Source organism: Polypterus senegalus, chromosome 15, assembly GCF_016835505.1.
Source record: "Polypterus senegalus isolate Bchr_013 chromosome 15, ASM1683550v1, whole genome shotgun sequence".
Classification (NCBI taxonomy): domain Eukaryota; kingdom Metazoa; phylum Chordata; class Cladistia; order Polypteriformes; family Polypteridae; genus Polypterus; species Polypterus senegalus.
The window spans coordinates 134,744,672-134,816,760 of record NC_053168.1 but is presented as its reverse complement, the minus strand read 5'-3'; the positions used below and the strand labels follow the sequence as shown (position 1 = coordinate 134,816,760).

The following is a 72,089-nucleotide window of genomic DNA, read 5'->3' as shown; positions in this document are numbered from 1 at the left end:
GTTTTAGAGTGGAAATAATAGATTGCTATTTGGAACACACGCATTTCATGTCTGTTCCATTTCTACAGTAATCTGTGTAAACACATTTTTAAAACAGAAATGTTTTTATTTTCTAGTAGTAAATGACAAAATGTAGGCATAAACTATATAATGTATGAAGCCTGAATTCCAAATATCAAAGAAACACTTTCACAAAAGGTACAAATATAACAGAACAAGTGCACTTTTATTCAAAAATATAAATGCAGAAAAACAACCTGCGTTTATCTCCGACATTGACATGCATTTGATATCACAGCTTTGGTGGCAAAACAGTATCAGCCATTGAATGGAAATCAAAACTTCATGGGTTCGATCCTGGGCGAGTCCATTTTGAGAACTGAGCTGCTTGTATTCTTACTATTTTAGAATAAAAAGTTAAATTTGATTCCAGTCTGTAACAGCCGGTGTAATTTATGATACTTGTAAAGGTTAGCTTTGTTTTTTTTATTCTGTTATTTTCTCAGCCACGTTCACGATCCCAACTCCCCATACCCATCACCCCCCCCACATTTGACACTGCTGTTTTCACAGACACGCTATAACAGAGGTAAGCTCAAATCATGATGACGGTTCTACATCGGATCAAAAATGCACTTTTGCCATCGCTGTACTTTGTATATGTACATAGGAAGCTCTGCACTCATGACTTTATGCTGTAGATCTGGCTCTTACATACAAAGGACGGTGCATGTGCCCAAATCATTAACATTTATATGATACTTACACAAAAGCCAGATCTAATGTTATTTACCTTTGTGGGGTGGGGGGATGTGATAGTAGGCTGTTTGCTGCTTATCAACACATTTAAGGACAAAAGACGCTGACGGAGAGATGAGAAGAGTTTTAAGGTGGGACAGATCTATGAGTTCTTTCGTAGTCTCTGGTAATTCTAGTGTAATTAAATGATGTCTCTAATTTCTAGAACACTCGAACATTTTTTTGTTTATTTTTATTTTAAAGTTTTGCATTCACAATAGCATCATCAGATCAGTTTCGAAAAGTCTGTCATTCACACTGTTAATTTTTCTTTTGTTCTTGTTTTCTTGTGTATTATTCTTTTTCGGGTCTTTATGTATTTTCTTTTAGGTTTGCTTATTATTTGTCAGTGTGCTGTGTCTTTAAATGTCCTGCCCCATTCTGTGTGACTTGTGGGTTGATCCCCTGAAAGGCAGGGCCATGTTTATATCACTGTCTGCTGGCCCCTCCCCTTTGCCTTTATATTCAGATCAGAGAGATGGGTCATTGATGGTTGATGGCAGGTTATGGAAAGTATTGTTTTCTTTTGATACTTCTGTTTTTGTGAATTATTTCTTGTGTTCTCCTTTTTGGATTGCATTTTGGGATTAAAGCCTATGTCACATTAGATAATTTTTCTAGTGATTTTCAGTCATAGCTTTAATTTACATAATCTTAGAGAGTCAGAGGCAGACAGTGGCACACTCCCATGAAGCTTTGATATGCCCAACAACTAACATCAACCAGTCTATGACTCACTTCAATAAAATCAAACAGGTCTGAGGGCACATTGTATGTGTAGGCGAGCTGACAACCAATGAAAGCACATCTGGAAGTACAATGCATCGAATTGTCCCTACACCACAAGATAAAGTCCTCCAAAACCCTTTTCTGTACTATGACTCATCTCCATTATTGGTGCAGTCTATGATGGACGAGTCACTTGAAAATTTCTGTAAATGGCAAGCACTGGTATTGTACTGTAAGTCTGTTGTGTAGACAGAGAACGGGAAGGGTGACAGGACAAATCCGTGAGGTGCTCCAGTATTACATACCACCATTTCTGACACACAGTCCCTCAGCCTCACAAAGTTTAGTTTAGGTACTGCAAAATGCATTTATTACTCATTATGTCTTATGTAACAAGACCGTAACAAAGGCTTCTTTTGGCGCTGATGACACATATAAAGCATCAGTAAAGTGGTGTGAACCACCGGGCGTGTACAGCCTCTCTAACCCATCACAGAGAGGCAGAGACGCGAGCTCCAGCACAGCACTCACTTTATTTCTGTAAGGAAACGCTTTTGTCTCGTTTCCTCAACAGCAACACCGTATAAACACAGCACCCAAGTACAAAGCACAGTCGTTTTGTTCTCTTCTTCTTTCTCTCAATCTTTCCTTCCGCCTCCACTCTTCTCCCAGCAAGCTCTGTCCACATCCAGCCAACTTTGGCTCCTCAAATGGAGTGAGGTGGCTCCTTTTATTCACCTCCTGGGAGCGCGCCAGGTCATTCATCAGCGTTACCTGGAATCTCTCCCAGGTGTGATGGAAATCTACTATAGGGTTCTGCACAGAACTCAAAAGGGCTGTACCAAACTCTAACTCCCAGCATGCCCTGCGGGAATCTGTGGTGCCACAGCCGCCCAGGAATGGCTGCCCTCTAGCATCCCAGGATTAGGTAATGCCTCACCAATGCTCTCTCCCCATGGCCGCTCATCACAGTGGCAATTGACCAGCGCCAATCTGACATACTAAAACAACTTCACTTTGGAATGTTCAGAGGTAGCTTGAGTGAGACATGTTTCTCTTGATATTGTATAGTTAAGTACATATTCATAAGTAATTTTACCAGCATATCAAATGGCATACTGCACAGAAGTGAATGTTTAACCAAAATTACCGTATATACTCGCACTCGCGTTTAAGTTCTCCCACAGATAAGTCAGGACTTGACTTTACCATATAATTTCCGGTATTTCATAATGCCGGTTGTATAAGTTGAATGCCGAAAACTCATGCTATTAGTCCAAGAGATTATGATATGCTAACGCCCACCTGAGAGAGTAACCATGGAGCACACAACCTTTTTTTTCTATGTATTGTGCCAACATGATCACATGGTAATACCTGAACTGTTCCGAAGCGACATTTGCACTGTTTTTATGTTTTTGTATCTCACATCCTCATACACCTTTATCGTAAGAGCATTTGTTTTCATCTTTCTATGCTTTGTTTTAATGCCTAGAGTAATTGAAGTAACAAGGTAGATTTGAGCACCTGGTGCAGCTGTAGGTTTGCGCATTACCTCTGTGCTGTGAGGTTTATTAAGGCTGAGGGTGAGAGCTCCACCCAATAGTAGGGAACAAGTAGGTAAAGTAAGGCATTCTTGGCTGATAAATGGTCTATAGTCAAGGATGCTGGGCCTTTGTATGTTTAAATGTATTCTTGGATACCAAAAGTAATATTAAGGTCTGAAATATCTTTAAAACATTGTATGTTGTTCGTGCCAATAATAAGTAAGTCTTTTGAAGTACTGAGAGAGTGACAGGCTGTGTTATTCCTAAAGCACTTGTGTGGTTTAAAGTGCTAGAAGTTAACCAGTGGTGTATGAGTCATTCGTAGGGCACTGTTATGGTTAGGGTCAGAGTGTGTGTGTGTATCTATGTATGTGTGTGCCTTATTTAGGGTGCATGAGTAGACCAATCCAATAACAATCTTGACAAGTGTAAGGGGTAAACACACGATTACACAGACGCCGTTCCTCTTTGGTACAATCTATACGTTTGGCAGCCATCTTCACCGCAGGGCTTAATTCTAAACTGCAAGAGAAAGTCGAGGGGAGACCACTGCCGATTTTTCTGTTTTGTAATTTATATATGTTTCATAGTTAAGACGAGGGAGGTTGGGTCCGTTTTTTTTTTTTGTTTTTATCTGTCACAGTAAATGTTTGCATTTACAATGTGAAATTCAGGGTATGGTTGTTAGATTTTATCCTCTTCTTATATACTCATTTTACACCTGCTGAACCTTTCTCTTTGACTAATTTATCTGGAGAGCTTGAGTGCAGGGCGGGTAAGATACTGAAGGCTAATAACAGTTTGGTGTGGCCGAGTCTGTACTTCGCTCCAGCAGAGACGCCATCTGAGCGTGCGTGTAGTTGTTACAAGGTTGACCTCTGGGATCCCTCTTACTTTCCTTTGGTTAATTAAACTAAATGCTTTGCAGGTCCTTTCTCTTACTTCAGTTGTGGGTGGCGATGAGCTTCTAATAAGGAACTGGACTGTTACTGATAGTAACCCACAGCCCAATTGCATTTCACTGATGAAGCAGCGCTAAAATGCCAATGAAAGTGTTGTCTTGACTTCTCATCTTCCGAACAAAAAAGGTTGACGCCATTCTTTCTTTGCTGTTTTCCTTTCCCTGAAAATGTAAACCCTTAAAAAATGATATGTTCCTTTCTTTGGTAATGCCTGGGTAAGTACATTACCCCACTATAACCCTAAATTAAGCAGGTCTGAGAATTCAATACAAGGGACCTCAAAAAGTTTCCACACTTTTATATTTTCGTTGGAAACTTTGAAGGCAGGAGGAGTAGAGATTGGTCGTGTCTGAGACTGCCATGTGACTAGTTCTGTCTGGCATAGCCAGTTGCCCTCCCAGTTTAGTGTAAGAGTTGTCACCCTGTGGTGAAGATGGCTGTGAATTTTATAAATTGCACCAAAAAAGGAACATCATTCTGTTGTACGCTTCTTGTGGGCAAAAAGTGTGCCAGGAGCAGAAATTAATCTCCGCATGTGTTGGGATGAAGTTCTCTCTCTCGTAGAGTCGTCTATGAGTGCATTGAAATGTTCGAAAATGGCCATATTAGTGTGACAGATGCAGAGTACTCTGGAAGGGAAGAAGATTTTCATGAGATGATGATGTGAAAGCAGTGGTGATCAGTGGCTACCTGCTCAACCAAAAATGTTTTTTGCTGATGACATTAAAAAGTTGGTACGACGCTGGGAAAATTGCATTGCAAAGGAAGGTGACTATGTGGAAAAGTGATGTCATTTGTTTGTGAAACTCTTAATAAATAGAGTTTAAAAAGTGCAGAAACTTGAATGTCCCTCGTATGTCATTTTTTGCTTAATTTGGCCCAGAGTTGGCCCAGAGCCATGCCACATGCATTTCAGAAGTTGTCGTCCACCTGAAGCTAAGGCTGCTTCTTGGATGGGAGACCATCTAGGACAAAGCTGAGATTGGTGAGGCCAGCGGTTGGTGCTTAACCCAGTGGTCTGAATGTGGATGCCAATGCTCCAGTGCAGTGATGCGGGACACTTGTGCTGTAAGAATGGCTCCGTCCTTCCGATCAGATGTAAAACTAAGGTCCTGACTCTTCTGAGGTCATATAAGATCCCTGGGCACCCTTCATAAAGTGTAGGGTGTTTCCCAATGTCCAGGCTAAACTGCCCACCTTGACCTAGTCATTCTGGCCCTCTAATCATCCCCCATCTCTAATTGGCTAGCTGTCTTTCACCACTTCGCCACCTAACAGCTCATATGTGGTGAGCATACTGACACAAAAATGGCTGCCGTCACATCATTCAGGTGGTTGAACTGGCTTCCCACTCACCATGTAAAGTGCTATGAGTAGTAAGAAAAGTGCTATATAAAGAATTATTATTAAAACAGAAACATATTCCTTACTACACATGCTGTAAATGTATACATGGCATCAACAATGCAGCCGTAATTTCAAGCAGAAAAATCGTTTTATCACCCACAAAAGTGCCGTTTTCGGCATCACAAGTCTGTTTTCTATGCAATGCACAAGTTTTAAATTGCCAACTCAAAAATAATGAAATACAAACGAGTTACGGAATCAATTTCAAGGCCTCCTTCAGTCAGTCCTACAGTGAATGAGTCCGTGTCTCATTTTCTCAGTTACACAACCTTTTGTTACCTTGAAGATTGCTGCCATTATAATATATCACAATTACCATTATTATTACATCAGATAAATTCTGCTATTGCTGTTAAGTAGTAATTACATCAGAGAGGGTATTAAATATTGCAAGCAATTGAGATGCCTTATCCAGTATTTTACTTAATTGCTTTTGACTTATAACAATAGAAAAGTAGTGGGCTGTGCAAGAGCAGCGCTGGCATGAACAACAGACAATGTTTCTATTATCTTGGTTCCATGAAGGTCATCGACCTATGACAGTTGGTGGAGCAGAAACATTAGAAATCATGTGCAATTTAATCTTTACACAAATAAAGGAAAAGCTTCACAATGCCTGTATAACGAAGAGTCTCTTAGAGAGAAAGCAGTATCTGTCCCCGAGGATCGTCTTCATTTTCTTTTCTGAACTGTTCCAATACATTCATACCCCGAGATTCACTCACTCTGCTGACACACGTATTAATAGTATTTTGGCGGAGAGAGTGTAGATGTCTCCTAAAGTGATTGCAAAGTGCAGCTGCGACTCACTTCTTCTTTCATTCATTCATTACTGCTCGGTGTCAGCACATGAAAACTATTGTAGTCACCCAGAAGTGTCATAGCAACTGAAATGAACTTCTTTTTTCACCCCATTGATTGCCCAGGGCCCTCTTTTTTATTATACAGTGCACCACGAAATTTTACTATCATAACCCACATTAAATATCTGCAACGGAAAAGCTTATTAGAGAACCATATATGTGGCCTATCTGCTTCAGGGAAATGGAGATTTTAAAAGTCAAATTATGAAGCCATTCCTTCTTGCATTGTTCAGCACAAAATAAATCAATTTTCTGCATTTTTCATCTTGAAGGTGCCTATTAAGGGAGTCCTGATTAATTGATAATAGTTTTTTTTATTAGCTTTGCTGACTGCCAGATCAAGTGTTCTGCACTATTATTGATTATCTCTGTATGGCTGGAATCTGTAGCAAGCAGTCACCCTTCTCGTGAGCAAAAGCCGCAGCACACCCTGACTTATTTATTTATTTTTATCCTTAATTTGGGCTAACATGACCAAGGAGTTCTAAAATTCACTGAGGTGACACTTATTCCTAAATTAAAAGAAAAAAATGTATTTCTGCGTTCTATTTTTTTTTTTTAATGACAGTTGTTGTTTAGATTTACTGATTTGATCTTATGCAATGTTTGATCTGAGAGTGTTGATGGAGAAGTATAGAGAAGGCCAGAAGGAGTTGCATTGCGTCTTTGTGGACCTGGAGAAAGCAACTGACAGGGTGCCTCGAGAGGAGTTGAGGTATTGTATGAGGAAGTCGGGAGTGGCAGAGAAGTATGTAACAGTTGTACAGGATATGTAGATAGATAGATAGATAGATAGATAGATAGAAGGCACTATATAATAGATAGATTGATAGATAAGGCACTATATAATAGATAGATAGATAGATAGATAGATAGATAGATAGATAGATAGATGTGAAAGGGACCGTATGATAGATAGATAGATAGATAGATAGATAGATAGATAGATAAGGCACTATATAATAGATAGATAGATAAGGCACTATATAATAGATAGATAGATAGATAGATAGATAGATAGATAAGGCACTATATAATAGATAGATAGATAGATAAGGCACTATATAATAGATAGATAGATAGATAGATAGATAGATAGATATGGCACTATATAATAGATAGATAGATAGATAGATAGATAGATAGATAGATAGATAGATAGATAGATAGATAGATAGATAAGGCACTATATAATAGATAAATAGATAGATAGATAGATAGATAAGGCACTATATAATAGATAGATAGATACTTTATTAATCCCAAGGGGAAATTCACAATTTTTGAGTTCACATTTCCCAGGATCACAGAAGGCACCGACGGTTTATAACGCCATTTTCTCTCAAGCTGCTTGGCTTTTATTTTATCTTTTATCTTTGCCGGCTCGGCTGCCCCGATATCGTCTTCTTACCTCATCAGGTAAATAGGGAACCACACCGGCGTGGGCATTTCTTCTCAGTGCTTTAAGTTGACTATTTGAATAGGCGACTCTCGGCGTGTAAAAATCCATGTCAAGTAGTAAAAATAGTAAAAAGTGTCCAGGGAGCGATTCCACATAAAAGAAAGTGGTAGAAGTGATCAGTGAAATAGAGAAAAATAGAAAAAAAAAAGGTAAAAAGATAAGGTCATACACGGAGCTGCTGGAATGGCTGCCACTCGCTGCGGCGCCGGAAATACGAGGGAAGTGTGACAGGGGTGAGTTGATTCGGTGGAGGTGGAATTACATCAGGGACTGGGTCTGAGCCCTTTCTTATTTGCAATGGTGATGGACAGGTTGATAGATGAGATTAGACAGGAGTCCCCGTGGACTGTGATGTTTGCAGATGACGTTGTGATCTGTAGCGATAGTAGGGAGCAGGTTGAGGAGAACCTGGAGAGGTGGAGATAAGCTCTAGAGGGGAAGGGAATGATGGTCATTAGGACCACCAAGACAGAATACATGTGTGTAAATGAGAGGGAGGTCAGTGGAAAGGTGAGGATGAGGGAGTAGAGTTGGCAAAGGTGGATGAGTTTAAATACCTGGGATCAAAAGTTCAGAGTAATGGGGATTGTGGAAGAGAGGTGAAGAAGATAGTGCAGGCAGGGTGGAATGGGTGGAGAAGAGTTTCAGGAGTGATTTGTGACAGACGGGTCTCAGCAAGAGTGAAAGGGAAGGTCTTCAGGACGGTAGCGAGACCAGCTATGTTATATGGGTTGGAGACGCTGGCACTGACCAGAAAGCAGGAGGCAAAGCTAGAGGTGGCAGAGTTGAAGATGATAAGATTTGCATTGGAAGTGACGAGGATGGACAGGATTAGAAATGAGGATGTTAGAGGGTCAGCTCAGGTTGGACGGTTGGGAGGCAAAGTCAGAGAGGCGAGATTGCGTTGGTTTGGACATGTGCAGTTAAGTTAAGTTAAGTCTACAGGTGGAAGTGTGTGTGGTGTCTGTCTTTCCGGCCCGAAAGCACGAGGCTACAGCATGAAGCTCAAAGAAAGCGACTCTGTCTCCAAAGTGAAATCGCCAAGAAAAGCAAAACTCGCTTAGCCGCTAATCCACAAGCAAGGCGAGCACATCAGCAAAATGAAACCTCAGAGGAGAGAGAAACTGGCTTAGGCGCTGATAGACAACGAAGGAGAGCACATCGGCAAAGCAAAACCTCTGAGGTGAGAGAAACTCGCTTAGCCACTGATAGACAATGGAGGAGAGCATATCAGTAAAATGAAACCTCCTAGGAGATAGGGAACTGGCTTAGCTGCTGATAGACGACAGAGGTGAGTACGTCAGCAAAACGAAACCTCTGAGGAGAGAGAAACTAACTTAGCCGCTGATAGACAATGGAGGAGAGCACATTGGCAAAACAAAACCTCTGAGGAGAGAGAAACTCGCTTAGCCACTGACAGACAACGAAGGAGAGCACATCGGTAAAACGAAACCTCTGAGGAGAGAAAAATTCACTTAGCCGCTGATAGACAATGAAGGAGAGCACATCGGTAAAACGAAACCTCCGAGTAGAGAGAAACTCGCTTAGCCGCTGATAGACAACAGAGGTGAGCACGTCAGCAAAACGAAACCGCAGAGAAAAGCGAACCTTGATTAGCCGCTAATGCACAACCTGTGTGACTGATTGATTGAAGTGCCAGAATCCATGGTTTCTAGGACCCCAGGCTTTTTACAGCACAAGCTTACACAGCTAGTTACTTATATTCCTATCCAAATTATTTATTTGTATTAAATAAATTGTGATAGTGACCACTGTGGAACACCAGTCTTAACATCAGCCAGGAATTCTCCTGTTCTAAAAGATACAGGACACTGCACAGCTGATAAGCTGCACTTGAAGATGTTGTCCTGTGAGGCGTCCATCACGAAGGTCATGGATTCTCAGGAGTTCCCCTTTTGATTTTGTTGTGGCTTTGCGTCTGTTCCTGTCGGAGATTCCTCCACTTTCCCAGTTTGTTTTGATGCTGTAAGATGCTGCACTCACTGACGCCTTGGCTTTCTATAGAATTTGCCTCAAGGAAAGTCATGCACGTTTGATAGGTTATCATGGTCAGCTGGATAACCCTTTTTTAGTAGCCTTTTCCTCACCATTACGATGGTAATCTCCAGTGCCGTCTGGTTCTAATCATACTTCTGAGGGTGTGGAATCACATTTTGTTCCCATATTGCTTTTTTTTAACAGACAAAGGGTTTGTAAGTAATCAACAAAAGTTGGGACACCAGTAGGAATTGTCTGCATCAGCTTTTAAGGCTGAATTAACCTTCACTGCTGCAGAAAAACTGCAAGTTGTGTGGGAAGCAGCCCTGACACAGACAGACGGACGGACATCATTTCTAGTCCAACACACGTTTATTTATACAATAAAGTAGTGCACAAACCCAGTGCCGCGGCACCAATCACCTCAACAGTCCAGGCCTCTGTCCACAATGCCTTTCCTTCAGACCGCCTCCTTCTCTCTCTATCCAGACCTCGTCCTCTTCCACCCGACTCCAGCCCTAAATGAAGGGAGGCGGCCCCTTTTATGTCCCCCCGGATGTGCTCCAGGTGTGTCCTGGCAATCTTCCACCGACATGCCCCAGTGTGGCAGAAGTGCCGGCTGTATCCCCGGAAGCACTCCGGGTGTCCCTGCTCCTCTTCCCCCCAGCACTTCCTGGTGTGGCGGAAGTGCTGAGGTCCAAGGCTTTCCTGGCATTGGGGCGTCCCCTGGCGGTGACCACGGGCCCCTAAAGGGTTGAGCTTTAAAGCTCTGCAACCATGGCCCCCAAAGCAACCAGGGCTGTCAACACCTCATGGTCTGGAGGAGGCGCAAGCCCTCCTCTGGTCCTTATTGGCGTCCCAGCTGGATACCACCCCCAGCCACATGCCACAGTTGTTAACCCATTACTTGTTCCCTGAAAAACTAACCTTATATTTCATTTTTTGTGCAACCTAAACTTTTTAACTTCAAGCAGCTTACCACCTGCCATTGTAACATTTCAGGTTATTGGCTACACTTGAACTCCTTAAATTTCAATTAAAATCTGAAAAATAGGGGTGTTCTAAAACTTCTGACCAGTTGTGTATATCTGTAAGAACTAAATGCAGGGTCATACAACCAAGTTCTTATCACAATATGGCTTCTGGTCCAGGTCTTCAGCCACAAGAACACACACACACAACTTGTACAGAAATATTACAGAAACAGTTGGTCATTCTTAATATTTGAAGGACTCTCATTACGCTTAGTACAGTGCAGCTGAGGGCAAAGCGTCAATTAAGTGCTACGCATCGCAAATAAAAATGAATGCAACTCGTGATTTGGGAAGATCAATTATACATTTAGGCTATTTAAACTGAAAAACCGCACAAGTTATTGGCTTTTATTTATTGATGTATTTTAATGAATGAATGAATTGATTAATTGATTGATTGTGGTTCATTATTAACTATATGGTCAATTAAAATGACCCATTGGTGTTGATAGTGCATTCGTTGTAATGTTAATTACGTTCAAAAGCAATTCATTTTTTTTTTTTTTGGTATTTATTTCATTTTACCTCCAAAACCATAAAACTTTAATCTATACTGAGGATTTGTAAAGGATAAACCAAAGTATATTTACAGTAGAAAAAATTACACCTCAGACAAGACGAACGCAGCCATCTGCCTGTTTTTTGTTCATTCAAAGCAGCAGTTTAAAATGCGAGGGGCTCTACAGTATGACAATTAAACTGATAAATTATCTTGCAAAGTACAGAATGATGATTTCCTAACGGGTCACTGCAAGTTGAAGAAAGCTGTTTAGATATAATTTACCTGCAAAGATTACAAAATGAAGTTTTATTAGGTGGGTCCAGTAGCTCAAATGATCATTTCTCATTTTGTTATTATGCTTCAATTTAGTTTTATTTTTTAAAAAAAGCCCTTTTGAGCAGATCATAGTGATGCAGAAAGAAGATAATACATACTATAAAAATCTGAGAAATCGGTGTGAAAGGCACTATATAACAGATAGATTGATAGATATGACAGTTACTATGCAACAGTAGATAGACAGACTTGAAGACAGCTAAACATGACGGGACAAAGCAGTCGATAGATAACTTTAATCCAATAGAGAGATAGTATAAGAAAATAAGCAGGGACTGAATAAAAGTGTGGAGGACCACGCAGACTGTCAGAAACCTATGAGTCAAGTTAATGTGTCTCAGATTTGTCTGCTAGGGGAGCTCAGTCCTCTTCAGGTGCGAGTTTCAAGACTGACTGCCGACCTCCAGTTTGATGAGCTCTTAAATACTCGTCAGGGCAGAAGGAAGAAAACCAAGAGAGCTGCCCCAGGAGGTGACATCAGAGACCCTCTAGCACCTCATCCTCCAGTCTGCAGATAAAAGAGGAGTTGAGGGCCCCACTGGGTGGGAACTTCCCTTACCTCAGTATAGCTTTGAAAGTGTGATGATCATGAATGTGACCTGTGGCCTTTGTCACCAAGGGGCCTGTGCATATGGGAAAAAAATCATTTTTGTTTCATTGGACCCTTTGGCTCGCTCTGCTGATCAATACACATAACTGAGTGCACAAAACTCCAACAAACCCACCATCATCATTAAAATAAAAAACGATGATGTACACTCTAAGGGGGACTTCCCATTATAATTATTCAGTATGTATATCAGCACACTGAAGACATTTATGGGGACCCCCCGTCAATAACAAAAATGAGAATAACTGTTAAAGCATTGCGAGGGGGAACAAGAAGCCGACAAAATCAAGGAGTGCAGGTAATTACTTGTTTCCACTCGTTAGTTTAATGGGGTGGTGAGATAAGGAGGGGACTTATACATTTTTGACACCCTGGGACCTGTGGGGTTCTTAATCTGATCTTGGCAACAATTGATAGAAAGATCCTAATTTTAGTATAGTGGCTTCAGCAGATGCTCTTCACCTGCAAACCAGAGTGGGCAAGAAGGAGCGCAGCACCTCACCAGTGTCTCCATGGGCACACATGTGCTGTCCCACTGACTACACTGTAGGCAATCATCATCAAGGAGTTGAACTTAATGTGTACTACTACAGGGACACAATGATGCGACTGGAAGAGGGGAGTGACATCCATCTGTCTTGGATGGTTCAACACAACACGGCCTGCTGCATTCTGGACCATCTGTCGTGGCTGGATGACACATGTGGGTCCTCCTGCTAATAGTGTGCCACAGCAATCCAGACGTGACATGACCAAAGCCTGGACCAGAAGTTGGGCTGCATACTCAGAAATAAAACCCCAAAAAACTGTGTAGTAAGTTTTATGTTTTCAATTGTGACTGAAAAGAAGTGAGGGAAGAAGCCAGAATTGCTGGCCTTAGCTGCAAGATAATGGCAGGTAATGGAGGGGGCGCTGCTCACTGTGCCACAGGCAAATTATCGCAAATATCTGCTCTATTATCTATTTAGCTAGATAGATAGATAGATAGCACACCCAGGCACACTATCTATCTATCTATCTATCTATCTATCTATCTATCTATCTATCTATCTATCTATCTATCTTATCCTGCCTACTATACTAAAGTCTATCTATCTATCTATCTACCTATCTATTCATATGTATGTATATTTGTATGTATGTACATGTTTGTATGTATGCATTATTTTTTCATTCATTGCTCTGTCAGAGATACCCTAAGATGCTGTTTAAAGTTGCCTATAATATTAGTTTTATTACATTTATAGACTATGATGCCCAATTAAGAGAAAACGTTAATATTATGAATAGTGTTCTAACATACTAAATGTTGATTTATCTATCTATCTATCTATCTATCTATCTATCTAAGGACAGCTCAGGACTGTGGCAAGAACTTTTGGGATGCTAACTGGTTTGTCCCTTTTAAACATTGGAGGCCAAAAAAATAAAGTAAAACAAATTAAAAACAGCACTCGTTGACATGCGCTCTTTCAGCAGGAATTCAAAACAAACTTGTTTGTTTTTAGCAGTGTTCCATCTTACGGGTTGCTCTCGCCAAAGGTGTTGCCTCCTTTCAGGATGTCTGGGGTTTTACGGTAGTGGGACCTGAATAGTGGGGCAACATGCTTTTACTGGCAGCTTCTTGACACTGTGGAGAAAGAAGGAGATGGCCGTGTTGGCGACAGCGCCCACTCTGACCTCGGCAGGTTATTACATACCTTGACTGAGCCTGCAAGGAGGTCTTAAAATGTGCCTGCATGACAACAGATAGATAGATAGATAGATAGATAGATAGATAGATAGATAGATAGATAGATAGATAGAATGAATATAAGGAACATAGGAACATGAAAAACACTCACATATATTGGGTCAGTTCAGAGTCCTTGTCATTCTCGGGTTTTGATTTCAATTCACACTCAAGATAACAAGCGATGAAGACCTCCAAGAGACCTCTGAGAATTCTGCAACAACAACATTTATTTCTCTATCAAATTTTCATACAAACAATGTAGCTCAAAGTGCTTTACATGATGAAGAAAGAGAAAAAGACAAAATAAATAATTAAAATTAGGGAACACTAATTAACATTGAATAAAAGTAAGGTCCGATGGCCAGGGAGGACAGAAAAAAAAACAAAAACTAGACGGCTGGAGAAAAAAATAAAATCTGCAGGGATTCCAAGGCCACAAGACCACCCAGCCCCCTCTAGGCATTCTATGTAACATCAATGACCTCAATCAGTCCTCATGGTATTCAGGGTTCTCATGGAAGAACTTGATGATGATGGTCATGTGGACTTCTGGCCTTTAATCCATCAATACAGGGACATCACAGTGCTTTGATCAGATGGTGGTGGCACAGGTCACCACCACAGAAAACCGGAAAAAGAACAGAAGAGAAAGTAGGGGTTAGTACGGCTTATGGAGCCACCATGAATAATCATGATAATTAATTGAATATACAGAGAGTCAAAATTTATCTAAGGTGAAGTTATCAGAAAGTCATGTTAAAGTAATGTGTTTTCAGCAGTTTTTTAAAGTGCTCCACTGTATCAGCCTGATGAATTCCTATTGGCAGGCTATTCCAGATTTTAGGTGCATAACAGCAGAAGGCCACCCGCCTCACCACTTCTTTTAAGTTTAGCTCTTGGAATTCTAAGCAGACACTCATTTGAAGATCTAAGGTTACGATTTGGAGTGTAAGATAAAACACATTCAGAGATATGGGATGGAGCAGATTATTTAAGGCTTTGTAAACCATAAGTAGTACTTTAAAGTCAATTCTAAATGACACAGGTAACCAATGTAGTGACATCAAAACTGGGGTGATGTGCTTGGATTGTCATTTCCAAGTTAGCAGCTGCATTCTGCACGCGTTGCAATCGATTGATGTATTTTTTGAGTAGTCCTGAGAGGAGTGCGTTACAGGAATCTAGCCGACTGAAAACAAAAGTGTGAACTCATTTTTCAGCATCTTGAAATGTAATAAGAGGTCTATCCATCCATCCATTATCCACCTGCTGTATCCGAACTACAGGGTCATGGGGTCTGCTGGAGCCAATCCCAGCCAACACAGGGCGCAAGGCAGGAAACAAACCCCTAGCAGGGCGTCAGCCCACCACAGGGCGCACACACACACACTACAACAACAACAACAACAACATTTATTTCTATAGCACATTTTCATAAAAAAAAAATGTAGCTCAAAGTGCTTTACATAATGAAGAATAGAAAAATAAGAGACACAGTAAGAAAATAAAATAAGTCAAAATTAATTAACATAGAATAAGAGTAAGGTCCAATGGCCAGGGGGGACAGAAAAAAAAAACAAAAAAAAAAACTCCAGACGGCCGGAGAAAAAAATAAAATCTACAGGGATTCCAGGCCCCACTAGGGACAACTTAGAATCGCCAATGCACCTAACCTGCATGTCTTTGGACTGTGGGAGGAAACCGGAGTACCCGGAGGAAACCCACGCAGAGAACATGCAAACTCCACGCAGGGAGGACCTGGAAAGCGAACCCGGGTCTCTTAACTGCGAGGTAGCAGCACTACCACTGTGCCACCATGCTGCCAATAAGAGGTCTAACTTTTGCTATATTTCTTAAGTGAAAAATGCTGATAGTAATCTGATGAATATGTGATTTAAAATTCAGGTCAGAGTCAACAGTTACCCCTAGATTCTTTACCTCCGTCTTGACTTTTAATCCTAATGCATCGTTTATTTCAAATAACCTCATAATATATTTATTATTGCCAATCACTAAAATTTCTGTTATCTCTTTATTTAGTTTGAGAAAATGACTACTCATCCAATTCAGAAACACAAGTAAGACATTATGTCAGTGAATCAAGAGAGTCGGGGTCATCAGGCGCTATTGTTGAATACAGTTGTGTTTCATCGACATAGCTATGGTAGCTCACGTTATGCCCCGAGGTAATCTGACCTAACGGAAGCATGTAAATCGAAAAGAGCAGTTGACCCAGGATAGAGCCTTGTGGAACACCATATAGAATATCACGCGTCATCGAAGTATAATTACCACAACTAACAAAGAATTTTCTAAATTTAAGACACTGCCAGAGAGGCCCACCCATTGACTAAAGCGATTTCTAAGAATATTGTGATCAATGGTATCAAATGCAGCACTCACATCTAAGAGGATGAGAACAGATAGACGGCCTCTGTCTGCATTTACACGCAAGTCATTTACTACTTTAACGAGTGCAGTTTCTGTATTGTGATTTTGTTTTACAGGAGTTACAAGCTGCAGTGGCTGAGACTGGAGTGACTGAGCACATAACAAGTGTTACCTTAGTGATCAGCAGTTACAGCTTTGTGTGGAAAAGAGAAAGCCACTGTTAAAAAGGGCAACATCTTAGCTAGAGTTTGCCAAAAGACACACAGGAGTCACTAAAGCCATCTAGAAGAAAACTCTGTGGTCTGAGGAGCCCAAAATGGAGCTTTTTGACTAAACTGCATGTTTGAACCCTCACATTATCAAAAACACACCATTGCTTACCATGACGAATGGCGGTGGCAGCATCAGGCTGTGGAGATGCTTCTCTGCAGCAGCACCGAGAAGGATTGTGAGGGTTGAGGCCAAAATGAACGCAGCAGAGTAACGCAGTCTGCAAGAACCTTGCAATTTGGGAGAACAGATCTTTTTGAACAGATCACAAATCTCCAGTGTCGCCAGTATGTTAAAGCTGCTTTAAAAGGCAGCATATCCATTATTTAAATGGTACACCATCTATGTGTCATCAAAACCACTTGATCTAGCTGAGGGTTGTGGATTTCTGAGTCAAGTCCTGGTGGTTCTCAGATTTGGTCCAGAACCAGACCTGGGTGGGATGCTAGTTCAGTACAAGTGAACACTCACATGCAAGTCTATCAGGGTGTGTGTGTGTGTTTTTCAGAGGGAACAGCTAATGTAACACACACAAGTCTCCCTGGCAGATGCAGGGTTGATTTAAACACCACAATAAATCAAACCTGGACATCTTTAAGATGTGAGAGGAGATCTCCATACAGACTCACAGAGAACATGTAAACAGTAAAGAGACAATGACCAAGTGAGGACTTGAACTCCATCTTCTGGAGCTGTGAGGCAGCATTGCCAATCACTGTGCCATTGCAAACTATGCCATAGTAAAAATGATACAGCACAGGCCCTCATGCCAAAATGCCATCATTAAATGGTGCTTAAAGATAATTCTAAATGACCTTTCTAAGGATCCAATGATGAAAATTTAAACAAAAGCAATGGGATTTAAACAAAAGTCAATTGTAAACAGATCTATTGGAAACTGATATGGGAAATAAAGAGAGTTAAAACAAATTCAATTCAATTAAATAAAAATGAAAAGCCATAACATAATTAAAGAGTCCTGCATTTCAATAAGATATGAAAAAAGGTTCTGTCCTGATACAAATCTGACTAATGTTAAATGGAGTTTACCAGAATGTGTTGCTTCCATTTATTTAATTATGGAATTTCAGAGTGTGCAAGACGGCAAGCAGGGGGATGATGCTCCAGTGGGGACAAACAACACGCCATCTTGAGGTCATTAATTCTGAGGCTCGTGACTCTAACACAGATTTTCATTTCATTATCAGGAAATGGTGGAAACAAACATATTGCTAAGTGTATCATATTCCAGCTTTAGTTTCCAGGCTTTGCAGTTTGACGGAAACCCACTGCTGGAAGCCATGTGTCTGATCAAGTGTCCGAGAGCTTGAAATTCCATTGAAGTGAGGAGCCAGATAACTTGACTTGCATCTCATAATCATCACATTATATGGCACACCATTACGCTAACGTGATGATTACAACAGAGAGCTGTTCAAAGTAGAACTCAAAGCTCAATTTCTAAAAGATGAAAAATGTAGGCCGGAGGAAGAGGAGCTTAGCATTTTGTTTTAATGTATGTATCAGGGACATATCAGTTTGCAAATATGAGGCCAGGATATGAAAACCCTGGCTTTGTTGTTTGGTATTAACACAGTCATGCAATGGCCATGGCCCACATGAGACTCGACACGATGAGGCTGCACACGGCTGCTGAGGACAGGCCGCTCTTAGAAGTCTTGCTACACCTGAAATCAACCAATCATCAGTTTAACACAAACCACTGAGAGGACAGGTGCTCTCTATCTATCTATCTATCTATCTATCTATCTATCTATCTATCTATCTATCTATCTATCTATCTATCTATCTATCTATCTATCTATCTATTCATATGTATGTATATTTGTATGTATGTACATGTTTGTATGTATGCATTATTTTTTCATTCATTGCTCTGTCAGAGATACCCTAAGATGCTGTTTAAAGTTGCCTATGATATTAGTTTTATTATTTCTATTTTTTACATTTATAGACTATGATTCCCAATTAAGAGAAAACATTAATATTATGAATAGTGTTCTACTATACTAAATATTTATCTATCTATCTATTGTGAACCTTGCCCCGGACACAGACAGGCAGACACGTTAATGTCACCCACTCTTGGGAGGCGGACCCTTAAATGGGAATCCGGATGAGCTCCAGCTGCTTCCCGGCAATCAGTCCTGACCACACCCCAGTGTGGCGGAAGTGCCGGCTGCGCACCCGGAAGCCGTCCGGGTGTCCCCTGTCGTCTTCCCCCCAGCACTTCCTGGTGTGGCGGAAGTGCTGGACTCCCGGGATATTCAGGCACTGGGGCTCCGCCTGGCGGTGGCCACGGGTCCCTACAGGGCTGGGCTTCCAAGCCCTTAACCCGAGGCCCCCTACATAACCAGGACGGACGCCCCCTCACGGTCTGGAGGAGGCACAAGCCCTCCTTTGGAGCCCGGCCAGGGACCACACTATCTATCTATCTATCTATCTATCTATCTATCTATCTATCTATCTATCTATCTATCTATCTATCTATCTATCTATCTATCTATCTATCTATCTATCTATCTATCTATCTATCTATCTATCTATCTATCTATCTATCTATCTGGCACAGTGAGCAGCGCCCCCTCCATTACCTGCCATTATCTTGCAGCAAAGGCCAGCAATTCTGGCTTCTTCCCTCATTTCTTTTCATTTACAATTGAAAACATAAAACTTACTACACAGTTTTTTGGGGTTTTATTTCTGAGTATGCAGCCCAACTTCTGGTCCAGGCTTTGGTCATGTCATGTCTGGATTGCTGTGGCACACTACTAGCAGGAGGACCCACATGTGCCATCCAGCCACGGCAGATGGTCCAGAATGCAGCAGGCCGTGTTGTATTGAACCATCCAAGACAGATGGATGTCACTCCCCTCTTCCAGTCGCCTCATTGTGTCCCTGTAGCAGCACACATTAAGTTCAACTCCTTGATGATGATTGCCTACAGTGTAGTCAGTGGGTCAGTACATGTGTGCCCATGGAGACACTGGTGAGGTGCTGCGCTCCTTCTCGCCCACTCTGGTTTGCAGGTGAAGAGCGTCTGCTGAAGCCACCTCTGCATGGTATGAAATCTCAATCCAGAGTCCTTTCATATGTAGCTCCTAGTTGGTGGGATGAGCTGCCCACCTCCATCTGAACTGCTGACTCCCTCAATTTGTTTAAAAAGTGATAGAAAACCCTACTGTTCTGTGGAGATCTTTTAACTTGTTTATAAATGTTTAAGCTCGGTGGGTATTTATCATATTGTTAATTGATAGTTATTTTGTTATGCTAGCTTTATAGCTCAACCTTTGCAATGTGTCTTGCTAAACACTGATTCAAGACAGTCCCCCAGATTGGTGATTCTCGATTATGTTGCCCTCTTTTGTAAGTTACTTTGGATAAAAGCATCTGCTAATGCAAATAAATGCAAATGCAAATGAAAACAAGGAATACAGTCCCCTAAAGCATGAGAAAGATGCTATATGAATAAAATGTATTATTATTATTATTATTAAAGTCTCATTTACACTTATGCCGGGTCAGGTCAGATTGGGGAGCATGCCCTGGTACAGCGTGTTGCCACACACATCACACTACAAAACAGCTCAGTATGCTGGTTGGCAGCCCCCCAGGCAGGCATGTGGTCCAGTCCCACCCCTCAGAAATGACCATCTATCTGCCGCAGCCAGGCGTTACGTGAGCGTCCCCTTGGCCTGGTCTAGCCCCTCAGGCTCGTGTGTCTACCTGTAATTTTTTCTGCAGCTGCGTATAATCCATACAACGCCGATACACTCAATTCAATTCATGCCTCCCATTAGAGGAGTGCAGTATGTGTTTCAAAATTTGACATGCTGCACATTTTCCGTATAGCAACACACTAAAACACATTGTCGTGCGCGTTACTATGTTTTCCTCCATGGAGAAATTGAAAACAAAATCCCCGCTGCTAAAACCGCCTTCTCAGGCCATTAGCTCACAACTGCCTTATCCTAGCTGAGGAAATGCACACTTTCAGTGATTTTTTTTCTTTTATTATTATTTAAATACCAGTAACGGCACACTGCTATAACGATAACGCGCAGTGTAAACGCTTGACTTGAGCATTCCAAGTTTTCATTTTCTTTCTCTGTACGTTTACCATTCGTTTGCTTCGAGGTTGAGGTGCTTGCTGCTTCCTGAGCAGATCTTCGTTTCTCCACTCTAGCGGCCCGCTGCTTCTCTTCTTTCGTCGGCATCTTTTCACGTTAAAACTGATTAAGTGAGTTTTTGTGTTGCAGTTACTTAGTACGTTTTTCTTTCATTTTTCACTTAAGCTGGTACTTAAGTCTTCAATCTGTCTCAAGAATGATTTAAGATACGACGAGGTAGAGGAAGTGACGGTGAAGGTGGTAGGGATGAGATTGGCGCCCGTACGAATGCACCGCACCGCCGCCCTGCTGGCTGCCGCCGAGAGTTGATTCTACAATAAAATTAAATAAAAATAAAAAGAGAAATTACCTTGGAGGTCAATCATTACCCTGAAAGTGGATAGCAGACATCACGTAGTATATGTGTACCAAATTTCAGGTCAATCAGTCAAACGGTTTGAGAGCTACAGGTGATTTAAAATCCTGGACAGGCAAACGGACAGCCACTGTAGCGTATCCTCTTTACTAAAACCTCAGTGTGCGTCCAGGTGTCCGTGTGTGTGTGTCTTCTGGTGAAGTGCGCATGCGCGGGACTTCACGGCACGTGTTCATTTTCTTCCTGTGCATTCCCTGTGTGTGCAGAGAGAGAGAGACACACACACACACACGCAGGCAAGCGCGAGACACACACACACGCAGGCAAGCGCGAGACACACACACACGCAGGCAAACGCGAGACACACACACACGCACACAGGCAAGCGCGAGACAGACACACAAACACAGGCAAACGCGAGACAGACACACACACACAGGCGCAAGACAGATACACACAAGCGCGAGACAGACACACACACACGTGTGAGAGAGACACACACACAGGTGTGAGAGAGACACACACACACACAGGCGCAAGAGAGACACACAGGCACGCACGAGAGAAAGACAGACAGACACAGACACACACAGGCACGAGAGACACACACACACACAGACACAGACACAGAGGCGCGCGCTTGAGAGAGACACACACACAGACGCGAGAGACAGACACACACACACATACGCAGGCCCGCGAGAGAGACACACACACACGCAGGCAAGCGCGAGACAGACAGACAAACACAGGCAAGCGCGAGACAGACAGACACACACAGGCGCAAGACAGATACACACACACAAGCGCGAGACAGACACACACACACGTGTAAGAGAGACACACACACAGACGCGAGAGACAGACACATACACACATACGCAGGCCCGCGAAAGAGACACACGCACACAGGCAAGCGCGAGACAGACACACACATACGCAGGCCCGTGAGAGAGAAACACACACAGGCGCGCGTGCATTGTTGTAATGTTACTTTTCTTGGTTGTTTATTACATTATGGATTTTTCAAATGTTCATTTTTTTCCCTGTGCTTAAAACTCATTAAAAAAAAGTGATTTTAGCAAGCGGGTCGTAAGGCGAACTCTTGCAGTGTTAGTTTTCTCTGTTGTTCAAGGTTTTCTCAGTGTTTTTCAATGTTTTTACATTTAGTTTACTATTATGCTGTGCATTCAATGGTATAATTAACTATATTTGTGCTTAAAAACTTAAAAAAATATATATTTACATACAGTTCATACGGTCTGGAACGGATTAATTGTATTTACATACAATCCTATGGTGGAAATTACTTTGGTTCACGACCAAATCGGGTTCCACAGTATTACTGTCAGACAAAATTACAGGAATTATACGGAAATACAAACCAGTATTACTGAGAGAGAAAATTAAAGGCACGCAATACACTGACGCATATTACAGCCACATACAAGGTGCCTTGCCATTTAATATAGATGTTCCTACTAATGTTTATGCACTACTGTTCTAGCGCCCGTTATTGCAACGGGCTTAATGTCTAGTTATATATAAAGACTAAATGACAGCCAGACATGCAGAAATAAAGCATGGAAACACCTCCAGGCAGAAACTGAACAACTTTTCCCTATTTAAATGGCACACATTTCACTGGAAGTGGATCATAAGTTATACTGGGAATTGTTTTACAAAGCCCAACACTGAGTTTTGCTATGAATTTAATTTGCTGATGGCTTTTTACCAGTGTAATGGATAGCACAGATGGGTTGGAATCCCTGTCGGGATTGGTGCCAGTTTCTAAACAGGCCAGAAGACCAATATAACAAAGAGATCGGGGGTATCTGTCTCAAGTCTATAGGCTCTCCTGACCTGCTAGATGGCAGCATCCCTGGGTTTTCAGTACCTATTCGGATACTCAGGGAATGCTGGGAATTGTAGTCCAGTGATTCAACCCTCAAGGGTTTGTTTTGGACTTCCGTATTGCCCAGATGTGCCCAGATGGTGCTGGAAATACCCCTGGACCTTCAATAAAACACACCACACGAGTCGGAGTCGGGAGTGGAGCCAGACAGCATTCGCCCGCTACGTAAGGAGTAGCAGTGTAGAGGAGTGAAGGAGTGGAGGAGTGAAGAATTGTGCACTTAATTACTGTTTGGAGGAATTTATTTTAAAATAATACTCTTTGCTTTATACTCTGGACTTGTCTGAGCATTTGTGTTTGGGGCTCTCTGGTGCCCCCTTGTGGCCACACTACACACTTAACTCATTCACTTTCTGTTTCTATAACATGGAAAGGGCAGTAGGCCATCACAGGGCTACCGTAGCCACGTTGAGTTACCACGTAGCCAAAATTGCACATCTTAGGGATACAATTTGAGGAACTGGAACAAAAGTCCACAGTGATAGTTACTGGTCCACCATTTACATTTGGTATTAATGAGGTGTGAGCCAGCGGTATTAGCCATTGCACTGCTCTGCCTTTTGGTTCAAGTAAATTAACTCTTTTTTAGATGGAGCCTCCCCTCCAGCCACCCAATATCAACCTCACTTGATCCAATTCCAGGTCAGAAGGACCAGAGCCAATAGGGACAGCATTGGGTCCAAGGCAGAACCCCGGATTGGGCACCGTGACGCCTTCACAACCTTTAAATCTGTTTTCGGCTTGTCTCTTATTGTGTGTGAAAATGATTGTTGAACATTTTTGGTCTTTTACAGCACGTTGTTTCTTTAGGACTTGAATGTTACCCTCTCCAGTGTGCTCCATCCTCCCATCCCAGTCCTATGTCCCTTTATTTCTGATCCAACTTCATGATCATCATATACTGTACAGTAGCTGACCTTATTGAAGCAGTTTGTGCACCTGAACCAAATACCAAAATGTGCAAAACAGTTGATAGCTGCGATCAATGCCATATTAATTGCTTTCATTTAAGCACAAGATCCTGATTAGGGCAGCATGGAGGAGCTTGCTATTATTCACATTAAGCTTTTACTAATTAGGAAAAAAATAAAATGTGCACCAAGCAAAATCCTTGATTCCTCTTTTACTTTGCCAAATTTCTGTAATTAATTTAAAAGTTGCTTATAGGTACACTAAGCGGTGGACCGACAATGGAGTACTTATATGAGAAGTTTGAATAATTAATAGCTAATAGTCAAAGTACGCAATGAACTAAAAAGCCTTTCAAATCCGGCTTCTCTGTTTCAGGCAGGAAGAGAGATGAAGTCTAACTATCGGGATACACCCTACTCCTTACAAAGTTAGGCTAAACTGCCCACCATGGCCCCATAATCGTCCCCTGTCTCTAACTCTCTCAGCACTTTACCACCTAACAGCTCATGTGTGGTGAGCATGCTGGCACCAAAATGGCTGCCGTCGCATCAACCAAAGAACACTTTGAGTAGTTATAGAGAGAGGTGATACAGCGCATTGCCGTACCCACCACATAACCAACTCAGGATCCCAGATTAGAACCTGACTGCAGTCATGCAGTGGGGTGACACCTCAGCACCACGCTAGTTCAGATGGAGTGGAACAGTGTCAGGTTTGTTTATGGTGGCTGGAGTGCCAGTTCTGCCAACCAACCCCCAGGTTTTCCGCTGCAGGTTGGAGGGCCTACATGCAGGGCTGGATGCAGATTAACGTCATACCCAGGATGGGGCAATTGCAGGGTAAGGACCTTGCTCAAGGGCCCAATGGAGTGCAATCACTTCTGGCATTTACGGGATTTGAACTGTCAACCTTCCGATTACCAGTGCAAATCCCTAGCCTCAGAGGCACCACTCCACCTCGTGCTATATAAATGGAAAGAATTATTATTATGGACCAGTAATGGCATACTGCACAATAACGAGAAGTGAAAACACTTGACTGATAGTTGTCATCCTCTTTCTCTGTATGTTTAGCATTCGTTTGCTCAGAGGTTGATTTGCTTTCTGCTTCCTGAGCAGCTCTTCTTTTCTCCACCCTAGCGGCCCGCTTCTTCTCTTCTTTCGTCGGCATCTTTTCGCGTTAAAACTGATTAAGTCAGTGTTTGTGTTGCAATTACTTAGTATGTTTTTCTTAATGTTTCACTTAAGCTGGCACTTAAGTCTTCAATCTGCCTCAGGAATGATTTAAGATATGAAGAGAGGTAGAGGAAGTGATGGTGAAAGTGGCAGGGAATGAGAACGGTGCCCATACGCATGTGCCACACGGCTGCCCAGCTGCATGCTGCCAAGAGTTCTACAATAAAATAAAATAAAAATAAAAAGAGTACTAAAAATCATCACCCCGAAAGCGGATAGTAGACGTCACGTAGTAGATGTGTACCACATTTCAGTCAACAGGTGAAACAGTTTGCGAGCTACAGGTGATTTAAAATCCTGGACAGACAAACGCACAGCCACAGTAGTGTATTATATCAGAAGATTGTGGAAGAGAAGTGAAAAAGAGGGTGCAGGTAGGGTGGAAGGGGTGGAGAAGAGTGTCAGGAGTGAATTGTGACAGACGGGTATTAGCAAGAGTGAGAGGGAAGGTCTACAGGATGGTAGGGAGACCAGTTATGTTATATGGGTAGGAGACGGTGGCACTGACCAGAAAGCAGGAGACAGAGCTGGAGGTGGCAGAGTTAAAGATGTTAAGATTGGCACTGAGTGTGATGAGGATGAATAAGATTAGAAATGAGGACATTAGAGGGTCAGCTCAAGTTGGACGGTTGGGAGACAAAGTCAGAGAGGCAAAATTGTGTTGGTTTGGATATGTGCATAGGAGAGATGGGTTCTAAGGATAGAGCTGTTAGATAAGAGGAGTAGAGAAAGGCCTAAGAGGAGGTTTATGGCTGCGCTGAGAGAAGACATGCAGGTGATGGGTGTAACAGAGCAAGATGAAGAGGACAGGAAGAGATGGAAAAAGACGATCCACTGTGGCAAACCCTAACAGGAGCAGCCGAAAGAAGAAAAAGATGATTAACTATGACAGCATTAACGGCAAAGCTAGAAAACAGACCACCCTAGCCCACCGGTGAACACTCAGATTAAGAACAGGTCAGAAACAGACTGGAGGAATTCAGGTTGGGAGCATGCTGCTGCACCTACCACATGACGAACCACCCGAATTAAGATCCGAGTGCTGTCATGCAATGGGTGACACCTCAGTGAAGAGTGTGAGATGTTTTTTACTGTGGCTGAAGTGCCAATCCTGCCACCAACCACCAGGTTTTCCCTGCAATTTGCAGGGCTGGATGCAGATTGATGTCACACCCAGGACAGAGCAATTGCAGGTTAAGGGGCCCAACAGAACAGAGTCACTTCCGCCATTTTATGGGATTCGAACTGGCAACCTTCCAATTGTCGGTGCAAGTTGCTAGCCTCAGATATAAAAAAGATAAGATTGGCATGTGAAGACATGACTGCTAGCTTGAAAAATTACAAAATAAAAAGCGATGCACTGAACACGAGGATATGGATATCAGTTAAAACCACAAAAACCAGCTCCTCATTTAAGTGTGCCAAAAAAACTAGATTTTGGAACCATGCAGTTTTATGACTTAAGTATCGGTACTTAGAAAGATTATTTCATCACAGTAATGTTTTCTTAGATAAAAGTAGGTATGAAGCTTATGACAGCTCTTCAGAACTCCTCGGCCAAGATGGGAGAACCTGTCAATGAGAAGGATGACCATCTCAGCAGCACTCCATCAAGCAAGCACTCATGGCATTGGAGTTGGCCAAATAGTATTTGAGAACATATATAATTTTATATACTGTATATATATATATGAGAACATGAGGGAAAAGATTCTCTGGTCTGATGACACAAAAATTTAACTCTTTGAGCAGAACGTCAAGTGCTGTTTTATGGAGAACACCAGGCCACTGCTCCTCCACTGCCTAAGATCATCCCGACGTTGAAGCAATGGTGGTGGCAACATCATGCTACGGGTGTGCTCCTTAGCAAATGGGGAGGCGGGTTAGAACTGAAGGTGGGATGAATGCAGCTAAATATAGAGAGGTCCTTGAAGAAACCCCCAGAGTGCACACCACCTCAGACTGCGGGGTGACAGTTTACCTGCCAGCGTGACAATGACCTGAAGTATACAGCCAAGACCACGGTGGAATAGCTTCAGTACCAAGTCTATTAAGCCCAGACTTAAACCCCACAGAACATCTGTGGAGAGACCCAAAGATGGCAGCTTACTGACACTTCTCATCCAATCTGGTGGAGCGCGTGAGGATCAGCCAGGAAGAATGAGATATGCTGGTGCACAAAACCTGTAGAGACTAACCCAGGAAGACATGAAATGGTAATCACTGCCCAAGGGACTTCTACACAGTTCTGAATTAAAGGTGTGACGTGTGAGTCAATGTCTTGCACCCCAAAAAACGAGGCTAAATCTCGGTACTTTAGTAAAACCAGCTTTATTCAGCCTGAAACTGGAACAACATGGTTATTAATTGTAGCTGGATCTACCACTCTCCTATACACAGTCGCAGCAGTCCACGTTGTGCATGAATGAATTGAACCAGCTCATTGTTCTAAGAACGGTGATCTTAACGTAACGTATTTGTAAGTGAAGAACTTGAACGTGAGCTAGTCCAGTTTTAGGTGACATTCTGGATTCTGGTTTAGGTCCACATTAAACATTTTGCCTTGTAATGTAGGGATGGAGCCGAATCTGAATACGGTATTTGGATATAAGCACAAATAGTGAATTTTTACAAATATTTATTTTGTAGTAATTTTTTGCCTCTATTTGTATTCACATCAAATAGGTTCTGTCTGCGTCTGCCTGCTTGTGCTTAAGCTGCACCCCGGCTGACATGAGCACACGGTAAAGCTCCGCTTTCGCTTTTAGGAAAACGTTGTACTTCGAGAGGCCACGTTTATATTTTCCCCTGCTGGACATTACAAAATTTGACGTGAATTTTGACCGGCAGCATAACAGGTTAGTTTACCTACCTACATGCTGGTTCCACAGTCACCATTTGTGTCACACAGTTGGAAATAGAGCGGTCATTTATATGTATACTTGCATCTATTTAATTTCTTTTTTGACCAGGAGGATATTAGCATATATGGTTATACGTTTTTGTTGCTGGATTTAATTCAATAAAGTGTATTTGAATAAAAAAGTCTTCATAATTACTGTATTTTATTCAAGAACACTGTAATAGCCTAATATAAGGCATGCAAAATTGAAAAAAGTAAACTCCTGGGTCATTTATTCTCACAAAGTGAATTGAACATGAACGAGTTCACACTGAAATGGTGAACTCTGAACGTGAATTTATTCATTTTAATCTGTGTGAACTGAACTCGGAGCGAGTTCTTGTGAGGTGTGAACGTGCACAACACTGCAGCAGTCAGACAGGGTCGTGACCAAATAATCCTGTTCCCTGCATTTATAATGATCCTTGCATCACCCATCGACGACAGGGACTTGTAGCGCCACCGTGCATTCTGCTGCAGCCCTGTGAGCCTGCAGTTCCCCCGGCAATGGACAAGCAATCTTCCACAAATGCTACAATCGCGCTTCGGGACTCACTTTGCCGTGTCATCTCGTTGTCCCCAAAGAGTTCAGAAACCTCACAAAAGATCTGAATACTTCTATGAATCTGAAAACAGGATATCAAGTGCACAACTAGGGACAAAAATGACAAATGTATACATTTAAAATTAAATTTACAACTCAAGGGGTTCAGAATACTCTCGACTTCCGCTTTGTGAATGACCCCCTCCCAGGGAGTTTCTTTACCATCTGACGCCATATTTGTGCTCTTCTTAGTGTTATTCTGGGTCATGGATGACTCAAGAGTGTCCCTTATATTGGTTACAATATAAATAATAATCTCCCTAATTTCCATAAGCGAAACTGATTAGTTTTTCTCTCTCAAAGACGGTAGAGGATTTCAAATTGCATATCAGTAGCCGTAGCGACAAGGTATTAAGTCATCTCCTGAAATATGTCTAAATAAAAAGTCAGCTGTGGAGAAGCAGATGACAAGCAGTAGAATCAAACAGTTTATTAACTTAGAATGGTTTATGGTATATGATGATGAATGTAAATCCTTTGAAAAATCATAAGCAAAAGGATTAAATTGTACCTAATATCAGCATTAAGGCCTTCTTGTAATCTCCTGCGGCAATCGAGAAAGACCTGAGCCCCCAGAGATGATCTAGAATTACCATTGCATACAAATCAGCTTTACAATTTCTATTTTTTTCTTTTTCTTTTCAGATTATAAGCATTACTGGTTAATTCTCATGTATTCATACACACTTAACCTCCTTGCCTTATATCAAACTGAATTACTTGAGCGACACCCCAATCCGTTTTTCTTCTTGGTTTTTTTTCCCTTCACTGTAAGTGGAACGCTAAAGTGCTTCTGCTTATGGTAAGTTGATATTTTTTTCATCATTTACGCTGCTTAGGGGAAAAGTTATTACAGTAATTTACTTCAGTGGATGACCTTCGTCACCAGTACATGATGTTTCAAATTCATTATGGTGCCCTTCTGTTATAATATTAATTTATATTCTGAATAAAGCTCTAGGGAGCCTGCTTCTCACATACACCAGACCTCTAACTAAATCACAGTGTTTAAAAGGGCAGCAGAGAGGTTTTTAATGTGCGTTGTAGATAACCATTTAAACTGGATTGCTCGGGTTTAATATGACCTTAACGTGCCGGCGATCGTATGTGAAGAATGAATAGGCAAAGATAAAAAGAGCATCAATTTGTTAGAAATTCAGCTGGGCAGACGAGGAAACTTTACCAAAAAAAAAAACAAATAGACTTCTGCATTTGTCTTGGATTTGTCACAGTGGGGAGCCCAAGGAATGTCATTTATAGCAAGCATGCACCTCATTCCGAGCCACTGTGAATATACTGAGACTTACCTATATACTCGTGGATAAAGTTCTCCCGTGGAGAAGTCAAGAGTTGATTTTACCGTGGTCACACACGTGCAACTAGGAGCGAGCTGAGTGGACCAAGTGGAGGTAATTACCCGCCAGGCCAGGGGGTGGCAGGGTGCTCTACACCTATTTCTGTTATCTCAGCAGACCAAATACGGGAAAACCTGTCTGATTTAACGTCACTTCCTATTCTGCCGCCCAGACTGACGTTACTTCCTGTTCTGGCATTCACACTGGCATCCCTTCCTGCTCCGGTCAAATGACATCACTTCCGGTTCACAGCATATAAAACCTTCATCTTTCCAAACCAGTCCAGTTCAATCCTGGAACTCAACCTAACAACAACTTCTTGTTTTTCTTTAAACCTTTTTCAGCCAGGGACAATATACGGGTGGCTGCTCCAAACCTTTCCAGTGTGTTGAGACTCTGAGGACTACTGATGCTGTTTAGCCAAAATTACCATATATACTCGTGTTTAAGTTCCCCCCCAGATATGTTGGACTTGATTTTACTGTATAATTTCCATTATTTTATAATGTCAGTCATATAAGTCGAATGCGGAAAACTCACGCTATTGGTCCAAGAGATTATGATATGCTAACGCCCACCTGAGAGAGTAACCATGGAGCACACGGCCTTTTTTATATGTAGATAGATAGATAGATAGATAGATAGATAGATAGATAGATAGATAGATCCTAATTTTAGTGTAGTAGGCAGGATAGATAGATAGATAGATAGATAGATAGATAGATAGATAGATAGATAGATAGATAGATAGATAGATAGATAGATAGATAGATAGATAGATAGATAGATAGATAGATAGATACTTTATTAATCCCAAGGGGAAATTCCCATACTCCAGCAGCAGCATACTGATAAAAAACAATATTAAATTAAAGAGTGATAACAATGCAGGTATAACAGACAATAACTTTGTATGATGTTAACGTTTACCCCCCCGGGTTAAATTGAAGAGTCGCATAGTGTGGGGTCTCCTCAGTCTGTCAGTGGAGCAGGACGGTGACAGCAGTCTGTCACTGAAGCAGCTCCTCTGCCTGGAGATGATCCTGTTCTGTGGATGCAGTGGATTCTCCATGATTGACAGGAGTCTGCTCAGCGCCCGTCGCTCTGCCACGGATGTCAAACTGTCCAGCTCCGTTCCTACAATAGAGCCTGCCTTCCTCACCAGTTTGTCCAGGCGTGAGACGTCCCTTTTCTTTATGCTGCGTCCCAAGCACACTACCGCATAGAAGAGGGCACTCACCACAACCGTCTGATAGAAAATCTGCAGCGTCTTATTGCTCTATTATGTATTGTGCCTGTGTGATCACACAGTAATACCCAAACTATTCTGAAACGACGTTTGCACTGTTTTATGTTTTTTGTATCTCACACCCTCATACACCTTTATCGTAAGGGCATCCCTTATCTACGATGGAGCGTTCGATCAGAAGAAAATATGAAGCTGGTTTTAAATTAAAAGACATTAAAGTGGTAAGATATTGGTAACTGTGCTGCTGCAACAAAATTCGATGTGTCTGAGAAACTGATGCGAGATTGGAGGAAGCAAGAAGATGTAAAAACAAAATTAAGTGTCACATTTTTGAACGGGTGTATAAGTTGTGGTCTGATTTTCTGATTGATTTTTTGGGTTTCAAGACCGGACTTATACACGAATATATACGGTAGTTCCTCCTGCGCTGGGCGGCGCATCGGTCAACATGCCTTCACCATCAACTGCAGCGGCCTCGGTTTTGTCCCATGCCAAGTTGAAAGCACAAAAGACTTTGAGAAAGGTGCCCCGCTAGGTTTGCTTCAGTCACCCTTGCTTCCATTTCTCATGCATTGGTGTCGACAGCATGGCCACTTTTGATAGGCATTCTAGGGGCATGCGGAGAATGTGATCAGCGCGCAGTGACAATATTGGCTAGAGGGCGAGTGGTGGTTCGACGATATAGGTCTTCAGTTCTGACGTGGCCAAGGCATGAGATATGAGGGACCCGTCGCAGGCACCATTGCTGGAACACATTCAGGCATTTTGCGATGGTTGCAGATGCCTCCATGTTTCACTGGCATAAATAGCGGTAGGAATTACAATCAAATTCAGAAAGCGAACTTTAGTTGGTAGGACGATGCTTTTGGATTTCCATTGTCACGGAAGCTGAAAGGACAAGTGTGTTCAGAGCGTTACCTCCCCCAAAACGCTAGATGGCAGCACCCGCTGGGTTGCAGCAGTGCCTAGGACTTCCGCAGAGCTTCACGGGAGTTGCAGTTTGGTACAGCCCTGTTGGGATCTGCAGGCGCTGCCAAGGAGTGCTGCAGCAGGTGCTGCTGAGGCCTTATGGGCAGTTCTTCTGCCTCACCCAGAAGTGCTGCCAGAAATGAACCATCAAGCACCTGGAGCCTTTCCGGGTGCCTTATAAAAGGAGCCAGCAGCCACTACTCGGGGAGCCAGAGTCAGTAGGAGTAGGATGAAGCTTGACCAAGGTAGTGGAAAGGAGAAGTGAAAAAGAAAAGGAAAAGTATTGTGTCTGTGCTGTGCTTTGGACTGTGGGAAACAGGGAAAGCGTTTCCCACGAGGGAAAAAATAAAAATAAAAAGTGGGTGCCTTGAACTTGTGTCCCATACTTGTCTGGGTTGGGCTCAGCTGGTGGTGCCAGCCTGGGTGGTCCACACACCCATTGTTCCAAAATGGATTTATAATTTTAAATTAATTGTCTTTACACCCGGAAGTGCTGCCTGAAGTAGGTTATCAAGCACTTGGAGCACTTTGGGGTAACATATAAGAGGAGTCAGCAGACACTACTCAGCGAAGAAGGTGGACAATGCTTGCTGAGGAGAAGTTGAGGAGAAGAAAGAGCAAGAAGAAAAGAGAATTGTATTCAGGTGTGCATTGCCCACAAGTGAAGAAACAAAAATAAAATCAGTGTGCTTTCATAATTGTGCCTCCTGAGTCTGTCTGTGTCGGGTTGGGTGGCTGCTAAGCCCCCGTAGATTTGTCACACCATATAGGCCCCAGATGGTGTACAACAGCCATCACCTTCCCAATCTGACAAGGGTTGTCTTGGTGGGACTCACTGTCTGTCAGCACAGTGCTACTGAGGTAGGTGAAGTGATCCACTTCCTTGGAGATGTATCAACCTACAGAGAGCCAACAACACCATACGTCACCACAGGTCTATGCCAGCAGTTTCAGGGCAAAAGTGACATCACCGCATGTCTAGACCAGCAGTTTGGTAATAGACATTCATAGGTCGCCACATGCTAACCACATCAAACCCTAAACTTAACAAAACTAACTCCTAACATTAACTAACCCCTAACCTTAACCATTTATCGTACACTCTAACCATACTAACCCCTAACCTTAATGTTAAGTGGTCGGAGGATAAAATGAAAAGACTCAGTGCCCAAAAGTTAAAGATCTAATCCAACAACTGGAAGCAACAACAGGAAACAATCAGTCCTCCAAACATTTTTGTTTTTCTTAGCACTCTCTCTTTTACATCTTTTCCATCTCCACCTAGTGGCCCAAGTACAGAACTAACACTTAACTTCTGTCCTATAACTGCTGCTGTAGACTCTGCACCAGGACTGCCGAGGATCACTCGAGAAGTTCCTGAAATGCTGCTGATGTCTATGAATGGCAGACTTCAAGCAATCATTCCATGAAAAGGATATGCGACAAAGTCCTCAAAATGACGATGACTTTAACAGACCTGTCACTGCTGTGTCCCAAAACATTATAGTGCCCTGAAATGGGGGTACTGTGTAGTAAAAAAATGTTGTGTGACTTGAAATGTCTGCAATTCCCCTAAGATGAAAGTCTGCAGTGTGCATGTTAATCACGATGTCTGAATTGTTTGACTGTGGAGCAGAGGGGGAAAAGACATCCATCCCACTCATTATGGATGGCACTGTGTAACACGACATTGCAAAATAATAAATATCGGGGAGTGAAATAGCCGTTTTTCTTTCAAAGACAGTTTTGCAAAATTGACACTACACTTTGTATCATATGAGATTTCCATCCATCCTTTATCCAACCCGCTATATCCTAACTACAGGGTCACGGGGGTCTGCTGGAGCCAATCTCAGCCAACAAAGGGTGCAAGGCAGGAAACAAACCTCGGGCAGGGTGCCAGCCCACCACAGGGCACATAGACACACATTCACACACCAAGCACACACTAGGGACAATTTAGAATCGCCAATCCACGCCCCCTCATGTATATATATATATATATATATATATATATATATATATATATATATATATATATAGTGGTCTATGGCCAGATTGTCATCACGGCCAATACCCCCAGGCCGCCAAATGGAGCTCTCCCTGCAGCATGGAGGTGCCCCGGACTATGGAGTTTTCCCTTATAAACCTGCTGGATACTCCAGTGGCCAACAGAGGACGCTGCAGGGAGGCCCAGAGAGGCACATGTGCCCTATAACCCGGAAGTGCGTCATAGGCAAAGCGACTGCGGAAGTGACGTGCTTCCGGGGTGAAGAAGGACATTTAATCTGACCCGGAAGTAATAAGGAATCATGAACTTAAGGAATGTGGGACTAGCCTGCATGTCTTTGGACTGTGGGAGGAAACCAGAGTACCCGGAGGAAACCCACACAGACATGGCGAGACGGCATCACTACCCACTGCATCACCGTGCCGCCCAGTTTACCTGAATTGTTTGCCAAAATAAAAGTATCACGGCAAATTTTTTATTCATGCAGCTGCAGAGTCTGATTTTTTCAACATTAGTTTTATAATAATGGCTTCATATTATATTAATTTGATTTGATTTGTTTTTGATGGTTCTTTAATGGGCATAATATAAAAATAAAATCATTGTCTTGCGGTTTACTCCTCAGATATCTATCTCCATATCTGAGTATATGAGAAAGTCGAGGGGAGACCCTTAGAAACGGGTCTAGATGAAAATAAACTGTCTTTTGGAAATTTCGAAATGCAATCCGCCATGAGACAAGAAGTTTTTTTTTATCGGATTAGTTGAGTCACAAACGCTGTGATGAGATGAGATGAGACCCCCGCTTTGCCTGGTACAAAACTTTGTGTCCGTTGATAACAATGGTTTTCTCATCACACTCTTGCTGCCTGATGGGAGCTGCCACTGGGTTTTAGTTTGTCTTCTCTGTGACACTCCCTCTCCCAAGTTTGCCATATGCTTTATATTTTAAGTTGGACCAACAGCAAAATGAATTTTGTCAAAGTCAGTTCAGCCATTATATATGATTGACTAACAAATAAACAAAGAGCTTATGGTTTTACTTAAATAGATAAATACCAACGCTGCCACCATGTAGTCCGAGCAGACACTGCCAGAAAAGCCAACACGTATGAAGAGGACCTAGAAGTTGCTGCTTCACACACCCAATGTCCCGGGATCCAGTCCCTCGACTGACTGTTGTGTGTGTGTGTGTGTGTGTGTGGAGTTTGCACTTTCTATCCATGGAGGTTTTCTTCCTCCCACAAATCCAAAGATGTGCCGCTCAGGCTCAACGGTAACCCTAAGTGTGAATGGGACCAGCGATGGAGTGGCATCCCAGAATAGTTCCAGCCTTGTGCCCAACGCTGCTCAGGTAAAATCAGACTTCTAGGGACCCCAAACTGAATTACACAGAATGTTACTTTATAAAGAGCTGCATTGGGAGAATAATCCATCGTAATCTGCTCACGGTTATATACTTACCCTGGCGTCATTTGGCAGTCCACCCATTTCTGAAAGAAGAGCCGACTTGCAATCAGATTTCCATAAATATGCGTGCAGTATTAAGTGAGCAACATAAATAAAGAAAGAAAGACAGAAACAAAGAAACAAAGAAAAAAAAATGATCCTGGCAATCATGGGAGAAATGTAACTCATTTGTGCAATTTGCATGGCCATGATTGATATTTTACAATAGGCTAATCTTCGCAACCTTCTCAGAAATTATTATTAAGTGCTTGATGGTTATTTAATTTACTCATTTTGAGAATTTAATTAGTAAAACAGCCCCTTATGTTTGACTGATTAATTACATAATAATTCATTGTGGATGGTTGGCATCGAGAAAGTCTAGAAAATTACACGAGAGCTGCCTGTAATGACATTTTATGCAGGAAGATATTGCGGCTGGTTGATGGCAGCTTTAAAATTATATATATATATATATATATATATATATATATATATATATATATATATATATATATATATATATATATATATATATATATATATACTCTATGTGTATGTGAAAGGCTTGAATAGTATTTACTTCACACCTCTGCTAATTATTGCTGTTCCTGTCTCAGTTCTGAAATATTGTCTACACATTTCATTAATTAATACAAATATATTCCTTTTCAAATGTAAGTTTTACAGTTATAAATTTAACAAATTAATATATACCCTTTTTAAAGTAAGTTTATATCTATGCATTTCATAAAGTAATACAAATATTCCCCTTTTCAAATGTAAGTTTATTAACTATAAATTTACTGAATTAATACAAATATTCACTTTTTCAAATGTAAGTTTTATATCTATATTTTCGTGAATTAATACACTTATACTCCTTTTTAAAATGTATGTTTTATATCTACAATTTCACTAACTAATGCAAATATACCCAATTTCAATTGTAAGTTTTAGATCTATACTTTCATGAATTAATAAAAATATACCCCTTTTCAAATGTAAGTTTTTTAACTATAAATTTCATGAATTAATACAAATATACCCTTTTTTAAATATAAGTTTTTTAACTATAAATTTCATGAATTAATATAAACATAGCCTTTTTCAAATGTAAGTTTAATATACCCATTATTAAATATGTTTTTATAGTTATACATTTCACAAATTAATACAAATATGCACATTTTCAAATGTAACTTTTATTTGTAGAATTTCATTAATTAGCAGTATTCATAAAATGGGTAGATTGAGATGACTGTTTTGTAAAGGATGGCACACATGGGCTGGCTGGCAGGCTGGCATGGATTGGTCCCATTTCCTTAACCAGCCGGGGGGCCAATGTTACAGAAAGATCAGAGGAGGCTCCTTTTCAAAGCTATAAGCTCCCCGACCCACTAGACTGCAGCATCCCTGGGCTTCAGGACCCATTCAGATATCGGCAGGGAATCCTGGGAAGTGTGGTGCAGTAATTTAGCCCTGCTGGGCTCAGGGGTTGCCGCCAGAGGGTGATGGAGGGAGTTACGCTCCCTGCTTTATGGGACTTCTGAATGACCTGGACATGTTTCAGTCGGGCTGTGCCCTGGCACCAGAAGTACTCCAAGATAAATGGAGCTGTTTGACCTCATCCAGGCGAGTTGGAGTCGGGTGTGGAGGACGGACAAAGTTCACCTGGGAGGTGTGGAGGCCTTTTTGTAAGGTATTATTATCATTATTATTAATAAACCTTTTATTTATATTGGAATTTGTGTCTGTGAGGTAATGTCTGAGATTTGGGGTGCAGTATTTCCCTCTGATGGTCTCAAATTACATCCATCCATCCATTTTCCAACCCGCTGAATCCGAACACAGGGTCACGGGGGTCTGCTGGAGCCAATCCCAGCCAACACAGGGCACAAGGCAGAAACCAATCCCAGGCAGGGTGCCAACCCACCGCAGCTCAAATTACATCTTTGCCTTTATTCCTTATTGGTCTGTAGTCTTAGGGTGGTTGTACTGTGTTAGCAATTATGAATGTAAAGAAAAGCCAAGCAGAATGACCCCTTTTATTGGCTAACTAAAAAGATTACAATATGCAAGCCTGAGGGGCCTGAGTTGCCTCATAAGCTTGCATATTGTAATCAATTTAGTCAGCCAATAAAAGGGGTCATTCTGCTTGGCTTTTCTCTACTTATTGGTCAAAACTGCTACATTTCAAGTAGTCTTGCTACTTTGGCAATAGAGATAAATTAGAAATTGTAAACTTATACAAAACTGGAATTGGTCCCCAGTTCCCAAAATACATACTGTGCAGGTTGATTTAGGATTTCGGAATTGACCTGGCGAGTGTGTGTATGTGTGTGTGGTTGTGTGTGTAAGTGGGTCCTGTGATGGACGGCTATCCCATCCAGTGTTGGTTCCTACCTTGCACCTGATGCGTCCGAAATGGGTTCCAGGATTTCTGCGATCCTGAACTGGATTATGTGGGTTTGAGCATGTTATGTCATATATGTAATACTTTTCACTGTGTTAATGTTACAAACAGAATTTAAACATTTTTAAAATTAAAAATTGCCTACTCTATGTAAATAACAAAAGGATATGTGTCCGTGAGTCTATTTGTGTGTCCATCTCTGTGTCTGTCCGGTTGCTATTCCTACATCAATTCCAAAAGATGGCACATCAAAAACATTTTTAGTAATACACTGCATTGCATTTGTCTTTCCAACAGATGGCGCTTCACAGACATTACCTCTACCTTTACATATACCATTCCAAATAGCATATCACAGAGACAAATGCATTGCATTTATGATTCCAACAGATGGCTCATCAGAAACATAAGCACTGCTTTTACAAATCCTATACAAAATGGCATATAACAGACACATTCCGGTTTCTACATCTCTGTTATATGCCATTCATCATCAAGTCCATCCGTGAGAATCCTAAATACAAAGAAGACTGTTTCATTTGCGTTAGGTAGGGGGACTGGGTGGTCTCGTAGCCTTGGAACCCCTGCAGATTTTATTTTATTTTTCTCCAGCCGTCTGGAGTTTTTTTTTTTGTTTTGTCTGTCCTCCCTGGCCATCGGACCTTACTCTTTTTCTATGTTAACTAATGTTGTTATTTTGTCTTTTATTTTTCTTCATTATGTAAAGCACTTTGAGCTTCTTTTTTTGTATGAAAATGTGCTATATAAATAAACGTTGTTGTTGTTGTATTTGGGTATGGGAGATTTGTAAAAGCATTGCTAATGTCTCTGATGCAGCATCTGTTGGAATGAAAAATGCAACGTGTTTTGTTACTAGAAATGCACCATCTGTTGGAATGACAAATTCAATGCATTTTTTTTTTACTACAAGCATTACAAATAGGTGGTGCACTGTAAACATTAATACTGGGGTCTACATTGATTTTTAAAATTACCACCCATCTTAAACTGGTAGCTCAGCCAGTAGCATATATTTTCATTATTAGCGCTTAAACTCAATTTAGCAAACAAATAAAAGACAAAGTTATTTTAATGCACTCTTTGATCACCATCCTTCCTGCTTTAATATCAACTGATTTCCTTTATTATTATTATAGAATATAATGTAATATTTTCAGACCTGAGGATACAGGGTGGCATAAGCCTATCCTGGCAGTATTTGGGGCAAGGCAGGAATCAGTCTTACTACAGAATACTCCACAGACAGATGAAAGCAGCTCATCACAGAGTGCACGGTTACTCTACAGTATGCAGTAAGTCTGTTAAAAATGGAGAAAATATCGGGGGAGTATTTAATAAACTGCGAACCCCATCCTTGTACGGTGTGTGTTTTGATAAGCCACACTGGATAAAGTTCTTATCTCCGTTTTTCCGATGCTTCTGCTGTTGTGACAATTCTATTAAAATCTCCACGTTGACCTCAGACCCAAATCCAATCAATGTTATCTTTGTTCCCCTTCTTATCACCGCAGTTCCTATTCTTCTTAAATGTGACAAACTTCCAACTGTTTGTTCAAGTTATCACTCTTGCTTGTCATAATTCTGATTTAAAACTTCAAGATAAATCCCCCGTCTCTCCGGCTATATGAAATCCCTGTAAAAGGAATTGCCCCTTTCCATTGGTGTCCATTAAGCTCTCGACTCTCAAAAGGTTTGCAGCTATTGTTTTTATGATTATAGCACATTGTTTTCTTGATCCTGTAACTCTTCTAATAATCTGGCAACTGCTGGCTCTTTAAGTTCAAATGACAGCTCGCGTCAGATTTGTTTTATTCTGCTCTAAGTGCTGCAGGATTGTAGGCCTAGTATTTATTAATGTGAACGTGAACACGATTCTTTAATTCTTCTGCTCAATGACAAAAAATAAAGGTTGAGAACCTACGAGACCCCACTGGGCCTGTCATCCCCCCATTGTTTAAAGCAACCAGAAACACCAACATCAGGTCATGGGCAAGAAGGCCATTTGGAAATCATGACAGTCCAGCTGGGTCTAGTGAGGTCTCCAAGGAAATTTTAAGATTACCCCCTGCTAGTTATGTCTGTCAAAGTGGATTGGTGAGGGGTATAAAAGACATTAGGCCATGATGGACAGCAGGTTGCTTAGCTTTTTTAAAGACGATAGTAGCTCTGCTTTAAAGACTGTACTGCTTGTCCCTATGACAAAAATGGACCAGTCCTGTGACAAAGAGAACATTAAGGGGTTTCAGGCCTATTTATTTTGTTATGAAATAAATAATAAATAAAGGTGAAAAATTTCAAGTTAATTTTTAAAGAGACATGTCTCATGATTGACTTCTTAATATAGTCGATTTTTCATTTCCTTTAACTCCTGCTCTGTTTCTGTGTGATTCAGCATACACTGTACACTTCTTTCAGTCAGCCTGCTCTTCCAAAGAGCCAATCATGTGGCTGCAACTCTCTCTCTCTCTCTCCCCAATGTATATATTATTTACTGTACATATTGTTTGTTGGCTAACAGAGACATAACCGATGATGCATCACAAGCATTTGTAGTAAGGCATTTTATTACTACAAACGTTTGCAAAGCACCCTCTGTTGGAAAGACAAATGCAATGCATTTTATTGGAATGTGATGTGACATCTGTTGAAATGACAAATACAAAGCATTATACTGTGTGGAACGTGACCTGGACACAGACAGACGGACAACGGTTTTGCACCCAACACACTCATACTTATTATACAATATTTATAGTTCCAGTTCAAGCAGTGCACAACCCAGTGCCTCCAGCACCGATCCCCCAAAGTCCAGGCCTCACAGTCTCCAGTGCCTTCCTTCTGGCCGCCTCCACTCCTCTCTCTCTCTCTGAGCTCCATCCTCTTCCACCCGACTCTTGCTATTGAATGGAGGGAGGCAGCCCCTTTTATGCACCCCCAGATGGGCTCCAGGTGCTTCCCGGCAGTCCTCCGCGGACACACCCCCGTGTGGCAGAAGTGCCGGCTGCGCACCCGGAAGCCCTCCGGGTGTCCCCAGTCTTCTTCCCCCCAGCACTTCCTGGTGTGGCAGAAGTGCTGAGGTCCAGGGTTCTTCAGGCACCGGGGCACCTCCTGGCAGTGGCCACGGGCCCCTACAGGGTTGGGCTTCCAAGCCCTCTACCCGTGGCCCCCAACACAACCAGGGCAGTCACCCCCTCGTGGTCTGGAGGAGGCGCAAACCCTCCTCCGGTCCTCCTGGGTGTCCCGGCTAGGTACCACCCCCAGCCGCCCACCAACAACTGCTACAAATGTTTGCATATCGTTGTGTTGCCTTGTCTCTGTCATTCCCTCCCCAGTTGCTTTTCTCTTTCATTCCAACAGATGGTGCACCACAAACATTTGTAGCAATATAATGCATTGCATTTTTCATTTCAACAGATGGCGCATCACAAGCATTTGTAGTAAAGCAATGTATTACTACAAATGTTTGCAATGCGCCATCTGTTGGAAAGACAAATGCAATACATTTCATTACTACGTGCATTGCAAAATACATTTTGATAGAAACATTAACACTGATGTCTGTTAAACAGGTTTTTCAGAGGCTAGAGGTTTCTTTAAGTGTCTGTATGTTTGCATATTTTTTGTCCACCACAGTTGCTTGTCTCTTTCAACAGATGGTGCACCACAAACATTTGTAGCAATATAATGCATTGCATTTTTCATTTCACAGATGGTGCATCACAAGCATTTGTAGTAAAGCAATGTATTACTACAAATTTTGCAATGCGCCATCTGTTGGAAAGACAAGTGCAATACGTTTTATTACTACATGCATTGCAAAATACATTTTGATATAAACATCAACACTGAGGTCTGTTAACCAGGTTTCTAAGAGACTAGAGGTTTCTTTAAGTGTCTGTATGTTTGCATATTTTTTTGTCCACCATAGTTGCTTGTCTCTTTCACTAGATGGTGTAACACAAACATTTGTAGCACTATAATGCACTACATTTGACATTATAATAGATGGGGCATCCCATGCACTGCAAAATATATTCCAATAGAAACATTAAAACTGAGGCCTGTTAACAATGTTATTCAGAAACTAGAAGTTTATTTAAGTGCCTGTGCGTCTGCATATCTTTGTGTCCACTCCAGTTGTTTGTTGCTGTCATTCCAACAGATGGTGCACCACAAACATTTGTAGCAATATAAAGTATTGCATTTGTCATTTCAACAGATGGCGCATAACAAGCATTTGTAGTAAAGCAATGTATTACTACAAATGTTTGCAATGCGCCATCTGTTGGAAAGACAAATGCAATACATTTCATTACTACGTGCATTGCAAAATACATTTTGATAGAAACATTAACACTGATGTCTGTTAAACAGGTTTTTCAGAGGCTAGAGGTTTCTTTAAGTGTCTGTATGTTTGCATATTTTTTGTCTACCACAGTTGCTTGTCTCTTTCAATAGATGGTGCACCACAAACATTTGTAGCAATATAATGCATTGCATTTGTCATTTCAATAGATGGTGCATCACAAGCAATTGTAGTAAGGCACTTTATTTCTATAAATGTCTGCAATGCACCATCTCTTGGAAAGATAAATGCAATGCATTTTATTACTACATGCATCACAAAATGCATTTGAATATAAATGTTAAAACTCAGGTCTGTTAACCAGGGTTCTCAGAGACTAGAGGTTTCTTTAAGCGTTTGTGCTTCTGCGTATCCCTGTGTCCACCAGAGTTACTTGTCTCTGTCATTCCAACAGACGGCGCATCACAAACATTTGTAGCAATGTAATGTATTGCATTTGTCATTTCAACAGATGGCGCATCACAAGCATTTAGTGTAAGGCACTTTATTTCTAGAAGTGTCTGCAATGCGCCATCTCTTGGAAAGATAAATGCAATGTATTTTATTACTTCATGCATCACAAAATGCATTCGAGTAGAAATGTTAACACTGAGGTCTGTTAACCAGGTTTCTCAGAGACTGGAGGTTTCTTTAACTGGAATAACTGTACACGTGGCATTTTTATTAACCAGGTTTCTGTGAAATATACGTGAACACACTGATTGTCTCTTCAGAAAAGGACGACGTAATGGTCTGTGCCGTTACCAAAGGAGCACACGTGAAATTTGTTTTTGAACATACCATGATATTCCGTAACGCTCTTCATTCCACTGAGGATCATGGAGGCTGAAGCCTATCTTGACATCGTCAGGTGCAAGGCAGGAGCAGTCAGGCCTGCAGATGACGTCTACTCCATTTCAGGGCCCACTCAAAATGACCACCACCACTTTTATTTCATATTTTCATATCTGCTATGTGACCTGATTACGCACACTAACTGGCCGTCATTAAGGACCTCACCTCACTTTACTGACCCCAAAGCCCCTTCTTCTTATCAGGGTGGACAGCAGTTACATTTCATTTCTGAAAAAGCTTCAGATGTAAAAAAAAAAATGACCACCCATGTGTGGATAAGTTCTGAAACAAAAAGGATTTCAGTTTCTCTCTGACTGTAGGCTTTTTATGACTCTCTGTGGACATGTGGCCGCTAAAGGAATGTGGATATTAAGTTCCAAGTTCCTGGTGGAGGGAAGCATTGCTGAGCTCCATGTTGTAAATAAAGACAGTGTCACTTGGGTCTGGGCATGTGTTTCCAGTTGAGAGGAAATGTAAAAGAGAGTGTTAAAAAATTAACAAAGAAATAAGCGGTTTTAATGGATTATTTTGCCTTAGTTTATATTTCCAAGTTGTTACACATGCTTTCTTAACTTGAACGCTTAATCAGCTTCACTAATCGTCATGATGTACGGCGTAATTAGAGCTAAACACTCCACTACAGTGGCCACTGGCAGACCCACCAAATTGTAACATAACATTATTTTCTCAAACCCGTTTAATGTAATTTGATTTAATGGTCCACAGTGCCTGCGAAGATGCATTCGTTCCCTTGGAAGTTTTCACATTTTATTGTTGTACAACATTGAAGCAGATGTGGACGTGTCAGAGACGACTATCAGCAGAAGATACGGAGGCCACACTGCAAGACGCAAACCACTAGGTAGCCACAAAACCAGGAGAGACAGATTACAGTTTGGGGAAAAAAGGATTTAAAAGAGCCTGCGGGATCCTGGGAAAAGGTCTGGTGGACAGACGAGACAAAGACTAACCTGACAAGAGCAACGTCTGGAGACCAAAAGGAACTGCCCGAGATCCAAAGCAGATCACCTCATCTGTTAAACACAGTGGAGGTGGGGGTGTTATGGCTTGGGCACGTATGGCTGCCACAGGTCCTGGCACACTTCTCTTCACTGATGATGGAGCTGCTGACATCACAATGAATTCTGAGGTCTAGAGAAACATCTGATCTGCTCAGGTTCCTGTAAAGGCCTTCAAACACATTGGATGGCACTTCATCCTACAACAAGATAAGCAGCCAAACACAATGCTGATAAAACAAAGGCCAGGCCACTCACGTTGATTTAAATCTACCTAAGCCGGCCTTCTAAGTCCTGAAGAGAAAACAAGCAGGAGCTGAAGATGGCCGCATTAGAGGCTTGGCAGAACATCACCACAGAAGACCCTCACCACCTGGTGATGTCTATGAATGGCAGACTTCAAGAAGTCAGTGCATGCCAGGGATTGGCGACAAAGTGCTCAATATGACAATGGCTTTAATAGACCTGCCATTACTGTGTGCCAAACAATATGGTGCCCTGAAATGGGGGGGCCGTGCAGAAAAAGTGTGGTGTGATCAAAATGTCTGCCAATCCCCTTAAATGAAAGTCTGCAACGTGCACTTTAATCTCAATGTCTGAATTGTTTGATTTGTAATGTTAAACTGTGGAGCAGAGGGGGACATCAAGGACAAGAAAAAATGTGTCTTTGTCCCAAATATTATGGAGGGCACTGTACAGTGTCATACGTGCACGTCAAGAGGATCACATTGTGGTCTAATCTGAAGTTAAAGCAGTACCACCCTGGAACATGAGGGGACATTTGTACCAAATATTATGGAGGGCACTATATAGTGTCATATGTGCACATCAAGAGGGTAAAGCGGTACCACTCTGGGACAAAAGAGGGAGTGGCAGGGGGTATGTGCCTTTGTCCCAAATATTATGGAGGGCACTACAAGTATATATTGTCACACACGTGCGATTGGGAGGAGGTTGGTAAGGCTCAAATAATGTTGTTTCTCAGCTGGACCAGCGGTTGGTGCTGCCATCTGACCTACTCTCTTTTTCTCCCTCTGCGGACCAGCAGAAGAACCAGCCAAACAGTGACGTGACCACCAACCCTCCCTCCGATGACGTCACTTCCCTTCCTTCTCAGAACCCACCTACTGAAGACAGCGCTTCCTCTTCTGGCCACCATGGACCACCCCCTTCCTGTCTCCGCCATATAAATACCCCTGTTTTCCCATCTGTATTCATGTAACTTTCCACTTTCTCCTCCCTTCCTTTCGCGGTGGGCAGTCAAAGACGGTACGCCCGTTCCTTTAAAGAATCTCGGTCACTTTATTCACGCGCGCAAGCCTGACACACACTGAAAGAGCAAAAAAAAAGTAATCTATATATATATAGAGCTCCTAACTGCTCTCCTCCTTCATGTTCAGCCCATAACTGCCCTCCTCCTTCATGCTGCGCTCCTAACTGCTCTCCTCCTTTATGTTCAGCTCCTAAATGCCCACCTCCTTCATGTTCAGCCCATAACTGCCCTCCTCCTTCATGCTGAGCTCCTAAATGCCCTCTTTCTTCATGTTCAGCTCCTAATTGCCTTCATTTGCTGCTCCTAACTGCCTTAATTTGCTCATCCTAACTGCCCACCTCCTTTATTTGCAGCTCCTAAATGCCCTCCTCCTTCATGTTCAGCTCATAAATGCCCACCTCCTTGATGTTCAGCTCCTAAATGCCCACCTCCTTCATGTTCAGCCCATAACTGCCCTCCTCCTTCATGTTCAGCCCATAAATGCCCTCCTCCTTCATGTTCAGCTCCTAACTGCCCTCTTTCTTCATGTTCAGCTCCTAAATGTCCTCCTCCTTCATGCTAAGCTCCTAACTGCCCACCTCCTTCCACATTTTAGACTCTCTCACTGTGTTTATGAAGCATTTGGAAGTCTCTCCCATTCTTCCAGTGAATTTCTATCTTATTGATATAATGGGGCAGTTACATACATTGGGGCCATTTTAGTGATGCCAATTTTCTGAAATCTATTCATTCAAACAAGGACCCCCAAGATCTAAGTTGTTACGATGGCTACACAATTAACTGACACACAAAGGTACACAGAGCTTTTTACATTCGGAGTCCAGCGCCATTTGTCTCCTTTAATGCAGGATAGATGGCCCCCATGAGTAAAAGACAAGCGTGTCCATCGAGGCTCACCTGCCGAAAAATGAAAAGCCCAAACTTATTTTTTTGTTTTTTTTTTCGTGGGGGGTGAGAGGAATGATATCTGAAAGATCCAAATTGTTAACCTTCTCCAACTGCTCATCTACTTTCAGAGCAATAAAAATAGAAGAGAAAATGAGAGGAGGGTGGTGGGGTGGAGGAGGAGGAGGAGGGAAGTGGTGGTGGGTGTGGGGGGGGGGGGCAGAACTGGTAAAAAAAAAATCTATGAAGAAGATAGGATTTATAACATTTTATTTCTGATAGATGAGTATGATGTGTTTGCTCAGTAACAACTTCTTGAGGATATCGCTGCCAGGAACGCTGGTTCACGTAGGGTTCACCTATTACACTGCCCTGCAGCCAGCTGGAGGCTAACCAGGCTGATAACCCCAAACAGCCACAGCACAGGGCCCAATGATTTTTACATCAAGCAGTCTGATGTACTGCTCCTCCATCTACCAATCCCTTCGTGATATTGATCCATTCTTAAATGAGCCTTCCCTGCTTTGTACCATGAGCAATAATTAAAAAAGCAGCACATTGATTTTAACTAATATTATGAGGGATCTGGATGTGCACATGCTTACAAAACAGCCCCGACTTTACCCATCATTCATAGCAAAACAAAGGATCTTGATTAAAGTTTAGACATAGGAAAAGAGAAATGTGTTTGCAATCGAACCTGTCAAAACTAGTATCTATTTTGCTTATATTTTAAATCCAGGCTGCTGCAGCTTGGAAGTCAATGATATAATTTCTATTAAAACAAGCCAAACAAGTCAATAGGCTCTAAGTGAACTATTACATGTTTTGCATGGCAATTATCTTGCAATAATCACATCGATATTATTTTCTGTCTGTGCATGGATGACCGGCACTGCATTACAAATCTTTTGTATCGCGGCTATGTTCGTTTGTATCGGAATGGCCGCGTCCTTTTTATTTTTCTCGTTATCAACATTGACCCAGAAATATCAGCAGGTTGCAACTCTAATGCGCAAAATGCTGCATCCATTTTGAAACCTGTATAATTCACGCCAGTGTTTTTGAAGTCTGTGCTCGTTACCGAGCCTAGGTGGGCTGACAATCTATATAAGGGCACAGTTTAAAGTCACATCTGGGATTAACGTATGGAATATCCATGAGGGATGGAGGGGACATCTGGAGAACATGAAAACTCTGTAGAAACAGTGACCAAGGAAGAGTCAAGCAAAGACCCTAAGGCATCAATGACCGCCAGCTGCATAAATAAATCATACATGCTGTGGCCGGGTGCGGTAATGACAGCTCAGGACTGTAGCAAGAAATTTTGGGGTCGTCCCACTCATTTGTCCGAAGACACAAAATGAAAACAGAACTGAAAATAGCACTCGTTAGTGCGCATCCATCATGCAGGAATTCAAAAAGAGGACTGAGGGAAAGGTTCCGTGTAGTTTCAGTAGAGCTCCATCTCGTAAGTTGCTCAGGCCAAAAGTGACGCCTCCTTCTGTGACACCTGGGACTTTATGGCAGCAGGAGTGGAAGGGGCGGGGCTAAATGACTTTTACCGGGCGGCTTCTCACCACTGTGGGAAAAGAAGAAGATGACAGTGTTATATCTGAACATAGACCCTAAGGCAACAATGTCCGCCACCAGCGTAAATAAATCATACACTCTGTGGCCGGGTACGGCAATGACAGCTCGGGACTGTAGCAAGAAATTTTGGGGTCGTCCCTCTCATTTGTCCGAGGACACAAAATGAAAACAGAACTGAAAATAGCACTCGTTAGTGCGCATCCATCATGCAGGAATTCAAAAAGAGGACTGAGGGAAAGGTTCCGTGTAGTTTCAGCAGAGCTCCATCTCGCAAGTTGCTCAGGCCAAAAGTGACGCCTCCTTCTGTGACACCTGGGACTTTATGGCAGCAGGAGTGGAAGGAGCGGGGCTAAATGACTTTTACCGGGCGGCTTCTCACCACTGTTGGAAAAGAAGAAGATGACAGTGTTATATCTGAACATAGACCCTAAGGCAACAATGTCCGCCACCAGCGTAAATAAATCATACACTCTGTGGCCGGGTACGGCAATGACAGCTAGAAAGATAGCAAGAAATTTTGGGGTCATCCCTTTCATTTGTCTGAGGACATAAAATAAATGAAAACAGAACTCAAAATAGTGCTCGTTGGTGTTCACCCACCTTGAAGAAATTCAAAAAGAGGACTGAGGGAAAGGTTCTGTGTAGTTTCAGAGGAGCTCTGTCTCATGGGTTGCTCAGGCGCCAAAAGTGACCCCTTCTTCTGGGACACCCGGGACTTTATGGTGACAGAAGTGGAAGGGGCGGGGCTAAATTACTTCACCAGATGGCTTCTCACCACTGTGGGAAGAGAGGAAGATGAGAGTGTTATAAAGTAATAATGTCAGCCACCAGTGTAAATAAATCATACACGCTGTGGCCGGGTGCAGTAATGGCATCTCTTGACTAGCGAGATTTTTTGGGTTCAACCCTTTCATTTGGACACAAAATAAACGAAAACAGAACTGAAAATAGCACTTGTTGGCTCACATCCATCTTGCGGGAATTCAAAAAGAGGATTGAGGGAAAGGTTCCGTGTAGTTTCAGCGGAGCTCCATCTTGCAAGTTGCTCAGGCCAAAAGTGACGCCTCCTTCTTGGACACCTGGGACTTTATGGCAGCAGGAGTGGATGGGGCAGGGCTAAAAGACTTTTACCGGGCGGCTTCTCACCAATGTGGGAAAAGAAGAAGATGACAGTGTTACATCTGAACATAGACCCTAAGGCAACAATGTCCGCCACCAGCGTAAATAAATCATACACTCTGTGGCCGGGTACTGCAATGACAGCTCGGGACTTTAGCGAGAGATTTTGGGGTCATCCCTTTCATTTGGACACAAAATACATGAAAACAGAACTGAAAATAGCACTTGTTGGCTCACATCCATCTTACAGGAATTCAAAAAGAGGATTGAGGGAAAGGTTCCGTGGAGTTTCAGAGGAGCTCGCGGGTTGCTCAGGCGCCAAAAGTGACCCCTTCTTCTGGGACACCCGGGACTTTATAGTGACAGGAGTGGAAGGGGCGGGGCTAAATTACTTCACCAGATGGCTTCTCACCACTGTGGGAAGAGAAGAAGATGAGAGTGTTATAAAGTAACAATGTCAACCTCCAGCGTAAATAAATCATACACGCTGTGGCCGGGTGCGGCAATGACATCTTGGAACTGTAGCAAGAAATTTTGGGGTCGTCCCTTTCATTTGTTTGTGGACATAAAACAAATTAAAACAGAACTGAAAATAGCACTTGTTGGCGAGTACCTGTCTTGTGGGAATTCAAAAAGAGGATTGAGGGAAAGGTTCTGTAGTTTCAGCAGAGCTCCATCTCACGCGTTGCTCAGGCGCCAAAAGTGGTGCCTCCTTCTAGAACACCAGAGACTTTTTGGCAGTGGCACCAAAAGGGGCAGGGCTAAATGACTTTTACCAGGCAGCTTCTCGCAACTGTAGATGGTGTTAGGAGCAGCACCCCCCCGTGTCTCAATGGGTTATTGAATACCTCGACTACATGCACGTGTGACAACACATATAATTTGAAACTGGCTTAACACTTTCAAGGCATAAAGAAATAAACAACTGAAGGTTAATTGCCAAGAAAAATGACATAGAATGTACTATAATAGTTTTACCCACTAGGTGGCAGTAAAGGCCACTCATTTTCATTACAACATGGCGTCAAATTCCGGCTGCCACTCTTGTCAAAAGAAATCCTCTGCCAGAGAGGTGTTGTGTGTTGTCAATGACTCAGGTTCTGCACTGTCACTTGAGGATTTTGAGCTGTCGAAGTAAAGTGACAACGAGAGTGCTGCTGAAAAACCATTTTGTTAGTTTTATGTTTTTCACAACCTGGGTAATATAAAGGAGTTATGACGAAACAAAAATAAATGAAGCCTCCAAAGAGTTAATCTAATTCAGGGGAGAGGAGGGCCAGATGTTATTCCAGGGGGATTACTGTATGTGTGAGAGAAGAATCAGCGTTCAGTGGTGTGAGAGTAAATCAGAGACCCTACACACACACACACACACACACACACACACAGCCTAATCTGGAACGACACATTAAGCCAATGTCACATTACACGACTTCCTATGTCTGACAAAAAACCTGGATGTTGTAATACTGACCATCAACTGGCATCACAGAATTAAACAAGTCCGCTGCTAATCTCTCTTGAATAAATGGTGCCAACACATTCTCACCTAAGGCCTCACTTTTAGTTCAGCCACAGGACATCTTAGTTGCAATATCAGAGTCAGAGATATTTCCTTATTTTTCATGTGTTTTTTAAAAAAATGTTCTCATTCTGTTGTGGTATGTAAAACATGAGACATCAGACAGACAAGCCTCTCTTCAGTTTATGAGGTCCTTATCCCTTGGCCATGCATTCTATGCATTGTACTTTAGGCTGAGCACTGATTGGTTGTCAGCACCCATGCACACAGAGCCCGCCCCTACGACTGAAAACAAAAGCAAACCTGTCTGATTTTATCAGGGTGACTAGCGGACCTGTTGGACTGAGTCACTTGGGGTTTATCACACTACAAGATGAAAAGTCACGTGGCGCCAGCCTCGACTGTCCCCAACAAAAAAAAATCTGCAGCTAAAATTTTCAGGAAAAGTCTTGTCATGTGACATGACCTTTAAGGGAGTATAGTACCCAGACAAAAACACATGCCAAAAAGGGGAGAATATGAAGATCACCCACAATTCAAACTCAGAGTCCATCAGACAGCAGTACTAATGACTGTATCAATGAGCCTCCCATAAATAAATAAGTTTATGCAATATTAAATGTTTATATGTAAAGAAAAAGATATGTTATGGCTTTTTTTACTTTCTTGTATACAAAGTATAGGAAAAGTATTGGAATTATCTAAAAATTTGATTTTGAGATTTTCATGAATCTTAAGGTTTTAGACCTCCCTGACTTTCTTGTATACACGAAGTATAGGGAAAGTATTGACATTATCGAAAAATTAAATTTCAAGATTTTGATGAATCTCAATGTTTTAGACCTCCCTGATTTTCTTGTATATGAAAGATAAGGAAAGTATTGGAATTGACTAAAAATTCAATTTTAAGATTTTGATGAATCTCAATGTTTCAGACCTCCCTGATTTTCTTGTATATGAAGGATAAGGAAAGTATTGGAATTGACGAAAAATTCCATTTCGAGATTTTGATGAATCTCAAGGTTTTAGACCTCCCTGACTTTCTTGTATACACGAAGTATAGGGAAAGTATTGACATCCTCCAAAAATTCCATTTCGAGATTTTGATGAATCTCAAGGTTTTAGACCTCCCTGTGTCCGAAAATACCATTTTTAGAATTATGTCTGTGTGTGTGTATGTAAACACGATAACCTAAGTACGCTTTTGTCGAAAAACAACCGGTTTTCGAGATATTTGCAATTTTCCGTTTGACGTTCCAATGGTAATACATACATGTTTGTGAACGTTTTTGCTTTATGTAAACAAAATTTAGTGTAATAGCATTACATGACACACATTACTAAAGTCTCTTGCAACTTTTGATCGACTTCCGCTTACTGAAAGTGTTAATTTACCTGCCAAAATAAAAGTATCGTATCAAATTCTTTATTCACGCAGCTGCAGAGTCCGATTTATTCAACTTTACTTTTATAATAATTGTTCAATATATCCTTAATTTGGTGTCTGCATCACAACAACACAACACTGTAGTGTCTTACAAAAAACGGGATGACAATGGTCCAAAACCCACTTACTGGACTTTACACCCTGTGATTTTTCCTTCTTTCCAAGAATGAAGAGGGACTTTAAAGGAAAGTTTTGTCAGGATAGAGAGGGAGTCAAGAAACAAACAAAGGCACTGAAGGCTATCACTTTGCAAGTTTCTGCACAGTTTTGAACAACAGAAAAAGTGGTGAGACAAGTGTATTGCATCTCGGGGAGAGTATTTTGAGTGTGATTACATGATTACATTTTGGAAATGTTCTGAGAAATATACAATTTTTTATTTTTTTTTTTTCTCAGAGACGAGGCAGTGAGACAAAAGGACAGCTGCTGTACAGGCTTTTAAATGTTTGAAGCACCGCACGAGATGAAGATCACACGACATGGCCCGCAGGAGCAGCAGCAAGCCAGAAACTGATTGCGCAAAGAGGAGGTAAAAAAAATAAACTGTCTATGTTTCCCATTGTATCACCGTTTAAGAGGGGGTTTGGAGGAGCAACCGCATCTCCTTGGGGTGCATTCAGCCCCCTCTTCACAACACGAGCAGCAGAGACACGAAGTGGCAGGTGCATAGTACATGGGCTGGCGAGTGGCGCGAGCAGGGGGCAAAGCCCCTTAGTATATATATATATATATATATATGTGTGTGTGTGTGTGTGTATAGCTGTGTAAGCTTGTGCTGTTAAAAGACCACGCTCCTTGAAACTATTGAAATCTTCAGAAGAAAATTGAAAGGCAGAGTCGGTGGTTTTGTTTTGCCAATGTGCTCGCCCCCCGTTGTCTATCAGCGGCTAAGCGAGTTTCTCTCTCATCTGAGGTTTTGTTTTGCCGATGTGATCGCCTCACTTGTTTATTAGCAGCTAAGCGAGTTTGATTTTCATCAGCAGTTTCACTTTGGCGACAGAGTCGCTTTCTTTCAGCTTCATGCTTTAGCCTCATCCTTCTTTCCTCTTCTGACTCGTTAACATGGGGCCGCCATGCCGGCTCTGTGAGCTTCAAGCTGTAGCCTCACACTGATAGACAGACACACTTTCACGCGTAGACGTTATATATAAGATATATATATATATATATATATATATATATATATATATATATATATATATATATATATATATATAACCATATGCATACATATTTTTACTTTATGACTGATGCTTGAACATTATCCTGAAGAATTTGTTGATATTGGGTTGAATTCATCTGACCCTCAACTTTAACAAGGGCCCCAGCCCCTGAACTAGCCACACAGCCCCACAGCATGATGAAACCTCCACCAAATGTGACAGGAGGTAGCAGGTGTTTTTCTTGGAATGCGGTGTTCTTCTTCCGCCATGCGAAGCGCTTTTTGTTATAACCAAATAACTCCATTTCTATCTCATCAGTCCAAAGCACTTTGTTCCAAAATGAATCTGGCTTGTCTAAATGAGCATTTGATACAACAAGCGACTCTGTTTGTGGCGTGAGTGCAGAAAGGGCTTCTTTCTCATTCATTCTGCCATACAGATGTTCTGAATTGTGGAACGACGTACAGATACACCATCTGCAGCGAGATGTTCTTGCAGGTCTTTGGAGGTGATCTGTGGTTGTCTGTAACTTGTCTCACAATCCTGCCCATGTGCCACTCCTGTATTTTTCTTGGCCTGCCAGACCTGCTGGGTTTAACAACAACTGTGCCTGTGGCCTTCCATTTCCTGTTTCCATTTCTTACACTTGAAACTGACAGTTTAAACCTCTGAGATGGCTTTTTGTAGCCTTCCCCTAAACCAGGAGACTCGACAATCTTTGTTTTCAGATCTTTTGAGAGTTGCTTTGAGGATCCCATGCTGTCTGTCACTCTTCAGAGGAGAGTCAAAGGGAAGCACAACTTACAACTGACCACCTTAAATACTTTTGACCACTCATGATTGGACACTCCTGTCTATGAAGTTCAAGGCTTAACAAGCTCATCTAACCAATTTGGTGTTTCAAGTAATCAGGCAGTGACAGGCATTTAAATCAGCAAAATTACAAGGAGACCCACATTTGTGCACAGCCAGTTTTTTACATTTGATTTAATTTCATACAACTACATTCTGTTTCACTAAAAATCTTTGTTCAGAAAACAGTACTCCAATGTTCCTAGGAAATGAAAGACATGCCACTGTTATCTTTTTTGTTGAAAGCAGAGTCAATTATTATGCAGGCTGAGAGGGGTTCCCAAACTTTTTCATATGACTGTATAGACACCAATATCATAATACAGGTCATCTCCCATAATTCAGTCAAAAATACTGCCATTTCAGCTCCCCAAATGCATATTTTTGTAAGTTTAGTAATCTTGGGTGCATCATCTCATTTTTGTGCTTTGCATTTAGTTTGAGTTCATTTTTTATAAAGATAGCACAATTACAAAGCTGCTAAGTTAGCACATTGTAAGAAATGTTACTCTTATTCACACAACAGCATTACATTTGTCACTGGTACTACTGGTTGCCCCTCTACACCCAAAGATGTATCCATTGACCTAGTCGATGCACAGACACCAATAACCTGCACACCACTGAGCTGTGGAGGAAAACCCATGGAGGTACTAGAAGAACTCCACATCAAATATAACTGGCCTTGGCTGTTGAGGGAGTATAGATAACCACTGTAACCAGTGGGCTTCACTCCCACAACCCATTCATCTGTTTATTTACACGGCCTACTCAACCCAATGTGAGGGTTGTTTGATGTCCAATCCTGAGACTGACATGGACACTGACCTAGCCCAGTATCGGTGAGTGAGCCCCATGTCCTATCCAGGGGTTGACTCCTTGTCTATCTATCTAATCCTGCCAACTGTACTAAAATTAAATTATATCTATCTATCTATCTATCTATCTATCTATCTATCTATCTATCTATCTATCTATCTATCTATCTATCTATGTAATCCTGCCTACTATAGGGGGGTCCAGATCTAATTATGAAATTTTCATTACGTATAACATATTAAGTTTATTACATAGAAAATCACCCGAAAAATCCCGGACCACTGAGAAGTGTGTGAACTGACGACATGAAGAATCGTCTTTGCGCCGAATTGGAATCATCCCCGCATAAATCAAAGTCATCCAGATGATCTGGATCTGCATAATTAGATCTGGACCACCCTTTATACTAAAATTAAATTCTATCTATCTATCTATCTATCTATCTATCTATCTATCTATCTATCTATCCTAAAATTAAATTCTATCTATTATATAGTGTCTTTCATATCTATCTATCTATCTATCTATCTATCTATCTATCTATCTATCTATCTATCTATCTATCTATCTATCTATCTATCCTAAAATTAAATGCTATCTATCTATCTATCTATCTATCTATCTATCTATCTATCCTAATCTATCTATCTATCTATCTTTCATATCTATCTATCTATCTATCTATCTATCTATCTATCTATCTATCTATCTATCTATCTATCTATCTATCTATCTATCTATCTATCTATCTATCTATCCTAAAATTAAATTCTATCTATCTATCTATCTATCTATCTATCTATCTATCTATCTATCTATCTATCTATCTATCTATCTATCTATCCTAAAATTAAATTCTATCTATCTATCTATCTATCTATCTATCTATCTATACTAAAATTAAATTCTATCTATCTAGATTTCACATTATAAAAAATATTTGAAACTGTATTTGTTGCATCTTTCTGAAAATAAATGTTGACAAACTGACCTCTCCATAAAAATGTTAAAGCACAAGAAAGTAAAACTTGGAAGCTTGCAAGTCTGAAGTGTTGTAACAGTCGCGTCTGCAATCACTGCAATACTTTTGAGCAGCTTCTAATCAAGAGGAGGAGTGCAGGATAAAAGACTAAGTAAAGGATGATGAATTAACTCAATAAAGCAGGGCTACTGAGAGTTCTGTTGTGTTATGACATAAGCTGGCATAACAGATAAAGACAAAGACGTTTCATGTTTAAACTTCCTTAATAGCAAACATGAATTATGTTTTAATTATTTATCTGGCGATAGTGTAGTTGGTCTTTTTAATTAATGTTTATTTCCAGGCAAAATACTTGTATCTCTTCCTAAATTGCTTAATTAATTAATTTATTTATTTATTTATGTATTGGTTGATTCATTGATTGATTGCTTTTTTTCACAATACTCTCCAAGTTTTGTATGCCAGGTTACATCACTAACTGAAAATTTGCCCTGCTTCTAATATTTAGTGATTTTTTTTTCTAATGATTTCTAAGATTGACTAAACATTATGAAGAACTGATTTCTAACAATCACTAATTGCTATTCCTGTTATACAGTTGCTTGATTTTCATTTTTATTTTCAGAATTTTGGAAAGGTTTTTGAGCTTTAATGGCTCCAAAAGTTTAAGTTTGTAAAAGTGGTGCTGCCTTTGAGGTTCAGTTTGAAGATCTTTCTGTTGCATTTAAGTAGTTGTTCTGACCCACTGTTGGCTGTGTTTTCTTCTGCTGAAACCACAGTAAATTGAAAGTTACATATATTTTGCTTATGTCTTTTATTATTATACTGGCTGTACTACCCATCTAAGATTGGGATAAAGTCTAAGTAATTATCATAGTGCACTGGAAACATTCATTCTGAGGGCTATCTATTAGAATGTATTTTGTAATGCTTGTAGTAAAAAAATTACATTGCATTTGTCATTCTAACAGAAAGCACATAACAAACAGGTGTTATCATTCCAACAGATGGTGCATCACAGATATTTGTAGTAATAAAATGAATTACATTGTTCATTCTAACAGATGGTGCATAACAAACATTTGTAGTAATAAAACACATTGCATTTTTCATTCCAACAGATGGTACATCACAAACATTTCCATCCATCCATTATCCAACCCACTATATCTTAACAAAGGGTCACGGGGGTCTGCTGGATCCAATTCCATCCAGAACTCTGGGCGCAAGGCAGGAACAAATCCTGGGCAGGGTGCCAGCCCACCGCAGGGCACACACACACCCCAAGCACACACTAGGGACAATTTAGGATCGCCAATGCACCTAGACTGCATGTCTTTGGACTGTGGGAGGAAACCCACGCAGACACGGGGAGAACAGCAAACTCCAAGCATGGAGGACCCGGGAAGCGAACCCAGGTCTCCTTACTGTGAGGCAGCAGTGCTACCACAGCACCACTGTGCTGCCCATCACAAACATTTGTAAGAATAAAATGCATTGAATTTGTCATTCCAACAGATGGTGCCTAACAAACATTTGTAGTAATAAAACACATTCCATTTGTGATTCCAAGAGATGGCTCATCAGAGACATTAGCACTACTTTTAAAAAGACACACACCGAGACATGTGCCCTTTTATTAAGGTGGATAAGGTTTGATTGATGGGATATATCTGTATTTTCTTGTAAATTCAGTGTAACTTAATTTATCCTCATTGCTTTCAACAGTGTAACAACTGAGCAGTTATTATTATCATTGTACAGGTTATGCTGATTGGAAATTTAAACTGGCCTAGTATGACTAAGTGTGTGTGTGTGAGAGAGAGTGAGTACTTTCTGTAATCTGTTATATAACACAATGTTAAGGTCTATGTGTGTGTATCTGGTTCCTCTAAGCAATCTGATTGGTCAGTTTGGCTTTGATGACACAATCAAAAGAGGAAATGCAAGTGCAAGTGTGAGACACACAAGCAAGAGTAATGGCATAGGAGCTAAGCTAAGAGTCAACTTTAAAGACCTGAGAGTCAAAAACGTTAAGTCACATCAGAGTCACTTTTCAAGTATAAAATCAGACAGGAAGCGATCAAGGCGACTCGAAATGACCGAATCTTAGAAGCAGGCTTTACAAGAACGCCGGGCAATAGAGGTTCAGGCGCATGAAGGTACTGAGGAAAGGCGCTGAAGGTGCGCGTAGAGCAAATGATAACACATATTTTTAAATGTATTCTATTACGTGTGTTCAACAGGTAATGTGGTGTGGCAGGCGGCTGGCGTCCATACCCAGCCAGGATGCCCCTGCACTGTATCTTCAGCCCTGGACGGTGCAATACCTCCCCCTGGACGCTAGATGGCCGGCCCCCTGGGTTGGAGAGGTGCCTCGGGTTTCCGCAGGGCTCTACGGGAGTTGGAGTTGGGTGCAGCTCTGTTGGGTCCCGCAGGCACCGCCAGGGAGTGCTGCAGTTGGGAGTCCTGTGCCCCTGTGGACCACGTATGCACCACACCATGTAAACTATAAAAGAGGCCTGCAGCCACCACTCGAGGAGCCAGAGTTGGGAGGTGGAGGACGAAGCTAGACGGGAGGAGTGGTGGTGCCAGGAGAGTGTTTGTGTTGAGTTAAGTGCTTTTGGGACTGTGCATTGCCTGTGAGGTTCACGAGGAAGACGTGCCCCACAGGTGAATAAAAATAAAAGTCTTTGTGTTTTTACACATGCCTCAGTGTGAGTCTGTGTCGGGCCGGGCGCTATACAGCATCCTTATCACAGTGGCTCGCAAAAAGAAAATAAGACGAATGGCATTCAGTGCTGCCCTATCACAGCACCACAGATGTCCTCCCATATCTCAAAGGTTAAGTGTTTGTGGGACTGTGCCCTGGGATGGACTGGTGCTCCATCTGGGGCTGGCCCCACAACTGCCAAGAATGGGCACTGAATTTTCATGACCATAACATTTGAATATGTTAATGAATGAATAACACTAATAATGTATTATTGCCATTGTGGTCCTGTTGTTATTTTAAATGCCACAGTAATCCATTAAATTGACAAATGCCAAATACACAGGGGTGGCATGGTGGTAGATCTGCAGCCTCACAGAAAGGAGACCTTTGTTTGGTTTGTGTCCCGTGTCCTCCTTATGTGGAGTTTGCATGTTCTCCCCGTGTCTGCGTGGATTTCCTCCCTCAGTCCAAAGACATGCAGGTTAGGGGGATTGGCGTCACTAAGTTGACCCCAGTGTGAGGTTAGGGTGTGTGTGTGTGTGTGTGTTCACCCTACAATGGACTGGCGCCCTGTCCAGAGTTTGCTCCTGCCTTATGGTAAATGGGATAGACTCCAGCACCCCCCATGACTCTATTCAGGACAAAAGAAAAAGGCAAATAACTCACATAACATAAAATTCTCCAACATTTTTAGCTCAATTCAGGATCAAAGAGAGCTGAAGCTGATCATGGCAAAACTGGGCATAAAACACCAACCAGCCCTGGCAGATTCAATGTTACGCTACTAGTAGTAAAAGCAGAAATATTTTTAACTAGAGATGGGAAACCGAGCAAAAGTTCATAACCATAAGGTGGTCCTCTCTTTTGCCAAAGGCCAACCAGAAATCGAAAAAGCGGAGAGCAGAAAACAAATGTGTATGAAAACGTCAAAATGAACAAAAGGCAAAGCACACCACATGTTGAGTATTGTTATTCAGTCTTAATCAGGAAGCCCCCCTGACCTCTGTACCCTCTATTCAGTGACATCGTCTGCTGTATCCTCCACTTGTCAAGCACAGTGATAGTCAGGAAGCTTTTGAGATGGCAAAAGTGCCACCAAAGGCAGGCCAGGATCTCAGCTGGTCTGCCCAGACCTTAACCCAGTCAGACCCCAAATGCTACTTGTTGGCCTGAGCTGAGGCAGACCCTAATAACAGGAAGATGGAATTAACTCAAAATGTTCAAAAAGCTCCACAAGAGGAGGGGTGACTGTAAACCTTCTGCCTGTATTAATAAAAATTTTAAAAATTTGGCCGTGAGCATCAGTAGGCCTTGCGCCCTATGAACCAAGTTACTATTCTCTAACTCAGTGTTTTTCAACCTTTTCGCTGGAGTGGAACCCTGAGCGAGTGATTATCTTGCTCACGGAACCAGTTATCCACCAGTATATCCTATATCATTAGGACTTTTTCGGCCTGGTTGAAAAACACTGCTCTAACTTATCAGTAATTATTTACCGCTCTGATGCTGGTCTTACGGATCAAAAAATAGGTCATTGCGATAGTAACTGATGAGAAGAAGTCAAAATTAACTGCAGAATTACGGTATTTGAGGGTCCCTCTAGAGTTCCTCTTTCTCTTACACGATTTGACACAAAAACTAATCAGCACATCGTCATCTCAAAATAGGCTTAAGTTTTGAGTTTGGTATTTTTCCGTCCAGCTGTTTTAGCTCTAGACCCTCCTCAAGAAACTGTGACACATAGACAGACACACATCCATCATTGAAATAGCAATGTTTTCGGTATCAGCGGACCCTAAAATATCGAGATACAGAGATCACATTTTTTAACAAATCTAAAGCTTTCGCTCCTCCTCCATAGATGAAAGGTTATGGCGGGGGGAGAATGCAAAACAAAAATACACAAAATAAAGCTCAAAAGGGCAGAAAATGTCAAAAAAAAAATTTGGTCTATGATGACGGTCCACGGCAAACAGGCCCCAAAATAATATCCACAATCAGAATCCTTAAAGCAGAGCAAGAAATGATTAGAAATCCAATAAACCCAAGCAGGAAAGTCCACCAAAAACTAATGATTCCCCACTCCTGAGCCTTCCCTCTGCCTATTTAAGTGAGCGGAGAAGGCTCAGGAGTGGGGAATCATTAGTTTTTGGTGGACTTTCCTGCTTGGGTTTATTGGATTTCTAATCATTTCTTGCTCTGCTTTAAGGATTCTGATTGTGGATATTATTTTGGGGGATTAGAGTGGCTACACCCACAAAAACAGGGAACATAAGAACATTTAAATTTCAGCACATAATTAACCAATAACAATCCAAATCGACACACATAAGATAAGAATATGAAAAATAATAATACACAGGCAAAAAAACAACAAGTAAACATAAAATACACGCAGAATTGCATTGACACATAACAGAAATGCAGTTAGCAACCGTACACAAGTTAGATTCAAAATGGTGGCACCCCCAGGAAACAAAACAGTGTTAAAACAAACAAACATCTTTAAAGAGATTTCAAACTAATTTTTAAAGAGCAGAATCTGATTCAGCTCATATTAAAAGCCTAAGGGCAAAAAAGAAATTGCAAAAAAGTTTTATAATAAACAAGGAAGAAATTTACAAGGAAACCAAATCATAAGAGTCCCCAGTCCATCACAGGACTCACTCGGTTATTCACTAATGATGAGAGAACCCAGCAGAATTCGGTGAAATTGAGGACATGTTCAGGAACTTCACCGAGAAGTTCAGAGAAATGCTTTAAAGTTAATGGGTAAAAAGGAACTAAACTAGTTTTGACTGGATTATAATGGTGCAATGGCATTCTAGTTGACCCCCAAGGGCTAAGAAAGTGTCTGACAACGATGCTGGACCCATTATGTGACCTGAGCTGTAAGGCAGCTGTGCTAACCACTGAGCCACCATACATCTCTGAGACAAAATCAACAGCACACATCACTTCAACTCTCAGAATGGGGGGCATCACTTGTTACGTGAATGCACTGCAGGACGGAGCTTCCTCTAACCGTGACTATCACAGACTCGGACCCTGTCCGTTGTTCGTTTAGCACCTTCAAGCACATGGTTTTGTTTGGACTGTTATCATAATTAAATGGGGGCAACCATGTTGGCACCCCAACATTTTGTTTTTGTGGACCTTCAGTTCTTTCCAGCAACCACAGAGCACATACTGAAACCCCAAGTTTGAAATGATAGAACAAATTACATAAATGGATGTTTATTACGGGGGTCTGCTGGAGCCAATCCCAGCCAACACAGGGCACAAGGCAGGAACCAATCCCAGGCAGGGTGCCAACCCAGAACAGGACACACACAAGGGCCAATTTAGAGTCGCCAATCCACCTAATCTGCATGTCTTTGGACCGTGGGAGGAAACCGGAGTGCCGCAGACACGGGGAGAACATGCAAACTCCACGCAGGGAGGACCCGGGAAGCGAACCCAGGTCTCCTAACTGAGAGGCAGAAGCACTACCACTGCGCCACCGTGCTGCCCTAGATAGATAGTTTTTTTAAATTTTTAATAAAAACTTTATTTTGCACAATAACAGAAGACATGAACACATAAATACAAATAACAATTTCTCGATACAAATAATAATGACATTACTCCTCCTCGCCTCCTACCCCACACATTAAGTCAAGTACACAAGTCTGTAGTAAGTATTCAGTACTCTTTAATAATCCTTCAAACATTTAATAAAACAATCGCACTCCAGCTCTTCTCTGTTATTCCAAATTAATTTTTAGTCGCCCCTCCTCAGTAGAGCACAGCACCCCCTTCCCTCCCCACACTTTTTCAAATTCTTCAGTATTGCACATTGTTTTATAATACGTAAATTCCAGCTTAATTCTTGAAATTACATAAAATTTGAAAATAAACAGTACATCATCTGCTAACGTACCATTCTGTTTATTATTACGGCTTTTTAAAACGGCTAACTTTGCTTGCCCAAGTAAGTAATTTAAAAGTTGAACTTTTGGTTTTGATGTTTTGTTATACTTTATGCCCCAAATAAATCTCTGATCATCAAAAGAAACAGTAAATTTTTCACATATTTTCTGAAAGTACACAAACAGAGTTTGCAGTCTCATACAATACAAGAATAAATGATAAACAGTCTCTCTCTCCCCACAGAAGGCACATTTATCGCTCACATCACTCTGAAGTTTACTTAGGAACACATTAGTTGCGATGACCCCGTGTACGATCCTCCATTGTAAGTCGCCTGCTCTCTTATTCTCTCCATGCTGGCCTGACCTCTGACTTTACATTTAATTTTTCAGTCCAGGGCGTCATGTTGGTGTTTTTTAGATTTAAATTTAAATTTAGATAGATAGATAGATAGATAGATAGATAGATAGATAGATAGATAGATAGATAGATAGATAGATAGATAGATAGATAGATAGATAGATAGATAAGAAAGGCACTATATAACACAAGTACATAATTGCGAAAGGCACTATATATGATAGATAGATAGATAGATAGATAGATAGATAGATAGATAGATAGATAGATAGATAAGAAAGGCACTATATAACACAAGTACATAATTGCGAAAGGCACTATATATGACAGATAGATAGATTAGATAGATAGATAGATAGATAGATAGATAGATAGATAGATAGATAGATAGATAGATAGATAGATAGATAGATAGATAGATAGATAGATAGATAGATAAGGTGGTATGCTGGGTATGCTGTAATCCTCCTTCTCCTCCTACTTCAAACCCAGAGGTCCTGCCAGTGACACTATGTGTCCAAGTGCCACTCACTTCACCTGCCTGTGCTGCAATTGAAAATAAAAAAGAAAGGAATGTACCAAAAGTGGGTAGAGATATCTGCCAGAGAATAAGTAATCATGTGCCGGACAGAGATTGTACAATATGCAGTATACAGAAAGGACAAGGCAGGCACGAGCGCCCAGTTCGTTAGCAGTGCAGTACGCGGTCAGAACTCCTCGGGGTGGCTGTGATATTTTACAGCACATTAACCATTATGATGACAAGCTATGACAGTTCTTGAAGACGTGCCTCTGAGCACTAAATTGATCCAATTACTCCTGTTAGCATGCAGGTTGCCTGAACAAGAGGGCAGCTCCAGTTTTCCTGCATAAAAAGAAAGCCAATAATCTTCCCACAAGCAGACCCCAGAGCTCCATGTTACTCTGCTCGACTGGGCTTTTTCATAATCCTTAGCATATGGCCTGTGTTTTGACGAGCATGAAATTACATCAAGGTCATTTTTAATAACTGTCAATACTCCCAGAACAGTGGTCAGCCTTATTGACACCTACGTTAAAGGCCTGGAGAGTTTTAAAGCAGATGACAGACCCTGCCAGAGAAAGCTGATCCGCTGGGAGACAGATTAATATTGATATTACTAAATTGGTATTGATACAGATTGGATGAGTTTTGAGTAGCTGTGTCATGCAGCAGTAAAAAATATAAAAAACACACACATGACTGTCAATGACAGTGAAGCTCTTCATCCATTGTGACATCTTCCACATCACATATACTAACACCAGACTTACTGTACAAGGGAGTACATTTTTAAAGTGCTTTGCTGTAGATAATAAGCAGCCTTTGTCACTTCTGTTTAGTAACTTAACATTTCATCCCATTCTTTGTATTAGCAAAGCCCTCATAAAATACACACCGCTGAGGGGCGGCCTTACTGTTATAGTAGGTGCTGCTGAATTCTGTAATGACTCCCAGCTGATATCTTACATCTGCCTGATGGAGATCACACACGAGGAAAAGGAAGAAAATCTCCAACGTATTCACAAGACAAGCACAAGCTGTTTAAAGCAGCGTCCACCTCCCCAATCAAAGCTCAAGTGTCCTTAGGACTGCAAGAGTACTGGGATTGTAATGCCAATGGCACCAGTAAGACAGCAACTTAGACAACTGGACACTGCCACCTCTAAATTAAAGGAAAATGCTTCATTAAAAATAAACACTTCAACAGTACGTGTCATATGTTCAACAGAATTCTGGAAGCAAATCTAATAACAGCGAACTTCAAGTTAACAACTACAGTACAGTGTCAAAGAACTAGAAACTACCTTAAAATCTGTGTAATGGAAAGGTTTCAAAATGCAAACGTATTTAATAAAATGTCACCGTGGATCACTTTCTACATGGTTTGGAGATTAAGGAGGAGGTGCTCAGAATGTCTGGGAAGTGAGCTCTTTATGTTTATATTGAAGGTTAAAATTACACTTCCTATCTTTTATAATTAACACAACACTACAGTTTATATTCATCTCTGAAAACAATACGTGTAATACTCTGTTTTATTTTTGGTGGTTGAATTTCGGACCAATAAATTGTGCACAAATCTCTTTTACTGTGGTCTTTTCAACACAAACCCTTTAGAAATATGACAAACAATACTCAAAAAGTTTACAAATCTATGAAAAATGATCTGATTCTTGTGATAACAGACACATGGCTTTTAAGATTGTTTATGCAAAAAGAGCTATTTGAATTATTCAGGAGCCTAATTTACATACATTAAAGCAAAAAATAAATTATTATTATTAGTAGTAGTCATCATATTATTAATATTATTATTAGTAGTAGTAGTAGTTGTCATATTATTATCATTATTATTCTAATTAGTAGTAGTAGTAGTCATATTATTATTATTAGTAGTAGTAGTCATATTATTATTAGTAGTAGTTGTCATATTATTATTATTAGTAGTAATAGTAGTATAGTAATATTTATATTCTTTTCATTATTATTATTAATATTAGTAGTAGTCATATTATTATTATTATTATTTTTATTATTAGTAGTAGTAGTAGTCACAGTATTATTATTATTATTATTATTATTGTTATTAGTAGTAGTAGTAGTAGTGGTAGTAGTAGTAGTAGTAGTCATTTTATTATTCTTATTATTCTTGTTCTTCTTATTATTATAAGTAGTACTAGTCATTTTATTCTTCTTCTTATTATTATTATTAGTAGTAGTAATAGTAGTCATATTATTATTATTATGATTATTATTATTTTTAGTAGTAGTAGTGTTAGTAGTGGTCATTGTATTATTATTCTTATTATTATTGATAATAACAAATAATAATAAGAAGAAGAACCACCCTAATGTCTACTGTCTTGTCAGGGTACAGGGGCTTGCAAATTGTAAATAATAATTAAAAACAAGCATTGAAACTACTGCACTAGTGTTTTACAGAGGCTCTACAGTGTTGAAGTGATGCCTGAAATTCTCATATTATGAAAATACAGATGTCGGGGAAAAGTGAAAAAGAATGCTAAGATTATGTTTAAAATTATAGACAATTTAAAAAATATATCGATATTATAACTCTGTGCAGTTTCCTCCGTTTTTGGGTTTATTCTCCTTTTCCTTCATGCATTAAATGTTTTATTGTCTAAATGAATAATTCAGTAGTCACTCAGTAATTAATATTAGAAAATTAATAACTTGAAGTCATCAATAAAATATGAAATTATTTTTCTTAAATGACTGCTTGCGTCAGACATTCCAGTTTTCAGCTGTAAGATGATTAATTTGCATAAGCTAATTTTTTTAAAATAATATGATATATTTGATAATATTTCATGTCTCTATATCTAAATATTTTGCAGTACATTTTTTAAAATTAAGGTGCCCAAGTGGTTCTTCAAAGCAGTGTCATGGTGCCAGTTTTGTTTTCCTAAAGAACTCCCTCCCCCCTCCCCCAAATGAAGGTTCCAGAAAGAATCTTTGGTTCCTTATCAAATTCTACAAACAAATGTGAATAGTTGATGGCAGATTTGTGGAACTCCAATGGCTTCCTGATTTTTGAAAGGACTTACTGCATACAATAATAACACAGGCTAAGTTTGGGTTTTCTTAATCTTATCCTGCCTACTACACTTTAAAGATTCCTATTTTGTCCACATGTTAGGATCCTTGTGAAACCATGAAACGCAGGAGAATGCCATTACAGAAATGTTATTTTATCATAAGAGTGTTGGTTAAAGCATAGAAGTGATACTTTAATTGACATCTCAGATTATGTGTTTTAGAACAAATTATGCTTATAATGAAATATAACAAAATAGAAACAGCTGCAAAAATGTTTGAAACTCTAATTGATGTGTTTTATACCTGATAAGACAAGCAGTACAAGTATCTGTACAACTGCCTCTTGCTGAAATGAACAAAAAGGAAAATTATAAAGAAAATATGAATTACTCATTATAAATAAAGTATGTTTAACACTGATTGTATTCTGATTTTTTAAAACAGTTACTGAAGAATCTTAGTGATAATTAATTCTGCTTTCAATTCAATCATGAATAAAAAAGAAGATAAGAAAACAAAGAAATCTGCAATGATCTAAAGTGCAACTGAACTCCGTTTGCACAAAATATTTTTCATTTCTCCCGTGGGCGGTGCAATAATAATACAAATAATGAGGTGAACAAAATTGGTGTCCTATAGTAGGAATAATGTGGGGTTTGCTCAGAAATATGCATTTGTGGATTATGTATCTGTTAAACTTACAACAGCGAAAGGTGAATATTAATTGGCAGTGCGTGCCCTGCTGGTGACGGGCGCCCCTTTCTGCGTTGTTTCCTGCCTGCGACTCAACGCTGCCGGGTGTGGCTCTCCACGACCCTGAACGGGATAAGCGTTTAGAAAACGATGGAAATTTAGGATGAAAGTTATAGCATAACATGTCATACTCAGTCCAATTTATGACCGATGTCTATGATAAGAAACAAAAGCTTGTATTGTAGTACTTACAAATTCGATATTTATAAATCATGAATAAAAAACCTGTAAATGCATGAATTGGAAAAATTGCTATAATGAAAACAAGATACGTCCTAAATCTTATTATAAAATAGATATAAAAAACTTAATAATAATAATCCATACGCTTAAAATCTAAATCAAACGGCAGAAAGAAATCAGCGTAACGCACGAAAAAGAGCGCGCGTGTTGAAGTCCCATTGGCGTACTTCATTATAAGCTATGAGCGATGCATAGAATTAAATGACACTGTCATTCTCGCCTTGGTGAACGATCAAGTAATTGCAAAATGGGAGCAGAAAAAAAAAGTTTTTTTCTCTTACGGAATCACTTTTTATAACCATCCCCAAGATCTTCGGAAAGCGAGATCTACAGTGTGCTCATAGGTTCCTCGCATAAAGCTGCGGGGCATTCGAGGAGAACACCTACCGCATTTGCAGAATTGTGGGTGTTAAACCCCCAAGCCAAACGAGGTTTCTTCGAAACAATGACAGCTGTCACTTTTCATTATTCACATGCTGATCCTTTTCGTGGAACTTGTTTGCAATGAAGCGCGATTTTATCAATGGTACGTTGCAATTGCACTTTAAGGAGGTCTTAGGGAAGACTTGACGAGGGGCGCGCACGCTCTTCTAGGAGTCTCTGCTGCCATCTACCGGTTCTTGGATTGTCGCTCTGCCCGCTGAGCTTCTTTTCGTTGTATTTTATTGCAGTTAAAGTTGAATGCCATTTTTATTCTAATATCTAAACACAATGTATGAAATGCGTTATTATAAACAAACGCTTCATTGTGAAAACACACCTAAAATAATACAACTAATAAAGCAAATAAAGCCGATCTCCTTGTTTTACTCATATTTGCCTTATTTATTTTATAGGGATTACGAATGATCAAACAATTTCTTTGTTAAAGGTGACTCACGTCCTGTTTCGCAATGTTTCCATTACTAAACTTCATGGATAAACAACATCATTCATACTTTATGGAGTAAAAAAAAAACTAAATATTTTCTGACACCGTATTATTCAGTAAATATTGTTTATTTTATATAGCGCACTTCACAAGACATATTATCGGAAGCCACTACTACTTTTCAATTGCAATCTACTTTAAATATTTTAAACTAGTCGTTTTTATATAGAACCATTCACAATCAGTAGAGAAACCCTTACTAAAAAAAAAAAACTGGAATACTGTGTAATATTTTTAAAATAAATTGAATTTGTAAGATAAGAAGTGTCATTCTGAGTAGAAGTATCGCACTAAGTAAAAGCTTACCAGCCGTCTCCTCGGCTCTTTTAAACAACATATGTATACATTTAAATAATCATAAATATGTAACAATGCTTAGATGCCTCATCCATGAGTGACCACTGTAAAAACTCACCGGATCATATAATTTTAACAATCTTTTCAGCGGGTCCTAAGAGCAGTGCCAGCGATATAAACCTGACTGAAAACGCCAACAGGAGAGCAGAAGAGGCGACGTTTGGGCCAGTTTGGGACAGGCGCACCCCCACTTTTATATAGCGCCTGTCACCGGAGCGCCGTCACACGTCTTCGATTTGTTATGAGAATCATATAAAACAAACAACGCTAAAATAAAACGCTAAGATCTGGATGTACATCTTACCGCTTCTTTTTTAAAAAGCGTGTAAAAATAGCTTTTAAAAACACGAAGACAAAGCATTAAGTGTCCGACGCTCTTTAGTAATTCGCCTAGCTCTGTCCGCTAAATGGTGAATTGAAATAATTGCAAGAATATAAATGTTACATTCAGATAATTCAGTGTGAAGGTGTTTTTTTATCTCTAGGGGTCTGAGGCTTGACATAGCAAATATGCCATCTCTTTACTCAGCAAATGGTAGATAATTGCATCTTAATTCACATGTCGCTGTACATTTATGCAAAACGTATTGCGGATATTTATATTTAACAGCACTGCACTCGGATCAGTGTTATTATTTGAGACTGAGAGAAAATGAGCTTTCTGACCTTTGCTGATGCTTGCCGCTGTGGAAAAATAAAACGGCTTAGAAGGAAGTTAGTTATCGGGGAATATTCTAATTTGGATCGGAATGCCGGGCTTCCCTATAAACCTGAACTCATACGAGCTGCGGGGAGGTCGGACGTGCCATTCAAGTGGGCCGTGCTGACCTGTTGGCACAACAAGAAAGGGGTTTTAAGGATTGATGTACATAATTCAGAAAGCTATACAAAAAAAAGAAAAAAGAAAGAAAGAAAATAAAAACCAAACAGACATAGATAGATAGATAGATAGATAGATAGATAGATAGATAGATAGATAGATAGATAGATAGATAGATAGATAGATAGATAGATAGATAGATATGAAAAGCACTATATGATAGATAGATAGATAGATAGATAGATAGATAGATAGATAGATAGATAGATAGATAGATAGATAAATAATACTGTATACACACATAGAGCAATGTATATGTGAGTTTCACTTGAGGTGAAGAGTATCTATCTATCTATCTATCTATCTATCTATCTATCTATCTATCTATCTATCTATCTATCTATCCTAACAGTATACATATGCAACATATGAATGTCTAACTTGCAGCAGGCAGCTGTCAATACTTTGTACCAGTGTATCTTATGCTATAGACTGTGAAATATTCAGCACTATACTGTGTTTACACTCTATGTGCCCTTGAGAATGATCCTTTTATCATTATATCAATAGGATATTTATTTGAGTGGCAGACATACATTTACACATAAAAAGTTTGACAAACAAGAGGAAACAATTCAGCCCATCAAGAGTTTCAGTGGCTCTTTTTTCAATCATTTTGTTATTAAATAGTATTTTTTTTCTATTAGCTATTAACTCATGGAAAATTATAACTTGTCTGACAGAATAGGAGGCATGCATATTAATTGTCTGGCATATAATTAATATTTTAATTGTAATGTGTTATAGTTGAAATTTACACTGTATGAACTAAATATTACATTAGCTTATACTTCAGGTAGCAGAGCAGTTGATTCTTAGTGATACTTTATTTATAATACATATAATAATAAAAATCTGTTTGATGGATTCCTACTTAAAAAATCCTTATAACAAGAGACAAGGTAAATACATTCATACTATTCATAAAATGTAATGTATCTTCTAGTTTGAATTCTTCATAATGCACTTTCTCTTTGTGTGTTTGTGTATTTTTACAGTTCTAGAAATACTGCATTTGTTCACCTCTGCTAAATATCAGAGAAACATGAAGGAATGGGAAGTAGTGCATATTTTAAAAGGTGTTCAAAAATCATTATGACACATCCTTTACAGTACATTAAATAATATCCAGAGCATGCAAAAAGCTTTAAAAAATTTGCAAATGATTTAATTCACATACAGAAGATAGATAGATAGATAGATAGATAGATAGATAGATAGATAGATAGATAGATAGATAGATAGATAGATAGATAGAATGGCTATACAACACTAATTGAAAGGGTAAAGGGTTTAACAAAGAGAAAAAGGGAAATTAAACCTGGCATATCTATCTATCTATCTATCTATCGTATAGTGCCTTTCTTATCTATCTATCTATCTATCTATCTATCTATCTATCTATCTATCTATCTATCTATCTGTCTGTCTGTCTGTCTGTCTGTGTCCATCTATCTATCCACAAAATGTTAAACAAAATTTGTACTAGTTTGATTAGCATTTTAAGGTGCTTTGCAATTACAAACTTATACAGTACAGTTGTCTACATTTGTTATTATACAATATTAGCGCACATGGATTAAGCATGTCACTCACACAGTGTGTTAGAAGTGAGATCTATTTTGTATCCTTTAAATTTTAAAGACCACTTCTATAGCTGCAAAGCCATACTATGTGACAGATATAAAAATAGTTATGGACAGGTACTTATTAAGTTTTAGGAATGCATATGAAAAGTGCACATCTTACTTTAAGGCTTGGAGCTCAAGAGGGAGTGAGTATAAAAATGTGGACATTGACCTTCCACAGGACCTTCCAAAGGATACAAAAATGAATTTTCTGTCAATTTTAGTTGCATTTACAGTACTGTAGTAAAATACATTACAAGCAAGCAAAATGTGCGTGTCCATTCATATAGTACTGCATATGTATGTGTATATATATATATATAGTACAGTACAGTGCCCTCCCTCCATACTTGTTGGGACAAAGGCACATTTTTCTTTGATTCGCCCCTCTGCTCTACAGTTTAAAACTACAAATCAAACAATTCACACCATGTGATTCCAGTGCACATTGCAGACTTTCATTCACGAGTACTCGCCTACATTTTGCTCACACCAAGTAGAAATGACAACACTTTTCCTACATGGGACTGTGTATATACACAGCACAGATTTAAAGCCTACCATTCTCACACACAGTAAATCCAGTTCCGGGTCGTAGGCCTGGAGCCTGGAGACTGGACAGAAGGCAGGAAAGAGCACCAAGGATATCGCAGGACCCACTGAC

The 72,089-nt window shown here is 40.6% G+C and overlaps 1 long non-coding RNA gene across 1 annotated transcript; it reads right to left on the bottom strand.

The window, feature by feature from the left end:
* Positions 1-46,806: 46,806 nt before the first annotated feature.
* On the bottom strand, positions 46,807-68,160 carry LOC120515972. The gene is made up of 4 exons (XR_005630741.1): positions 68,017-68,160; positions 49,125-49,691; positions 48,759-48,935; positions 46,807-48,539 (listed from the first exon to the last, which is right to left on the bottom strand). It is a non-coding gene; the product is annotated as an uncharacterized LOC120515972 (long non-coding RNA).
* Positions 68,161-72,089: the final 3,929 nt, after the last annotated feature.